The 61,620-nt window shown below is 35.4% G+C and overlaps 1 protein-coding gene across 1 annotated transcript; it reads left to right on the forward strand.

Annotated features, from left to right (window-relative positions):
• Positions 1-6,687: 6,687 nt before the first annotated feature.
• On the forward strand, positions 6,688-48,620 carry LOC100933903. The gene is made up of 17 exons (XM_031959540.1): positions 6,688-6,830; positions 21,754-21,822; positions 22,321-22,420; positions 25,887-25,954; positions 27,029-27,140; positions 29,191-29,252; positions 30,037-30,103; positions 31,983-32,050; positions 36,632-36,731; positions 37,613-37,671; positions 38,600-38,696; positions 40,870-40,928; positions 41,549-41,642; positions 44,340-44,398; positions 46,435-46,513; positions 47,760-47,831; positions 48,331-48,620. Exons 2-17 carry the CDS (start codon positions 21,756-21,758, stop codon positions 48,419-48,421), a joined length of 1,254 nt encoding a protein of 417 aa, XP_031815400.1. The 5' UTR covers positions 6,688-6,830; positions 21,754-21,755; the 3' UTR covers positions 48,422-48,620.
• The last annotated feature ends 13,000 nt before the right edge of the window (positions 48,621-61,620 follow it).

Below are 61,620 nucleotides of genomic sequence, written 5' to 3' on the forward strand. Positions count from 1 at the left end.
GGTTTCATTGAGCAACAGAACTTGATAGTGGGTGAGGTGGGAATTAGAAATCCAGCGCTGCGGGGGAGAAGGTAGGGGTTGGTCTAAACGGTGCTCAGCCACCACCTCCAGGGGCTGTCCGAAAGTGAGTTTGAAGGCCTCTTTTACTAAAAGAGCAGTGGCTGCCAGAGACCAAAGATACGGAGGCCAACCAGCGGGAACAGGGTCTATTTGCTTGGACAGATAGGCTACAGGGCAAGACGGTGGGCCAGGTTTCTGGATCAGAATTCCTTTGGCAATCCCCACCTTTTCAGCAATATAAAGACAAAAGGGTTTAGAGAAGTCAAGGAAGGTGAATGCGGGGGAGGAGGTGAGTGCTGACCAGAGTGTATGGAATGCAGCGTCCTGTTGGGGCCCCTCACAAGGGATTCCCAAGGGTCAGTGAGGGATGCATACAAGGGTTTGGCAGTTTTGGCAAAGCCAAGAATCCAGAGCCTGCAATACCCACAGGCCCCAGAAATTCCCTCAACCGATGTTTGGGAGCAGGGGTACAGGTATTTAGGATGCCAGAAATATGGGAAGGGGACAAAAAGCAGATCCCTTCTGTGAGAATAAAGCCTGGGTATGTGATTTCTTGGGAACAGAATTGTGCCTTTTTTCCCTCAGACCCAGTATCCTTTCTCAGCCAACAGTTTAAGAAGGGAGGTTGTGAGCTGGAAACACTGATCTTTATCTGGAGCTACCAGAAGTAGGTCATCAACATACTGTAAGAGAACTGCCCTTGGATTGGCTAAATCTTGCAAGTCACGCTTCAGAGCATCTCCAAAGAAGATAGGGGAATTCTTGAACCCCTGGGGAAGCCTGGTACAGGTTAGTTGCTGAGAGTTCCAGGTGGTGGGATCCTCCCAAATGAAAATGAAAATAAGCTGGCTAACAGTGCCAAAGGGATAGAAAAGAAAACATCCTTAAGGTCCAAAACTGAGGTCAGGGCAAGGCTCAGGGAGGTCTCAACTTGCCTATTCACCTCCCTGAGGTCCTGAATAAAACCGAAGCCCCCTGACCTAGGTTTCTTGACTGGCAACAGTGGAGTATTCCACACTCTAGGGCAGGGGCAGAGTATCCCTGTCTTTAAAAGTTTATCAACATGAGGCTTAATCCCTAACAAGAATTGCTGAGGGATAAAACACTGTTTCACTCGTACTGGAACAGCAGTCGCCTTGAGTTGAACTGCAACGGGGGATGATGAATGCCATGCCTAAATGGAGAGTCCTCAGCTCAGACGCTGGGAGTCAGGGATTTAAAGGTAAGCGGAAGTGTACTCACAGCCACCTGAGATTGAGCTCCTGGGGCAATGAGCCTGGATTCCTCTAAGAGGGGCAGGAAACGAGCAGTTGTAGAGCAAAGAAAAGGTGGGGATCATCTGAGTCCTTAAAGGAAATGTAGTTCCTGTAGTTCCTGTAGCTCTCCCAAGGAGAGGGAGGGACAGTCCAGCATTACAAGAAAGGAGTGACTAACCACTCCGCCCAAGTCCACTGTCTGTGAGGTTGTATAAGGGACCCTCAACTTTTCTAGTAGCTCCCTGTAGGTAGATAGTGCCCTTTGAGAGGGGTGCCATAGGGACTTGGAGAATAGATTTCATAGCTCCCATGTTCACTAAGAAGTACATAGAGTGACCCCCATATTCAAAGTTGGCTCCCAGGGGGTCTGTGGACTGACATGGGAGCCCAAACATCCCTATTCAGGTTGAGAAGTGGCTAGGATTAGTTCTCCTCCTCTCCTCTCCGGGCACTTGTTCTTCCAGTGCTCCAGCCTTTTGCTGTTTGCACACTGATCAGATCCTAATGGCAGGCAGCCCCATTGTGGGACCCTGATTGATTTGGCACCCATCATTCCCCCCCTTTTTTCCAACAGCCACCCCTCTCAGTCTCTTCTAGGGCTGCTACGACTGCCTTGGCCATTTTCTTATTCTGTTGGTCCTGGGGCTCCTCTCGATTGTTAAAAACCTTCTGTGCCACTTTGATTAATTCCAAGAGATTCTTTCCCTCAAAACCCTCTAGCTTCTGCAATTTCTTTCTAATGTCCGGAGCTGACTGAGCAACAAAATCAATAACAATAGCCCTGCGGTTATTTGGATCCTCTGGGTTAATGGGCATATAGGTACGGTAAGCTTCCAAAAGTCTTTCCAGAAAAACAGCTGGAGCCTTTTTTTCCCTGTTTTACTTCACTACCCTTAGATAAATTCATAGGTTTCTTTGTGGCCCCTCTAAGCCCCACCAAGAGCAACTGGCAATACCGGTCTAGGGTCTCCGTTCCCTGGTCTGAGTTATGGTCCCAGTTGGAATGTGTGTTGGGGACCATGCAGGCCAACCATAAAGGGTCATGTGTTGGGCAGCCACAGGACCCTTTTTCATCTCCCTAACAATATGCTCCCTTTCTTCACTTGTAAAAAGGACCTGAAGGAGCGGTTGGCAATCATCCCAGGTGGGTTGATGCGTGAAGAAGATACTTTCTAGAAGGCTGATAAGCCCCTGAGGTTTCTCAGAGAAAGAGGGGTTTTGTTGTTTCCAATTGTAAAGATCACTAGTGGAAAAAGGGACAAAAACCATGGCGGGTTGATCACAATCCCTAGTGTCCTGGGTGGGCACAACTTCTCTCAAGAGGAACAGGGGAGTGGGGGTACTAGAATCAGGACTCGCGCGGGATCCATAGATGGCACCTCTTCTGGTCTGCGACAAACTCTGGACCGGGACACCATTGTCAGGGACAGCAGAAAGTGAAGGGAGAGGCCGGTCTAGGAAGTCTTCCAAAGGTGGGGCAGGCAGAATAGGGTACAGACAGTGACTCTTTGTACCCTCAGGTAACAGGCCACCTCCTCTGACTTTGAGGCTTTGGGGGCACAAGCATTGGGGTTAAGATGGGTACAAGAGGAGGATGCAGGCGCAGGAGTTTTTGTGGGAACCTCTGAGGAAGTAGTTTTCAGAGGGACCCCATCTGACCAGACAAAAATATATGGGATCTAATCTGCCCTTCCAGGATCTCTAAAGACTTTCAGTTTTACTTTTTCAATTAACTGGGGATTAAAAGTTCCTTCTGGTGGCCACCTGTTTTCCCAAATTAGGCCACTTAGACTGACAATTCTCAATTAGTCTCCCTTTGGTAACTTTATAACCATAATCATCAACATTTTTCTGAAATTCTTTAAAGTTTTGCGAGAAGTACTTCAGGGGCCCTTCTGCTTGCATAGCCTGGACTCGGAATTTCCCATTTCAATAGACACAAGTACACTTAACACTGAGAGACAATCGACAAACAATTCCGAAACACAAAAGACAGACAATCTAACCAGGGCACTCCAATAGCATCCCATAGAGGCCAGTAGGGGGTACTGTTGCTGCGTCCAGCATAGACATCTACTATCTCAGAGTACTCACCTAAAATTGAATAGGTTCCCAGAACAATAGAAGCCAATTGAGCCAATTTAGGTCTCATTCTCCCGGTTTGCAGAAGGTTATAGAAGTCTGGGGCCAAGGAATGTCTTCTTGGTGGCCACCCCCCAGAGATGGTAACCCCCTTCACCCTCCAGGGAAAGGGACTAGCTGTCGGACAGAACCAAAGGCTTTCTCATGGGGGACCTCCAACTGAAATACCTGGGCGAGAAAAAATACAGGACAGCCAAAATAATGTATTTATTGCTGGCCAGTGACTGAGCCCTAGGAGAACAAAACTAGGTGAGTTAGCCCTGAACAGTTTCAGGGACACATATTTATAGGAGAAAACCACAAGAATGCTCTGAAACATTTATCACACTAAAAATTCCATTCCTGACAGGCGGCAAAGGTCAACAAGGAGACAATATTTTTTTAAGTTTTATGTTCGTTAAGTTGTCAAGGTCTTTGGTGATAGATAAGGTTTAAGGCAGCACATCTAGGGGCCAAGTGTGCCCTGAATATGCTTGTTCATATCCATTGACCATTTATTAATTGGCTCTTATTTGTATAAATTTAATTCAATTCTGTATATATTTGAGAAATGAGGTTTTTATCAGAGAAACTTTTTGTAAAAATATTATTACTTTATTACCTACCTTGTCTTTTAGAAAAATATGGCATCTCTTTTAATTAGGTCTATTGTTGCTTTTAATTTGTCTTAGATCATGGATACTACCTATAAGGTTTTTATTTTAACTGAAGCACAATAAATTCTACACCATTCCTTTGTTTCAACTTTTTGTATGACTTTTTGTTTTAAGTATGTATCTTATAAACAATATATTATTGGATTCTGGTTTCTAATTCTACTACCTGCTTCCATGTAATGGGTGAGATCATTTCATTCACAACCACAGTTAGGTTACTGCTGTATTTTTTTCTATCCTACTTACATTTCTTATGTTTATCCTTCTTCTCTTTTTATTTTGTACCTTCTGAAAAATCTGTTTTGCTTTTGACCATTGCATCCTTTAATTCTTCATCCCTTTTATTGCCCATCCCCATACTTAGTTTCAAAAATTGTAACAGAACTGGACATTTAGTCAGATTTTTCACTTCATACAATAATTATTTCCAACTGTATTCCTTTTCAGAGAATAAATAGAATTTGCTTAACTACTTTCAGTATCAAGAAACTTGCTATCTAACAATATCCCACATCTTAGTTGTGAAAGGTTTCTAATTTTTAAACAAAAGCTTCAACTTACTAATAAACTATATACACATATTATATAACTATATACAATGTGATAAACATATATCATTTATTTTACTTTTATATATATTTGTTATACTTTTATATATAATATATAGTACATATATGTATGATATGTGTTAATATATTTAAATCTGGGATTTTTTCTCACAGTCATAAACAAAATAAAGGTGATAAAAGTAAAGAAATAGTGTTGGAAGATAAGCATCCAATAAGCATACAAATAAGCTGTTGGTGATATTGAATTGCCCCAACTGAGCTGAAAACAAGCTATTTTGAAATTATACAAGGAAAGTGATTAAACTGTTCATACTCTTTGACTCCTTTACATATCACACATGCCCTAAGCAGTTCAAAGACTCATCTTGGGACCTGGTAAAGAATCCTGCTTCTAGAGTTCAATGACCTGGGTCCTGCTGCTTATTCAGTCTTCTCATCTATAAAATGAGATAAGTGGAATAAAGAGACTTGGAATTCTTTTCAAGATCTAGATCTATGAAAACTTAGGAAATATTTTGAGATCATCCCTTTGCCTTGCCAGTTTAGTGACCTGTTGTTCAAACACTCTTTTCTTATCATCTTCCCCTGTCCTGACTCCTTTTTTTGGAGCATGATTTCAAGGAGAAATTGGGAACCCTTCTTAGACCTCCAGGTATACTTCTTGTGCTTCTTTCAAAGCCCTACCATATTCTATCTGAACTCCCAGTTTTAGTGTGCCTCCAGGATCTTAGCATGTTTCCTCACAAGCATCAGTACCAGAGAACGACTGAGACCCCTGATTGGACCTATGTACCCCATTGTGTCTAATTCCTACACAATCCCAGGGACACACATTTTCTACTTTAGATTTTAAAGATGCTTTCTTTTGTATTTCACTGCAAAAAGACTCACAATTTTGCCTTTGAATGGGTAGATCTGGGGAAACCTTACTCCTATTAATTAACATAGACAATCCTATCTCAGGACTTCTGAGACAATCCCCACTTTTTGGACAGGACAAATCTCTTTGGCAAGAGATTTAAGAAATGGGGAGTTGATTAAAACTAGCTTCTTTCAGTATGTTGATAATACTTTGATTTGTAGTTTAACCTGAGAGGATTGCTGCCATAAAACCTCTTAGTTTTTCTAGGCTCCCAAGACTATAAAGTTTCTTTGTCTAAGGGCCATATTGCCTGTCAGTCTGTTAAATGTTTGGGCCATGAATTAATTCCCAGCTCTAGTTTATTCATGGGAGAGGAAGTAGGCTATCTTGTCACTCCCTAGCTGCATTTTGTAGAATCTGGATTCCTAACTGTGGGATTATTGCCAAGCCCCTCTATGATTCTATTCAAGGCCCTGATACACGTCCCGTTGTGTGGGAAGGACCCCTTCACCCACTCAGAGGCATCTTTAGATACAAACAGGAACCAATTTTTTAATCCTAACAAAGAGAGGCCCAAACACACCAACTGACCAACCCAGCATGGTGTGTGTGGCCCGAGCTGGAACCAGTGATTGAATTAAATAGCAAAAGACTTGGGTTCATTGGATGGACTGAGAAGGAAGTAACCATTGACCAATGGTCAGTAACGCTGTCCACTTCCTGTGGGTCACGTGACTTCCTGAAACTTAGGCCTAGGGTCTGGCCTAATCCACCTGACAGACTTTTTGAGAAATCTTCACCTCCCACTCACTCCCCCTTCTTTTTCATATGTTTGAAGATTTCTCACACCAGCCCTCATATATTTCTCCCACTAGGGCATCTTTGTGACTTAGACTTTCAGGCTGGTTCTTCTCTGTAGTGTTAACTTTAACTTACCCTCTGTCTTTTAGAACCAAAACCTACACATCAGTGGAAGCTTTTAGGAACTACTTTAGTTAAAAAATATTGAGTTGTTCTAGTGATTAAGCACATAAGCAAGCAGGTGACAGGATATTGATGCTTAAAGCAATGAAACAGACCCCACTTCCACCAACTCCCAATATCTGTCTTGGAAACTCTCTGTCATCCTAGACCAACTGATTGGCATCTGGCAGCCATAGCACTCCAGCACTGTGGAGGCCCTGGGGTTTCAGGGCCATTGTCACATCATTCCCACCTCAACAAGTCCAGACCCAGACTCCTTGGGACAAAGGGACGAAGGTCTCATCTTCTGGAGCTGCTTCAGGTTGGCAAGGGGCGTAGTGATGGCCCTGCCCAGTGGGGTCCGGACTGAGGAGGGGAGATAAATGATTTGTAGGCAGCGGCAGCAGCCTCTGGTGCTGAATGTCAGAATCAGATATCAGGTGATTTCAGGTTAACCAAGTAGTTGGAAGAAACAACTCTCACAATAGGTTAAAAATGCAAGACTAAAGATGAGCAAAAGAAAAAAATAATGAAGAGTGGAATTAGTATGGAGGTTACTAGGTACAGTAATCAGGAACCCCACACACAGGAAAACTGGGGGAAAGATGAGGCTATCATGAATATCTCTCATACTTCTGTAGTTTTTCCTAGGATAAATATCAAAGAACATTTCTCCCCAATTCCTGCTTTTTTTTTTCCCTCAAAGAAGTAGGGTCAATGAGTGGAACAATGGGCCTTATGTGAGTATGATCTCCTTTAGCAAAAACTCTAGAGCCTTTTCAGTCATACAAGGGAAGACTTTTACCCAACTAGTACAGGTATTAACAAAAATCAAAAGCAGTTTGAAGCTCCTGCTAGGGGGCATATATGCAAAATCCATCTGCCAATCCTTTTCCAGATAGGCTTTAGGATGTGGGTTTACCAGTCCTTTCAGAATTTACTTGCATAGGAGGCAATAAGGGAATGTAAGAGTCAGTAGTTGGAGAATTAAAGGTGCCATAGTCACAGGGAAACAAGCAGCAGCACAGGCAGCTGAATCTGCAAGCCGGTTTCTCTTGGCCTGAAGTGAATCTCCTCTTCTGCTGTCCTTTACAAAATATAACAAAAATCTCTCTAGGTCTATGGAAAACTCACAGTAATTGTTCCCCTGCATACTTAATGGGGGAATGTTTAGCTGTCAAAAATCCCCTTTCTTTCCATATAGCCCTCATGAGCATGCAAAACATGAAAAGCGTATTTGAAGCCAATATAGATATTCATTCTCATTCTTTTCACTAATTCTAAAAGTCAGATTAGGGGAAAATTTGTTCTGAACCTGGTGGGAAGTTAGAATCTCCAATGATTGGCCTAAGGTGAGTTTAGAGGCTTCCTAAATTAGAAGGATTGTGGAAGCCACTGCTCCAAGACCTTGGGAGGGTCACCCCAAAGATACTAACTTTCTTTGACAAGTAAGCAAGGAGTCTGGGATTGTGTTCCAGGGAGTGAGTCAAGACCTCTAAGACCTGACTCCATCTTTCACCAACATACAGAGTAAAAGGCTTTAGGTAGAACTAAGGTTGGGGAGAGGTCAGTTTAGTTTTTAAGGTAGCCTGATCAGGAAATGATAAGACTGTTTGCTTCCTCTCTATAGTGAGCAAAAGGGAGGAGGGAGGTGGCCCAAATACTTAATAGACTGATAGGCACAGTGAACCTTTAGATAAAGAAACTCTCTCTTCAGGAAGCAAGAAAGTTAAGTGTTTTTATGGCAACAGTCAGAGAAACCTCCAGGGCTGGGCTGCAAATCAAATATCATCTACATACTTGTATTATGTGCATGTCTTCTACAGACCTCTTGCTCTGATTACAGAAATTTGCTATAAGAAGAATAAGTAGAGATATGATTATAATAGTGTCAAAACTGATCCTTGAGGACCTCAGCCTGAGAGCACATACATGATAGGATAAAACATCCTTAGCTCTGTTTGACAAGCAATCATACAATAACTATTTTACCTCATAGCCAGACTCAGGAATAATTAGGTGGGAAATCAAGAAACAGAACTAGGAAACTGAGTCAAAAGGATCTTACATTAAACAGAGGCTAAGGTTGTCCTCCCAGCTCTTGCCCAGATAAAATATACACCTGTAACATTCATGAAGGCATCCCTCTGAGTAACTTATGGCATTTCTCCCAAATGGTGGGTTACTGACTTAATGATCCATCAGGCAACCATATCCAAATTCAAAATGCAAAACAATATTAGTTACAACCCCAAGACATTTCAACTCAATTGCAAATTTCAATAATCAGAGGCTTCAGGTCTATATAAAAACAAAAAAAATGTCTTACAAACCATTGATCATAATCTATCAAATATGCCTGTAAGACACAGTCAAAACTAATGTATGGATATCAGGTTAAAATTCTGCTCTAAGTTCTTCAAGAAAGCTATGGATCATATTTGTTAATTTCCTGAAGACTTTGCAAGAAATAATAATTTTCAGAGAACTTGCAATTCTAACAAACCTTTTAAAAGTTCTTGCATTGCTAATCAGTGAAATCTGATACAGCATCTTAAAACAGCCATAAATTTGAAAAATAATAATTAAAAAAGATTCAGTTATTAACAATAGAAGCAATTAATTGTTGGGGGGAAATTGGTGAGCTTCAGTGAGTTGGTTAGTTTTCTTACTCCTAATTAGCAGCCACACTTAGTGAGGGAAAATGTAGATCAAGCTTTCACCTTCCCAAGACAACACATCATGCAAATAACTAGTATACAGTTTTCAATCCTAAATTTTAGATTAACTACCAAAAATCCCATTTTAAAAACCTTCAGAAACCTAAAGTTGAAGAGACTGGAACTCTACACTAAGAACAATTTTTTCCCCAAAACTAGTTCACAAAGCAGGATCTGAAGCCTACTTCCCCTGCCTCTACAATCAGAAGTCCCAGTCATGACCCTGGGGCCAAATCCTCCCCACAAAATCTACCCATGGGCCACCCTATAGCAGCTGCTCTTCCCTGAGTCAGCCTGCCAAGGCACTCTTCCTAGTAGTGTCTTTTCCCTTCCCCCATGCCATGTGGTATTTCTCCTAACTCCACTATGCTTCTCAATCCCACTTCTCCTCCTTAGAGCTAATTTTTTTAGGGTGCCAAGTCCCTTTTAGGATTTAACTTGCCAGCTAAGAACATACCCCACCTCATAGGATGTTTCCTTTTTCTTGACAAATGTTCCACTAAAGAATTAATTTAATAGTTAATAAATAGTAACTATTAAAACCCCCTTTTATATTCTCTCACTCCACCTTATATGTATCACTCCTGGTGTTCATTCTAACCCTGTCTCCCTGTCTCTTTCTAACATGCCATCTCCCTCAACCCATCATATCAATAATCCTTAACAATTTTAGGTTTCAATACTATGACAATAACCCTTACTTAATTAGCAATTCCATAATTTTCATAAGTGACAGCCAAGACTATCACAAAATTGGATAGGAATCTCATGTAATTTACACATACACACAAATTAAAAAAAGATATTTTAAGAATCAATACATTGTCTTGTGATAGTCTAACTAGATGTTCCATTCAAACTCTTAATTGCTTTTGCAAATCAATCTTTCTTGTTCTTGTTTTTAAAATCACCTTTTATTTTAAACTTTAAGATTTACAATATAGCTAAGATCTAAATAATTTTGGACCAAATTTCATAAAATTTATACGTATGTCTAGCAGAACTGACAAAATTTTAAAGCATAGTTCATAATTTCTACAAATTAACCAATATACATTTTAGAAAACAACTAGAATCCTGTTTTAACAGCCTATTTTTAAAACAAAATCAAATCAAATTTACAGATTTAAATTTGCAGGAGTAATATTTCAATATTTGCACACAAATTTCTGAAATCTTGTGTTTAAAGTAAATAAATCCAAAATTTTAGCACATACCAATTAATAGTGATCATTTCATGTAATTGTAATAGTAAGAGATTCATCATATAAAATTTACAAATCTTCTTGCTATCTAAGGAGGTGGCCTTAAGCTCAACATTCCTGGTGTAAAAGCCAATCATTAAAAGTTATTCCTACTTAATAAAGTTGTAGATCATCAGTAAACTCCTTCCTTCATTGGGACTTATGTAACTCAAATGAGTTATTTCTCAGGAATAACAGAATTACTCAAGATAGTTTTAAGAAGCCTAACAAACTTACAATTTAAGAGAAATTACACACAAGAAAAGATTCCTCTTCACTTACTATCTATTTACTTTCTATGACTGACATTTGCTTTCTTTGTTCTTTTTGCCTCCCTCCAATTCAGAGCTGCATACTTTCAGGTCTCTAGGCTTTTAAAATGCAAACCTGTTCCAGAGGAAGGTTCCCTCTCCATTCCCTCCCCCCTCCCCCAGATACAAACATTTAGTTACAAGCCAAATCTCAGTTCTACAATTTTAGAAAGAAACTATTGCCTTTTGATTGTTTTTGCCAGTCCATACGAACTCCCTTTTTTCCCCCTTTGTGAATCAGAAAAGGCTTGCAGACTAGGCTGTTTGCTGTTAGGTTTTTTTTTTTTTTTTTAAGTTGTTTTCCCTAAGATTTCCAAATTCTTAAATCTTCTGTTAACACAGTCAGTGCAAAGGGATTATAATGTACATAAAACTGCTTGTACTATCATCTCAAATAACAAATTTCACTGAACTTATTGAATATATATTTTTTCTCTTTACTCTATCTATGTACTATCCACTTTGTATGGGCCTTAATTTACTTGAATTTTCTTCCAGATTATTTTACACACACATGAAATTCATTTATCTCAACATTGACATTGTATGTTGGTCACATCTAAAAATCTTGATAAAGTTATCAAATAGGAAGCAATTAAACCCAAAATAGAAGTTAACACTCATATAGCATTTGTTTTATGTTAAGCACTTTTGCAATATTGAAATGACTAACTTCCAAAGTCCCCAATCATTGCTCTCAAAATTTATTTAACTTTATTTCTATACTCCCAAGCTTGACTATAGCTGGTATCCACAGGAAAAAGTCAGGGTTGTTTTTTTTTTTTTTTTCTTTTTAAGGCGGAATTCGTGGATGTTAAGAAATCTTTCCTTGTGTTCTAACTTGCATATAGAAGTTTTTCTTCTTCCTGGCTGCATTTTATATATTTCCAGGTAACAAAATCTAGCTAACAGAATAAATATGATACAGATATTCTGCACAAAGGCACAAAAACAGACACAGAAATTACATGGAAGACGACTGTCCCTTCGCCACACAAAAGAGTACTCTGAAGGTATTTTAGATTTTTACTCCAAATATTTGGTTTTGGACCGCTCCTCCCTCCTTTCCTTCTGGGGAGAGCAGCTCCAGTGTCATGGTTTATGATCCTGTAATACACAGAACCTCTAAACTCAGATCCCCAAGCGTGGAGAGATCATCCCTATCCAGCAATCATCCAGAACGGCTCTATGCCGTTTGTCAGGACTTCCTTCTGGCTTACTAGGCACCAACCCCCTTACCTTTGTTCACTAAGACTTGATGATCCTAGGGAATTCTTCAGCCCAAGGACAGTCCAAGGGCACAGGAAGTGCTATCTCTGGATTATGCATGCTCAAGGTACCTGACTGGGTCCACTTGCCTTTGGGCTTCTTCTTTGGAAACTTCTGCTTTATGATTTTATCTGAATGCCACTCTTTAGGCCCATAGAAAAGGAGACTAAGAATCTGATCCCAAGGATGGCTGAACCCAACCTGGTGCCTGCCTTGCATCAGAACCCCAGCTATCTCTCTGGGAAGTCACAGATCCTGGACAAACCCCCATAAACTGTGTGGGATGGGGGCTAGACCTCCTTACCCAGACTACTCAGAGGCATCTTCAGATATAAATAGGAAACATTTATTCAGTCCTTGCAAGGAGAGGCACAAACACATCAACTGACCAACCCAGAATGGTATGTTATAGCCCAGAGAGGGAAACAGGGAGTAAAATAAATAGCAAAAGATTTGCACTCATTGAATGGACTGAAAAGGAAGCAACTATGAACCAATGGTCAGCAGCTCTGTCCACTTCCTGTGGGTCATGCCAGGCCTAGAGTCTGACTTTTTTCTGTCCCACAGCCCTCTGAGAGTAGGAATTATGTGACTTCCTGAAACTTAGGCCAAGGATCTGACCCATTCCATCTCAGAGACTTTTTGAGAAGTCTTCACCTGGTTCCATTCACTCTTGATTGGGGCCCTGAACAAGCCAAGGCTTTTAAGACGCTGAAAGTTAAAGTGACCTCTGCCCTAGCATTAGCCCTGCCTAATTTAGAAAATTCTTTTACTCTGTATATTGATGAACATTGGGGCCAGGCCCTAAGGGTCTAGACTCAGTCCCTGGGACTGGATCTTGGCCAAGCTGTTACTTACTTCTCAAAGAAACTTAACTCATTGTCATCTGGGTGGTCATCCTGCCTTAGGACAGTGGCTGCCATAACCCTCCTAATTGAGGAAGCCTTCAAACTTACCCTAGGCCAACCATTGGAGGTTCTAGGGAGGATGTAGCAATAATCTTAAGGCTATCCAATCTTGGGAGTGCCATAAACAATGCTGGCTCTCAAATAACAATCTGTTAGTCTGTAATAAAATTTCTGAGACAATCTAAGTCATAGAATTCAATAATGGGTGCAACTCCATCTTTAAGCCCTAGAATTCAATACTCCTCAACTCCACTTCTAAAATCACTCCTCAATTCTACATCTAAGCCATAAAATTAGCATAGCAGTGATTTGAAGCACATGATTTTTCTATCTTTTTCCTAAAAATTTATCTTCTTACTTCTGGTTCTTTCCTAAATTCTTTTGGAACTTAGCCTGCTGTTAGCAACATAACTTGGAGATAAACTGAGTTTGTTAATTCTTTCTCCATACCCAGCACAAAGACGTAGGGTCCCTAAAATTGTTGGGGCGCCTTCCATTTCAACAGAAGGTCCATAATCTTTCACCCAATTAAAAAATCACCTTCCCTAATTATACCTTTTTAAATTTAAACTTTTTGGAATTGGTCTTATTGGATTAATTTTCTGAATGCAAAAGTATTTTATCCCTGTATTTGGGGTCCAGTCCTAAGCTGAGGAAGGAGCCTGGTCTTGAATTGTTGGCTGATTACTATGGATTGGTTAATAAAGCAGTATGTCTGAAGACATAATCTTTGCTTCTTCAGTCATTTCATGTTTCATTCACCACACTCTATATAAGAAATTTTGTCCCTCCTTATTTCTACTTCCTGGACTTCCCATTCATTGTAGTAAGCATTGGGGGAACAAAAGAGACAAGAGACAATCCCTTACCCTAAAGAGTTCCCAATCTAATTGGCCCACAGAATGTCAACAAATATATACAAAGCAATCAAGATATAGACTTCCAATAAAGGAAGGGATTTTAGTTGAGATTTAAAAGAAGCCAGGGAAGTTGGAAGTTAGAGTTAAAGAAAGAGTATTTCAGGCATGAGAAACAGTCAGAGAACATGCCCAGAGACAAGTGATAGAGTGTCTTGTTCATGGTATAGAAAGGAAATCATTGTTTCTGGACCAAAGAGTACAATTGGAGGAGTAAGATATAAGCAGACTGGCACAGTAGGAGGGGGCTAGGTTATGAAAGGTTTTGAATGACAGCATTTATTTATATTTGATCCTGAGGTAAACTGGTCTGCCAGTAACTGGTTTTCTAAGATGAAGTCCAAAATACTCTGAATTTTCAAAAAATTTTACTGGGTACATAGGTTTTTCTCTTATTCCTATATAGCTTACTTCAGATGATGTTTTTCAAGTAGACACATATCCTTGACCTATCTTCCTTCCCTCCTGCCTCTTTGAGAATGAAAGTTAGAAAGCTACAGCTCAAACACTAAAAACAGACAGAATATATGAATTGATTCAGGAAAAATAATTACTTATAAAAGGGAGAGTCAGATCACTGCCAGAGTCCTAACAAAAAACTTTCCTTGCAGAAAAAGGCCACTATGTAGTGGCTCTTTGTAGGCCCAAGATACACAGGGCATGCTTTTATGCAGAATCTAGGATATGAAACTCAGGTTCTTCATGGTTGCCATAACATGATTTCTAGGAAATTTTGTGATTTATAAAAAGTATGCCAACATGTTTGTTAATAAAATCATCATACCAAAGCTGATGGTTTACATGTCCTTTGGAAGAAGAGTGTTCTGGTGGGTGGAAATCAACTCTGATTATTTAAAAATTAATGAGATAATGAACATTACAATGAAGGACTGAAGCTATTTCAATAAACTTTTATGTCCTTTACTTGTAAGCTATCCCCAGTCTTGGGCAAACTATTCAAAGAATTCATTCCCAACCATACCTTAGTAAAGCACAAACCTAACAAAATTGTTAAGAATGTTGGTCCAGTCTCATGATCAGTAATATCCTTCAAGAGACTAAACTTTTGTAATCAAGACTTTAGAAAAAGGGGGGGAACTCTGGAATTCCTCAAAGCATTGGTTATTCTTATAGTTCTCTCAACAGCAATAACTCCATGTGTTCCTGTGAAATAATGCTGTAATCTAAAACTTCAGGTCCACAGAAACAATCTTAGAGAGGTTATCATCATCCATTCATTTGAAAGACTTAAATCACACATCCAGAAATTAAACCTTATACTTTTCTTTTCCAGTGAAGAATTGCCTTCAGTCAGAGACAGAAAACAAAAGATAAAAAAGAAAAAAAGATACATTCTTTACTATGTATTCTATTTGTAATCTATTTGTTATTTTACATAGATCAGGTCTTATTTTTTCATCTTGAATTTTCATGTTATTTAAAGAAATTCTGAAGGATTTTTTTAATCTTAGTTTTTCTTTTTAGAAACTTCTGATGAAAGCAAACATTTCATGAAATAGTTCCTCAGAAGAAAAATATTAATCTGATTGCTAATAAGTGACTCTGATACATTTCATCCCTGTTGTTCTTAAAAACTTATTAAATCTTGATGCCTTTGCACATGGCAATACTTTCTCTGTCATTTCATGGATACAGAAATGTCATTTCAGACATCTTGAGTTTCATAATAAAATGGTAAATATTTTTCCTAGAGGTTCAATTTTACTCATAGCAACAACCCCATGTGTTCCTAAAAAATACTGTTCTCATCTAAAACTTTTGTTCCAAAGAAGCAATCTAAGAGAAGTTACTATTCCAAGTTCATCTGAAAGACTGATCATACATTTAATACAATATACAGAAAATAATCAATTCAGTTTTTGTCTCCAGAGCACAACAGTCTTCAGTAGAAGTGACAGAAAAATGAGAAAAACATGAAAATTTATTATGTACATGAAATGCTTCTTGTAAGAAAACTTTAAAATCTTTCATGCTGGATAACTCGGATAGATCACATAGCAAAATATAATATTACATAAGCATAAACATAACATAACATAACATAACATAACATAACATAACATAACATAACAACATAACATAACCAATTATTCATTGACCAGCTGCACTTCCAACAGCCATTTCTTTGGATGGATGACATCATAATGGACCTGTTTTGATTGGTCTCCATGGCAGCAGGAGCAGGCAGAGTAGTTACTGACCATTACTCCTGAGGAGACTGCTGAGATAGGAAGTGTGGACTTTGTTGTTTATAGTATTTTGTATCTTCAGGTGAGAAGGTGTGATTTTGCACTTTCCAGAATTGGCTTTGGAAACTGAGGTAGGTGATACACCATAGATATCTTAAACTCAGCATTTCTGAAGTGCCACCTATTACCACTCCCTTCTTGAAACTTTCCCTATTCCTCACTTCCCTTTCATTACTGAAGTACCACTACCATCCTTCTAATCACCCAAGCTCACCATGGAAATGTCATGCTCATCATCTCTTTTTTTCTAAGCTCCCTTTCCTCCTACATCTAATCATTTACTAAAGTCTCTTGATATTTACTATCTCAAAAAATATATCCAACTTTTGATTTTTCTAAACTTTCACTTTCAAAACTGATGAAATAGGCTTTAAACACCTTTACTCTGGACTATTACAATAATCTGATGGTTAATTGGCCTGACACAAGCCTGTCTCTTGGTTCAAAGTCATCTTTAAGTGGGCCAGATCATGGCAGGTCCAGCCTTCTACTCAGGCCAGCCATTAGGTCCTTCAGCCCTATTGGAAAGAATGTAAAGTCATCTGTTTGGCCTCTAAAGCCCTTTATAATCTAATTTCCCATCTGCAGACTCAGTACCTCATATTCCCTCCCAAACATATATTTTCCGGGATGAGAGTCATTAATATCATGGTTTGTATTTAGAGAAAGAAAGGTCCTAAGAGAGCACACAATCCAATTCATGTTCTATTTTATCAAATTGTGGCCCAGCAGAGTTGTGTCTTGTCTATGGCCACACAGTTAATACATATCAGAGATCACAAAGTTCATACTCATCAGTCTATCTCCCTTAGTTGAAGGATCAGGATCCTTCCTAATTCAAAAAACCAACTTTTATGGAGTGCTGTTTTCTTTTATTTTATAAGCTGTTCTTGCTTAAAGTTAAAATAGATTCCTCCTAGATATGCAGCTCCCCATGGTTTGGGGGATTTCACTTCATTTTATGCAGTAAGTCATTTTGAAAATGTAGGTATGTATACAATGTCTTGTATACATACAGACATAGAAAAGCAAAATTTCACAAGTAGAGAATAATAATTAATCAATGAACAGTTCCTAAATGCCTGCCATGTGTTAGCCATTGTACCAAGTGGGGGCAAATAAATAGACAACTGAGAAGTGTTTATACTTGAATGACAAATATGAACATCAGAACCAGAAAAGCAGAAACTATCTCAAAAGTAAACATTCCATATTTGAGGCTTATTGAATCTTAACGTAGCCTTTCTTTCAAGTGTATATTCTCTAGAGTTAGGTCATTAACCTTCTTTTTACATTGCATTATTTGACATGTCTAATAATTATTCCCTTGATGTCACTATTTTAGATTTTTTGTAGGTAATGCTGAATTTCATGTTCATTTCCCGGTGAGAAGTAGACAAATGAATACCACAGATTAGGATAATTCATTATATCTCTTCAATATTTGTTATTTTACATTGTCCATTTTGCATTTTTTATCTTGATTTTCTATAATACATGAAGAGATGCTAAGATGATTTCATTTAATTATTTCTTTTTACTAACATCTGATGAAAAAAAATAATTTCATGAAATGTTTCCTCAGAAGAGAAATAGATTGTGGTTGCTAAATAAGATCCTGATACTTTTCATCCCTGTTGCTCTTAAAAACTTATTAATACTTGTTGCCTTTGGACATAGAGTCCTCCTGCCCTATCTTGGTACAGAAATATGTCTTTTAGACATGCTGAATTTCAAAATAGATATTTTTCCTACAGGTTCAGCTTGATTTATACCAGCACACAGAAACACTGTTTTAATCTAAAATTCAGGTGGATGGAAGTAATATGTGAGAAGTTATATTCCAAGTTTATTTGAAAAATTTTGATCACACATGTGATGCAGTATACAGAAAGTAACCTATTTAGTTTTTGTTCCCAGTGTACAAGTCTTCATTAGAAGTGACAGAAAACAAATGAGAAAAATATAAAAATCTTACTAGTAATGATACTAGTAAGAAAAATTTAAGATCTTTGATGCTGAGTAACTGATGGATCACATAACAAAATATAAGATGACATAAACATAAACATAACATAATCATTCACTGAGCAGCAGCACTCCCAACAGCCAGTTCTTTGGGTAAGTGACATCATACTGGACCTGTTTGGATTGGTCTCCATGGTAGCAGGAATGAGCAGAGAGTAGTTACTATTACTCCTGAGATGTTGGGATAGGAGGTGTGAACTTTGCTGTTTGTAGTATTTTGTACCTTCAGATGAGAAGGTGTGATATTGTTGCACTTTCCAGAACTGCTTTGGAAATTGAGGTAGGTGTTGATCTCAAAAATTTTCCACTGATACACTATAGGCATCTTAAACACAGTATTTCTAATGCTTAACTCATTACCATTTCCCTCTTGAAGCTTCCCCAACTCCTGACTTTCCTTTCCTTGTCTCCTATCAGTCACACAAACTCATCACAAGAATGTTATATCCATCTGGAGTGTCATCTCCTTTCTCACCCCCACATCCAATCAAATATGAAAAGTTGTCAACTTTTACCATACAAAACTATATCCAGCTTTTGTTTCATCTTGTCCTACATTGTCACATAGTATTTATCTGCCTTAATGTTGGGAAGGTGGTATTTAGCTTAGTTCTACTCCTTGAACTTAATTTCAAATTTTTGTTAGGTACCAATTTTACCTCATTGATCAATGATAAAAGTAGGTATTTTATGCTCAAAATTTTGAAAATGAACTTATCCTTCCTTTTCAGATCCTCCCCTATGCCAAACTTTCCTTTTACTCTTTTTGTACACTGTTTACATACCCGTTTCCCATTATCACAACTATTAAGTATCATCTTAGATCTAACCAATTGACAAAGATTATCAGATTTTTGCCATCTGCACAACTCTATCCACCCTGTGACTTTCTTCTCCTTCACTGTCACAACCTAGGTACAGGCCTCCTTCAGGTTCATTCTGAGCTATCTTATTAGCCTACTGAATATTCTTACTCTCCCTCAAGTGTATGCTCTCTTCAGCGGGATTCAAAGTCATTTTTGGAAAGGGCAGGTATCAGATACCTAGCTGTCAATCAACTCTATTGGCTTCCTAAAATTTTTAAGAATGACTACAAATCCATATTTGACATTTAAAGTTCTTCATAATCTGATTTTCTACCATCATATATCTCAACAAACACAGAGACTGATAAGAGACATAGAACCCTTTCCTGGTCAGAGTTACATTACACTGAGATAAAATATTGAAAGAGATAAAAGTCCTTGGAGGACATGTTCAACCTATTGTTTTAAATTTTAGCAGAGTATCTTTTTAAGTTACTTGACCAAGATCTTTTAGGTAATAAGCATAACTGCTGAATCCATCCTTAACTTCAGGTATTAGGACAGCATTTGATTCTTAATAGAACTTAGGTAGCCTGCAGCTTTATTTTTCCATTTCAGAAAAAAATGTTGCCTCATTCAGGCTTTTACTCTTGTGTAAAAAAAAATTAACAGTCTTCACCTAGAAAATCGCCATTTTGTGTTTTTTCTCCATTAATATGAACAAAGAAGTTGTGTTTTACTATATGCTTTTGGTATAATTGAGAAATTTAGAAGTTGCATTTGTGCTCTCAAAGAAAAGAACATGTTTATAGTGCTACCAGTTAATGAACATGTCTTATATGCCTTATTGATACTTTGCTAAATATTGCATAAGAACATATAACATAAATGTAAATAAAAAAGACAAATAGGAAGAAGAGAGGTATTGACCTAATGCACTTAAGTTTGCTAATCATAAGCAGAAACCGACACTAGTCTTAACCATACAATAACTCTGGCATCCACAGTGCTATGGTGTTAGTGATGTTAGCCATGATGTTAGGATCCTGCTCTAATATTGCATTAAGATGTCTCATCTGTATGCTGCCTCATTTCTTCTATATTTATACTGATTTTTCCTTGACTATTTTTTTCTTTTAAATAAATCAACTATTTCTAGTTCAATGTACTTTAGAATATAAACAATGCATTTCAACTAAAATCTTAGTGTTTACATGATAGTGAAAATGGGAATTTATGTTTTAGAATCTAAGATGATGTTCATCTAAAAGAAATGCATTTGCATGTTTGTCTTTAAATGGTTATATATGTTAGTGTTATATATGTGTGTGTTCATGTTCTATCTATGTATGTATATATAATATATGGATGCATGTGTTTATAAATTGCATATATATCCATTAAATGTAGTGCCATATTCCCATTATGTTTATGTCTAGAAATTCAAAGCTCTTATCATTGTATGAAAGTGTTGGACCTATTAGCAGAACAAGGTTTTTCTTTCATTCTTGTACCTTTAAAAAAATGGACATTTTGGGTTATCTGCAATATCTACTTTTTTGGAATTCTACAAATCCCTTTTATTCTGTCATCTACCTGCCATTTCAAATAAAGGGTAAAGGAAAGAACAAAGATCTTGTATAAGTTTTGAAAGTGAAAATTAGTTTTCCAGTCATATGGTCTCCACCTTCCAAAGTCAAGGGTGATTCCTTCTCGAGAGAACTTCTCAAAGTAATAAAGAACAATTAAGGAAAAATTCCTTTCCCATATACCACTGCATATTTGTCTTTTTAAAACTTGGAGTTATATTTCAATGATTTTACTTCCTATGTAAGGGAAGCTGGTGATAGCAACATTTAGAAAATATGAAAGAGTAGTTCTGTTCTCCATAATCGGAGGCTGATGAGTTTATTAACCTTTTTCATATTTGTAGATTTCATGACATATACAGTCATTGAATAAACATTGAGAATGCAGCCAACCACTTTAGTGAAACAGATTCTTGCTAATTTTCAGCCTAATCTAGAGAAGTTTCTCCCAATATCATATCTGGAGTAATTTCCCTTGGAAAAAAATAATCATAGAGATTTTGCTACTCTCAAATGGATATTTTTAAAATTATATTTTACTACATATTTTCATTATTTAGTGGTAAAGGTTTATGAGTGGGAGGCCATTTATTCCCAATCCAAAAGAGCCCATCTCAGATGGTGAATCCAAAATTGCTTCTACACATACTGTATCCATGCCAGTATCCAGTGACTAATACTCTGAGCATCAGAGTTTCTATATTCATCCTTTTTTGTATCAGGCATAATAACCAAAGAAATTCTGAATATATATGTTGTTACAATGAGTTGTACTAATAAAAAATTCTAGATGAGGAAGTAACTTCTATGAAAAGAATTTGAGTATAGTCTTATGATGAATATATGTGCACACATGCTGTCTCTCAGGGATGATGTGCTCCAGCCATGGCATGCATGGTCAAAGCAGAAATCCAACCTGTGCTTCTTGACTCAGGAGTACCTTTTCTACTCTCTGGGAGAATTAAGTTGAATCATTTAATTTTTATAGACTTCAGTTTTCTCATGAGTACAAAGAGTGTCAGACTGCATATCTTTCTTTCAGACCTTCCTTCTTGCTCCAGCATATTAATCCCATTCGGTGTCAAAAATAAAGATTTACTCATTGACAGTGGTGGGATCTAATAGCAGAAAAAAATGTCCTTTTTATTGGATTTGGATTTCAATGTTTTTCTTTCTATTCCAGGAATGTCAATGATAGAAATCTCACCTTCAAAGATGGAAGATATTATGATCAATCAGAATGATGAACCTGGTGAGTTGGATTAAATTATTTCTGCTTTTGAAGATTTAACACGATGTTTTAAAGGAGATTTATATGAACTAAGTTTTTCATTATGAGAGTCTACATAGAAAATAGAGGGTGTTAGAGAAGTTAGGCTCCTTCTTTATTCATTTTTGATTCTTCAGCATGTCCAATTTTGTATATATATTTATTGATAATGATTATGGGTTACCTAGTGAAGACAATAACAGTTTTATTTTTCAAACCCTTTACATTCTGGAAATTCTGTTTGATTGACTTCCTATTTATGATCATTGATAAGCAATGCTTTTCTGTTGATATGGTCGTGTTTTAGGTAAAAAAAAAAAAAAAGCACCGCATCAATGTAAGTAACCCCAAGTTTGTAATATTCCTCCATTCCTTTATCCAATTAACAGCTTAAAAAATATTATCTTAGAGAATCCCCTGACATTTTAAGAGTTCTAAATGTTTTGATATGATTCACATTTAAACTCTTGATCATTATAGATGAAACTATTACCATCTATGTAAAAGATGAAAAGAAGCAGACAAAAGGAGGAAGGGACAAAACTATTATGCAGGAAAGTATTCATGATCAACAGGCATGGTGAGCTTTTTATGTTAGTTGAACTTTGAATATGATTGTTTAAATAAGTATACAAATTTCTCAAGAAAATTCCATCTCAAAGAAAATATTACTTGCACATAAATAAATCATGCTGGAGGAAAATTCTTATATATAGCCATATCAAAGAGCATTTAAAACGGGAGACTCAGTGCTGTAAAGGTAGAAATGGCATTTAAGTTCCATCATGATCCATTTTTTTAAGTTGTCTGACAAAATGTGTTTACATGGTGATCAGTTATAAGTCTTTAGATACTGTCAGTGAAAACAGAGATTATGTCTTTTTATTTTTGCAAGAATGTTATTTCCAAAAATCTTTTGAGTTTAAAGAGAATGAACAATAGCGAAATTAGAGTTCACTGATTAGACTGACTGGGTTTTCCCCACGAAAGGCTTGGATTGAATTAGATTCCTGGAATTATGCTGCTTGTACAAAATGAACATGGAAATGTTTTACATGATTATTGCACATGTATAAACTATATTGGATTTAACATGCAGTTTTTTATGGGGGGAAAGAATATTAATTTAGAATATAGTCTCCTGAAAGAGCATTCACTTTTAGAACAAATGGAGTAGAAATGACACATCTTTATTTAAAGGGTATTGCTATGTCAAACCACCAAGCATGTGCTTTGGAAAACCTGTATCTTTTAGAATTCCAAGATATTGAAAAAAATTAACAAATTCCAGGATATAATGACACATAATTTGTTCATTTGTTTAAAGGATACTAAACTCTTGGTGACACCATTTGTTTTGTTTTGTTTTGTTTTTGTTGTTAGTAGTTTGCCATTGTCTTTTTCTGCTCACTGTAATAGAGTTAAATGTCTTGCCCTGGCTCACACAGCTATTAAGTATCACACAGTACTAAGGTGCTATAGTTGACCTCAGTTCTTTCTGATTCCAGGCCTAGAACTTTATGCCCAGGACCACCTAGCTAGTCTCACATAAGCAGACAGCTTCAACAAAACTATGCTCAAAATATACTAAATAGATGTTCATGCTTAAGAAAGACATCTGAACTCTTTGAAAGAAAATAAGGTTTTAAAAAAATTTTATTATAGCTTTTTATTTACAATATATATGAATGGGTAATTTTTCAGCATTGACCCTTGCAAAAACTTCTGTTCCAACTTTTCCCCTCTTTCCCCCACCCCATCCTCTAGATGGCAGGTTGACCAATACATGTTAAATATGTTAAAGTATATGTTAAATACAATATATGTATACATATTTACACAGTTATTTTGCTGCACAAGAAAAATCGGACTTAGAAATAAGGTAAAAATAACCTGAGAAGGAAATCAAAATGCAAGTGGACAAAAACAGAGGGAGTGGAAATGCTATGTACTGGTTCACACTCATTTCCCAGAGTTCTTTTGCTGGGTGAAGCTGGTTCTCTTCATTATTGAACAAATGGAACTGATCTGGTTCATCTCATTGCTGAAGAGGGCCAGGTCCATCAGAGTTGATCATCATATAATCTTGTTCTGTAGAGTGTTCTCTTGGTTCTATTCACTTCATTTAGCATCAGTTCATGTAAGTCTCTCTAGGCCTTTGTGAAATCATCCTGCTGGTCATTTCTTAAAGAACAATAATATTCCATAACATTCATATACCATAGGCATTCTCCAATTGATGGCCATCAAAAATATTTTTAAATTTATTTCAGATAAAAAAAAACTTATGCATGAGAACTTTAGTTTCCCTTTTTCATATGAGAGACAATTCATTTTATTTTTTAAAGAAAAAAATGTTTAGTTTTTTTTAATAATGGCATTTTATTTTTCCAAATGTATGCAAAGATAATGGTCAACATTCACTTTTGCCAAACACTGTGTTCCAATTTTTTCTCCTTCCCTTCTTCCCCTCCCTAGACAGCAAGGAATCCAACATAGGTTAAAATGTGCAATTCTTCTCAACATATTTCCATATTTGTCATGCTGAACAATAAAAATCAGATCAAAATGGGGGGAAAATCACTAGAAAGAAAAAAAAAAAACAAGCAAACAAAAGACCAAGGTGAAAATACTATACTTTGATCCACATTTCATTTTCCATAGTTCTCTCTCTGGATATAGTTGGCATTTTCCATCACAATTCGATTGAAATTGTCTTGAGTTACCTCATTGTTGAAAAGAACCAAGTCCATCACAATTGATCATTATATCGTCATCTTGTTACTATATGCAATGTTCTCTTGGTTCTAACTCACTTAGAATCAGTTCTTATAAAAAACAATTTATGTTAGACAATTCACTTGGACTCAAGCAATTGTTTCTGGATTGTTGTTCCTCTAGTCCCATTATTCCTTTCTTTGATGATTTAAGCACAGGATGATCTTTTAATGAGAACTATGTTGCCTAGTCCCATAATTCAAAATATATCTTTGAAATGCTTTGAAACTTGAGGTTCTTTCTTGCCACACGTGAAGAAAAAAATGTCATTTGGCCATACATGAATGAAAGATCATGTTGCAGGGATGCACTATCAAGTAGAAATATGGTTCTACAGTAGCAGATTCCTCAAAAAATTAGGTTTGGCTTGCATGGAGGCAAGTGGAATGAAGAGTGTCTAGGTTGTGTCCTGTCAAAACAAAACAAAACAGAAATGGTTTGGATTGGCAAGTGAGCTTGCATTGATATGAAGATATCTTGTGGTCTTCCACCTAAAATGTAATGACCAATGTCAAGCAGCATTAATGTGTGGTAAAGGCAGGAATCTACCAGGCACTTCTTGACTCAGAATGGGCAACAATTTTAATCCCTGAGTGACTTTGAATCATTTAATTTTTATGGGCTTTAGTTTTCTGATGAATACAATGGGGCTAATAGTATGAATGGCTATTTTTTTTCTGCACTTTCCTCTAGCTTCTTCCTGTTCCATGTCAAAAATTTCAAAGTTTTCCTGACTCTTGACAGTGTGAGACCTGATAGTTAGAAATAACCTTTCTTCTCAGTTCTTATGCTTTGTTTTAAGGTAAGCTTTCTCTACCTTGATGATTTCTTTGCTATTCTAAAATTTCTAGTTAGATTTTTCAATAATCACATGTATTAAGATAAAGGATAAGTATAGAGGGAAATTGAATATATTACTTAGGTTCATATATTTAAAATATTTAGTTAATGATATAGACTGTCTTTCCCATAATCTAGATTACTTTGCAAAGGACTTTTATGAAGTGATAGAAAAGATGCTGTTAGAAATAACATTATGGGGGCAGGTAGGTGGTGCAGTGGATAGAGCACTAGCCCTGAAGTCAGGAGGTACCCAAGTTCAAATCTGGTCTCAGATAATTAACACTTCCTAGTTGTGTGACCTTGGGCAAGTCACTTAACTCCAACTGCCTCAGCAAAAAAGGAAAAAAAAAGAAATTTATCCAAGAAATAACATCCAAAAATTTAACAATTGGGTTTATATTGAAATATTTTCCTTTCTACTTCAGGGAAAACACCAATGAAAATATTCCCACAAACATGGAAAGAGATGAGATCTACCACATGCACAAGCCCAGTGAGTTGATTAAAATTATGTTCATATTTGTAATTTCAGAATGCAATAGTCATTGGAGCAATGTGGTAATTCAAGCATATATCAGTAAAATTCTTATAAATGTCAGTAAAATCTTGAGAAAGTTTGAAAGTTGGCAGAATGTGAAGAAGCATTCCCACAAATGAATAATATTTAATTCCAGCGAGTTTCCAATTTATGCATATTTAACAAGAACCCTCCACTTACTGGAACCATTCAAAGATTACTTTAGTTCTATTGCAATAGTCAATTCCAGCTGCTGACATGAAACTTGTTGCTACACAATGTTTCATCCATACTGGTGGTAAAAATTTCCAATATCAGTGTTTTTGATTCTATGGTTCAATTTCTGTAACAAATAATTTAAGTGATATCCAACAATTCATTGTTGTATAATCATAGTCTCCAAAAGACAAAAGTCCTAGAGCATTTTAAAGTGGTTTATTTAGTCCTATTTGATTCTTTATGACACCATTTGAGTTTTGTTTTTATCTTTTCAAAAATACTGAAGTGGTTTGCCATTGCTAATTCCAACTCAATTTACAGATGAGAAAACCAAGACAGACAAGGTTAAGTGACTTTCCCAGAGTCACAGAGACAGGTAGTGTCTGAGGCCAGATGTATATTCATATCTTCTTGACTCTAAGTTTGGGACTACCCAGATGCTCTAAATGGAAAATCCTTGAGAACTAACTCTGTGATCCTTGTTCAACTTCAATTCTTTAGCATGCCTGATTTAAGTAGATGGCTAATTTCATATCAGCTATAGGGATGACAATGAAAGTTTTAACACTTTTAACCCATTAATACTTTTGAAATTATTTCCATTTGTCACAATTTATAGGCAATCTTTCTCAATAATGTTTTCTTTGGGTGAAAAAAAGTCACATTGCATGAGTATAAGAGACTTGAGGTATGGAAATTACTTCACTAATTCATACAATCATCAGCTCTTTAAAAAAAAAAAAAACACACTTAAAACTATTGCCTTATGCCTGATACTTCCGAGTATTCCAGATGGCTTGGTATTTCATATTGGAATACTTTTCGTTGCAGATGAGCCTGAGGCATGTGGTACTGTGGAGATGAATGATAAAGTAAATCAATCAAACTCTGAACAAATTGAGAGGATGATTTCTGAGGAAGGTGGAGGTGATCAGCAGGCCTGGTGAGTTCTACTTCAGCTTATATTTTTGGAACATTTAACTTTGAATACAGTCATTTTTAACAAGTACAGAAATGTCTCAAGGAAAAAAACAAGTGAAAAAAAACACCTGAAATAATTCTAAAGAAAAACTCAAAAGGTCAAAATGAATTTAGCATTTAAAATTGAAGGGATACTACTGTTAGGTGGCAATGATACAAAACTTCCATGGCAATCCACTTGACATGGTCTGAAATATTGGACATCTATTTACATTTTGATAAATTATAAGGCCTCAGCGCTATTATCATTCAATGAAATTCATTGTTCTGGGCAGGATTATTTTCAAAATTCTTTGAATTCAAAGAGAATAACCATGCTGCTGATTGGGCAAATTGGGTCTTACCATAGAAGGCTTAGGAGATGGTTGTGGTTTGAATTAAGCTCCTGAATTAGCAATTGAATAAAAAAAGACACTTAACAGCTATGATATATCTCTTAATGACTGGGTATTCTTAGGAAATTCCTAGGTAGCCACTGTTTAGGAAAGGATATCTTAACAAGTGAGAATATATTGATAAAGCTTTACATAATCCAGGCTATAGGGACTCATATAAGAAGTCAAACTCAATAAAAATGAGATCAAACAGCACTACCATCCATATTTAAGAAATATGTTTGAATTCCTTCAAAAACTAAAAGCAAATTTGCTCAAATATTCACAAAACTGAGAAAAATGGATTATTTTTCCAAGTAAACTCTGTATTGGAAGAACTTCAGTTTTCTATTTCTAAATGGGTGAGGGTACTTATTTCAGGTGAGTTCACTCAAACTCCAGGAAACATTTTTAGATCATCCTTTTACTAGTCATCTTAACTCCTTCCTTGTCTCAAGGAGGCTTGAGATTTAAGTACAAAGTACTATTCTAGATTATATAAAAGTGTATCCATTCCAACCGAGGTAGTTCCGCACAGTATAATGACAATTGGTTTTTATGAATCAGGTCAATATCATTTGGCCATGATGGAATAATGTTACTCCAGTTATATAATCTGTGGGAATAGAATATGATCCAATCTATCTGATGCCCCCAAATAAAAAGAATTAGGTAGTATGAAAATACCAAGACAGCTGCCTGTCTGGGAAAAAAAAGATGAGACACAGAGTTTGAATTGATAATCAAACTTCACAAAAGAGAAAATATATTCTACCACTGAAGATTGAGTGTCTATCCTCAAATTCATTTTTTAAAAGAGAATCAAATCATATTGAGGTCAAATGATTCATTCAGTGTTTAAGAAAGGAAATAGACATGGAAGAGACAGCACTGCACCATGTATGTCCAAAATCATTAGACCACCTTCTAAAAGTCACTCTCAGTGACTTTTTGAGTGAATCTCTTAATGTCTATGGGCCCTGGAGTTAACTCCTGGGTATAATGGGATTGCCTGTCCACAACTCTTTCTGACCTTTCTCCTCTAGAATATTATTTTTTTAGTTCTAGGTCTCAAAAGCCAAAGCTTTAAGCTTCATGTGACATCAGAGCAGAAATAAGCCCTTTCCTTAGTTCCCAAGCTTCATTTTATAAAAGCCTTCTAACTCCCATGCTCCCTTCTTTGGATTTCTAAAAATCAGAATTCCACTGGTCAATATCCATATAGTCAGAATGAATGTTTCAAAGGTAAAATATGTGACTAGACTACAGAAATAAGTTAAGTAGATATTATAAGAACAGAAACTTAAAACAGATTTTTGGAGTCATATAGACTGACTCTCACAGAATTAACAGACTTCTTTGAGTAGAACTTTGCTGCTGTGCTAGAGGATATTGAAGATCCTGCTTACAAATAATATTTTTATTTTATTATTCATTTTAAAAATTGGATTTGGGGGCAGCTAGGTGGTGCAGTGGTTAAGAGTACCAGCTCTGAAGCCAGAGGAAAAGACATGAGTTCAAAATTGGTTTCAGAAACTTAACACTTCCTAACTGTGACCCTGGGCAAGTCACTTGACCCCAATTGCCTCAGGGGGAAAAATTGGATTTGCATTAAAGTGTTTTATTTTTCTATTCCAGCAATGCTAATACTGGCAACAAAAGCATAGGGAAACACCAAATAAGTAAGGATAGTTATCCAGGTAAGTTTATTAAAATTATATTCTCATTAGCATATTTCATGGCATATGTAGTCATTAAAACCATATTGAGATTTAACCATGGCATAGTGAATGTCTTAAATTTTGCAAAAGTTTTGAAGGTTTGGGGAAATTTGGGGAAGTTTGCTCATGAACAGGAACAAATCACAAGTCCTCAACTAATGATCATTCTCCACATCCAAAGGGCTTCCCTTAGAGCAATATATCTCATTCTCTGAAAAGAGTCCATCTCTGAAGTGGGATTTGTGTCTATGCAATCATTTATTCAAATCACTGGTCAAGTGGAGGAGCACTGAATTTCTATTATCAACCATTCCATGAATCCTTAAGTTCTGCTACAATGCTAATGTTTTAAATAGATATTAGCAGACTTGCCAGGAAAAATAGGAACTGTAACAGGAAAAGAAATGGAAGGAGGTTGAGAACAAAGGTTTATGTCCTCCTTCATATTTAATTCTTTCTCATGCCATCTCAAGATGCTTTTAACCCACATTGCTTCTGGGTTTCCAGCTAATGACAAAAAAGTTTTAGATTTCAAACCATTTTTGCTTAAGAAATTCAAAAGCAAGCTTTTTAAGATGGTGGTGTTTTTGGTTTTGGTTTAAGAACATTGAACCAAAAGTAAGGAACTTCCAATAGATGAACATTAGCTCATTAATTCATCCAATCCAAAATTGTTTAGAAAGTTATTTTCTTAGGAAATACCCTGAGTTGTCTTAAGTGCTCTGAATGATTTGGCTATTCATATTTGAATTAATCATTGTAGATGAAAACGATGAAGAATCAAAATTTGGAGTGAACAAGAAGGAAGGAGCTGGTGATAATTATGGATGGTGAGCTTTTAATTTGGTCCAGATCATCACTAAATTTAACTTTGAATACTGGCATTTTAGTAAGAATTTAAATGTCTCTTGCAAAAACAATGTATTTTAAAGTGTTCCTTGTAAATAAAAATCACTCAAAAATAAGGCAATGTGTAACTAGCATTTAAAAAGAAATGAACAAAGTTATAAAGTTGGCAGCAAGAAAAAATTTCCATGGCAACCCAATTTCCAATGCTTTTTACAATGGGAATTTGGGTCATTCAATTGCAAAGTTTTAGCCATTGCCAGTTCCTCCATGGCATCTTATTGTTCTGGGATAGTATTATTTCCATAATACTTTCAATTTAGAGAGAAAGTTTAATAGCCATATTACAGGGTGCACTATTTCAGCAATAGGAAATTGGCAAAAAAAAAAAAAAAAAAAGGTTCAAAAGATGATTGGGGTTGAATTATATGCTTGAACCAGCATCCAATCCGTGAACAAACTGATCAAAGATGATATATCTTTACCTATTGGATATTCTGAGCACTACAGAGCATCTGCATTACAAAGGGATTCATTATACAATTCCAAGATATTGAGAAAGATTAATACAATTCTAGATATAAAGACTCAAGTAGAAAACCTCAACACAAATGTGATCAAACTCTTATTTTTATTCTACATCCATATTTAAGAAACACAGATGAATTTGTTTAGAGAAAATTGAAGTTCTCTAAGAAACACAATTTCTCATGTAAGCTCTTTGCTTATTGAAATACCAGGTTTTCTGTTTTTACACAACTGACTTAATTGATGTTAGATGAAATATTTGGCCCCTCTTCTAGTCCTCTTAGTTCCTTGCACACCTTTAAGGTGCCCATGACTATGGCTCAAAATGTGTTTAAATTATTTTTAATTTGAGGTGGTTTCCTCCAATAAAATGACCATTTTCTGAGAGGGGAGAATTCAATGTCATTTGGCCACACCCCAATAACTAGGTTGCAGTAGTCTTTTGGAGTAAACGATTTTAACTGACAAATTAACCAAAAGAGAATGTCCTGGCCAGAACAGAAACAGTAGGCATGACTAGTCAGTCACAAGATAGTCTCATGTCAGAAAAAAATGAGAGAAATATGGATTGTGGTGGGAAATTAATTGGTATTGAGAATGAATACCTCTCAGAAGAAGAAATAGTTTTTACCAATTCAAGTTCATTGTCTTCCCTCCAATATATAGGGCCAGATGCTAAGTACTCAGAGTGATAAAGTGGTAAATTTACAAGAAGATATTGTAGAGGAACTCATGTAATTCCTTAATCGAGGGGCATTGTTTCTACTCTCTAGAAGAATCTGTATGAATCACTTAAATTTTAGGGGGTTGAGTTTTTCAAAAGTCTGACGGTGCTGTCAGACTTGCTTAGTAGCCATATATTTTGTCCTTCCTTCATCCTCTAGCCTATTATATCATTCTGTCTCAAAATCCAACTCTCAGGCTTCTAAAACCACACTCATGGCCTTATGAGATCTGATAGTTAAAGTAGCCCTTTTCATTGTTACTCATGATTCATCTTATAGTAAGCCATACTTCCAATGTCTTTTTCTCCCTTGCTTAATTTTTTGGATTTCTAAACATCTTGACTCAAGGTGGTCCATATTCACACATTGATTTAACTTTTCACCAATAAGATGCAACTAGGAATGGAAATTAATATAGAATCAAAGTTTTCAAACAATTTTTGGAGGGATATCGACTGATTCCTCTAAAATTCAGTGGATTCCTTTGAAAAGACCCTTCTTGAAGTGAAAAAATAATTATAAAAATAATTTTCTTTACTCATAAGAATGTGGCCTATTTATAATTTTAAAAATTGCAATTATATTAAGATGTATTACCTTTATATTCTAGTGATGCCAATGATGGTAATATGCAAGTAACTATGGAAAAGAGTGAGATCACCTACAATAATGACTCAAGTGAGTTTAAAATTTTTTTTATAATTTTAAGCTTTGTAATATATAGTCATTCAATCAATTTTTAGGATTTAATTAAAATTCAATATAATACACACAAACAATTTTGAAGTTAACAGATTGTTAGAAATTGTCAAAACTCCCCATGTCTAAACGAATCATTTCTAATTATAATTAGCTTCCAACTTATGAACAATTATCAAAGAGATATCTATTCCTTGAAACATCTGAAGTCTAGTCTACTCCTATATCATCAGAGTCCATTCTCATGGCTAAAGTGAGACCCGTTGCTGGAAAATTGTTCAACTAAACAATGGCTAAAACTACCATTTGTTTGTAGTTCTTTTTTTCAGGCTTCTGTTTCTACAAGGAATAACTGCTAAAAGTATTCTTAAATATTTATGTTCCAATTTACAATTGATTGAAAAAACTTGATATGTTAATCACAAAATTCTATGAATTATAACAGTTATACCAGGAAAATAAGAATCACTTCAGGCCAAGTCTGTTTACCAATTCATATTGGATTCTTTACTATGACTAATATGTAGCAGCCCTTTTATAATTCAAAAAAATTTGATTAACTTCCTTTTCTTACAAAATAATTACTTTTAAATTAAAAAAAAATCAGAATGCTTTTTCTCTCTTTTCCCCTATGCTTTTAGATTTCAACCCTTTTATATTTGACAATAGAACTCTAGCTGACTTTTTAATATTTGTTTTAATTTAAAAAAAAATTTGAGTTCAGAAATCTCTTTTCTTTAGTCCTCCCACCCACTGAGAAAGCTTAGCATAATGATAATAATTATATATGTGAAATCATGCAAAACATTTCAACATTAGCAATGTTGCAATAGAAAATGAAAAAAAGTGAAAAAGTATGACTGTGTCCTCAGTTCATCAATATTCTCTATGGAGATTGATGCTTTTTTTTTTTCTTGGATCATTTTCTTGATTAATGTAGACAAGTCTTTCACAGTCCCTGTTTATAATGTTCTCCTGGTGTTCTGCTCACTTAAGTTTCTCCAGGTTTTTCTGAAATTATTCTGTTCATTATTTCTTATAACACAATAGTATTCCTTCAGAATGATACACCATAATTTATTTAACCATTCTCCAACTGATGAGCATTCTCCTAATTTTTACCCCTTAGCCATCCAAAAAGATTTATTTTAAATATTTTTGTACATCGATGTAGTTTTTCCTCTTAGGAATTTTTGGGATGTAGAAATAGAATTGGTGGATTTAAAAGCATGCCATTTTACAGAAAATAGTTTAAAATGTTTCACCAGAATGATCGTACCAGATCACAATTCTACCATAGTTAATTGGTGTCTCCATTTTCCCACACCCTTTTCAGTATTTCCCATTTTCCTTTTCTGTGTGTCCTTGTCTATGGTGACATTTTTTGCCATATGTACTTACCCAGATAATGCCTTTATTTCTGAGTTCCTTTTTTTTTTTCTTTTCCTTAGTCTGAGGATCATGATTGCTATACCCCTATCTATTTTTTACTTCAGCTAAAACATAATACATCCTACTCAAGGCCTTTATTTTAATTCTGTCTGGTTCAAGTTAGTTTTCTTGGAGACAATATATTGTTGGATTCTGGTTCCTAATCTATTGTTTCATCATTTACATTTATGGGTGTGCTCATCTCATTCATAGTCATTGTGATTCTTGTATATTGCCCATTTTTCTTGTTTTTCCTTCTTTCCTTTTAACCTGCACACTCCTTAAAATGAAGTTTCCCTTCTAAGCACTGCATCCCTTGATCTGCCCTCCCATTTATTAAGCCCCCTCCTCTCATATTTTCTTCCCACCCTGCTTTTCAATTGAGAAAGATAGGTTTCCATATCTAATAGTCTTTGTGTGTGTGAGCACATATGTATACACACATAATGTACATATATATGTGTATTGATATGTGGGTATATATGTAGCTAATCACTTTTTAACCAATTCCGTTTAATAAGATTTGGTTTAACCAATTCTGAGAACAGTGAAATTTGAGCACTGTTGTTCATTCTCACATAGTAGTTTTCTTTCTTCTATAACATTTAGTGAAATAGTTTTCTTCATTCTTTCTCTTGCTTCTCCCTTCTCCCAATGTATGCCTCTTTCTCATTTTATTCATTCATTTTTGGAGAGCATCTGAACAAAATCAGATCATAATTATATCCTATAGCTATGGAAACTCCTCATAAGTATCGAATAATGACAGTTTTCTGGCGTTACATAAACTATATTCCCATAAAGACAATCAAGTGTTTTAACCTTCTTGAATCCTTCATGATTTTTTTTTCACATTTCCCTTTTCATGCTTCTCTTAAGTCTTCTATTTAAATGTCAGATTGTATATTTTTCATCAAAAATGCTTTTGAGGGACAGCTAGGTGGCACAGTGGATAGAGAGTACTAGCCCTGAAGTTAGGAGGACTTGAGGACATTTCTTAGCTGTGTGAACCTGGGCAAGTCACTTAACCCCAACTGCCTAAGCAAAAAAAAAAAAAAAAAAAAAAAAAAAAAAAAATGCTTTTGAGAGTCCAAATTTATATCATTAAATATCCATTTAACTTTTTTTTTAATTATAGCTTTTTTATTTACAAGATATATGCATAGGTAATTTTTCAGCATTGAATATCCATTCTCCTTTGATGGATTACTCTATTTTGCTAGGTAGCTTATTTTGATTATAATCCAAGCTTTTTTGTCTTCATATTCTAAGCCTATTACTACTTTGACATGAAAATCTTGTGTGATCTTGACTATGGCTCCATGATAGTTGCTTTTTTTTTTCTTTCTAGCTACTCATACTATTTTCTCTTCAACTGTCAGCTCTTGTTCCTAGGATTTTTCATTATGAGATATTTTTAAGGAGTTGATTTGTGTTTTTTTATTTTTATTTTGTCTTTGATCTAATATACCAGAAGAGCTTTTCTTTAAAATTTTTTGAAATATGATGGCTATTTCTTTTAATCATGGCTTTTAGTTAGTGTACTAAGGAGGCAACTGGGATTGACTTCTTCAGGGTCATACAAGTAATGTTTGAGGGTTGATTTGAATTCAAGTCATCCTGAGTCTAGGATCCCATGCGCTATCCCCTCCACCAACTATATCTACCCTGCAAGGATACTTAACTGATATTCTCCTCTTCTATTTTCCAGGTTAGTACTTTATTAATATGAATTATTTGACATAATCTATTTTTCACTCTTGATTTTTTTTAATGGATCCTTGATTTCTCATAGAATCACTGGCTTCCACTTAACCTAATTCTACTTTTAAAAGAATTAAAATTTTCAGTGATGTTTTGTGCCTCTTTAACCATTTGGCCAATTTTGATTTTTGAGGAGTTCTTTTATGTAATAAATTTTTGTGCCTTTCCCACCATTTAGTCAATTTTAAGATGTTATCTTCTTCAATAATTTTTTGCCCCATATAACAAGCTGTTAATTTATTTTTCATTTTATTTTTTGCATCACTCAACACTTTTCCCCCCCAATTTTGCGTCTTTCAGTCTGATCTTTATTGAGCTTCTGCTAAGATTTCTTATGGGCTCTTCGCTTGTTTTCTTTGAGGCTTTGCTTATGCCTCTTTTTCATGTTATTTTCTCCTAAATTTAACACCATAATGACTTATCAATTTCTTCTTTTTTGTGATTTGATCATTTTTCAGCATGTTTCTTGACTTTTAACTTTTATGTTAAAGTTGGATTATGTTTCCAGGATATGGTGGAGGAACTTTCTGAAGCTCCAAGCATTTTCACAGTTGTTTTCAAAGCTAGCTATTATGGGCTTAGACATTTTTCAGTACTTCACTGTGGTTTTGATGCAAGGAGAAATGTCAATCCTCTTCTGGCCTGTACTCTTCTCTTTGCATGGGAAATGTCCCCATTCCCCTGGTGCTCCAAGTTCTAGAGCCCCTCTCAAATTACAAATTGTCACTAGGGCATCTCTTCCCCTGCAAGTGCAAGTGCTTCTCTCTAGTATTGGGACCAAGAATTGTGTATGATTAATGTATCAGAATCCTGCATCCAGTGCTAATTTGGGGTCCACTTTAATTCCTTTCTGATCAATTGACAAGAGTCCATTATAATTTCTGGACTAAGAGCTCCTGAAGCTGCAGAGCAGCTGCTGCTACCACCTCCAGGATCCACTTCCAATGGGTATACTTTGGTCCATGTCTCAGTTCAGTATCACAGACTTCTCCTGCCTCTTCCCTGTCTTCTGCTAGAAAAGTGTTTCATTCTAAAGTTTCATAATCTCATACTCCAGAATTTGAATCAAGGGCTGGAGGGGAATTTTGGGAGACTTTGGCTGGTTTCTTGTTCTACTTTACCTTCTTGGCTCTGTCTCCCTTTGAATTTATACCATAATAATTGCTAAACAAAAGATACTTTCTGCTTTTATTATTTCTCTTTTGGTAAAAAGATATCCTTGCATGAAAGTACAGCACTTCTGGCATAGGATTCTCTTATATTAAGTCATCACTCAACAAATACTATTTTATGGAATAGCCTAACATTTCTTAGAGCTTTAAATTATTTAGATGTTCTTACCTTGAACTCTCTTTATTATTGTAGGTGGACCTGCAGTTAATATCACAAATGTACAAATTGATATGAATCTACAAAAAAGTGATAACATGATAATGCCGGATAATATAGATGACCAGCAGGCGCGGTGAGCTCATGCTTTAGTCTATTTATCTATTAAAAGTAATTTAAGAATGTGTACAAATTAAGGAGTAGATGTTGCAAAGGGGGACCATAATATATAACATCTCTGCTCTTCTGTTTTTTTGAAGGTCTGAAATAATGGGCATTTCTTCAAAGAGTAAAACATTTACAAGGTCTTTACTATTGTCATTTACTCCCTGGGGTGTAATCATTTGAACCAGAATTGTAGAAAGATTCTTCTTCTTGCTGAAATACTGATGGGCCCTTATGCTCTGTTTGATTATGAACTAGTTATGTAATTTATTGGCACTTCAGTTTTCTCATTAATTACAATAAAGCAGATCAGATGTTCTTTTTCTGATATTGTTTTACAATTCTAAAACACTTATAATTCAATTTATTTAAAAAAATTCCACCACATTCCACTACATAACACAATTAAACTTGTTAAGAACAAAGACTTTTATTATATTTCACATTTGTTCATCTGAACAACAAATTTCTCTTTTGTGAGTTATCTTTCTATTGTTAGATGGATAGATATATTTTCCACTGTTAATTTCTTTGAATTTTTATAAAACTCGATTAGTTTTGGTGAAAACCAGAAACTATTTTACCCTCTCATATAACCAAAATATAAATAGAAAAATAGAAAAAAAAAGAGAATGCCAGGCTAAATTTAGTTATTGATTGGTTCTGAAAGGTAAAATATTACTGAAAAAGTGTTAAAATGAATTTTCCTCAATCTTATAAATTCATCTTCCAAGATCCTTACCCATGTGGAAATTTGGTGGCAGAGCTGTTTTTTAAAAAATCAAAATTGTGTATTCACACATTGATATATTATGAGAATTTATATTCAAAAACACTTACTTCTTGTTCAAGAGTGGTCAACATGTGCAAGATTGCAGAAAACAAAGAAGATTCTTCTAGTGATAGTGGTGGTAAGTTTTTTTTTTTGTTTTGTTTTTTTATTACTGTATTTTGATATTTTCAGATCTTATATATGTGATCATTGGAAGAATGTAGAGATTCAACCCTGTTAGTCAAATAGAGATTCAACCCTGTTAGTCAAATAGATTCTTATCCATAACAGGTTATAAAGCAAACTTTTCAGTATGACATGTTTTGAGGATCTCTTTTTAAACTAATAATTCCTACCCATTCTGAGTTTCTTACTTGGTGATATTTAAGAGGAAAAATTCATTTATCTGAACATTCAGTGAGTACCTTTGCTCTTCACTGCAAGTAGAATTTTTCCTTCCAGTTTTTACAAGGGTTGTGCTACTACACAGTTTGTTTTTTCCTACACACTCCTATTCAATCACCAAGTTCCCAAAGGCCAAAACTATCACAAGCAGAGCTCCCATTTTTATTCTTCCTTTTTCATAGGGATTTAGTGTCCAGTGATACACTGAACTCTTTTGTTCAGTTACAAAAGATACTGAGAAAACTTTTGTGATTTTTTAAAAACCATTAATCAATTAGAATGTTAGCTATGTAATAGCAAAAGCAACTTTTTTGTTTAGCACTACTGGTGTTAGTGCGCTATTTTGTTTACTGAATAGATGTTAATTCAATGGTGGAAATAATTGATATACAAAAAGACAATAATGGTGTGTGATTTTAATCCATTTTTTCCTTTGGAGATTTTCATGTAATTGATTTATCACATTAGTGGGTAAAGCTTTCTTTCTAATGTTTGGAGAAGACTTATAGAAATCTACTTCTGCATTAGTGTAAGAAATTTACACTTTAAAATTTCTCAGCTGGTTCATCATAGAAACCTAGGGTGTGAGAGATTTTTCTGATACTTTTGTATTATCATTTGAATACTTTGTGTATACACATTTGAATTTTCTGTATTTATAGATGAAGGAGGGATATGGTTCACAGCTCCAGTGACTTATATAGAAGAATACCATCTACCAACTTATTTTGACGAAGAAAGACCAACATATTATGGATGGTAAGCTTTCACTTTTGCCCATTACTTAATTAGAATTAGCTTTGTGGGAAGCATCAAGAAATTTTCAATAGATCTTTTAGAAAATGTACAGAGAGTTGTGGGAAGCGTCAAGAAATTTTCAATAGATCTTTTAGAAAATGCACAGAGAGTTCTGATGAAAAATAATCTCCAGCAAAAATTGAAAAGGTCAAACATACAGGGTGTAAAAAAGAATTTAAAATTATTGCTGCAAAGATGGCAGAGTAATGAAGTTTTGCTATACTTAGCATTTATTGATGCATAGACACTTTCAGTCACTCTTCAGAAGCTCTTCAGATTGCGCAGGGTGGAACTGTTTTTGTAGTCTGTTTACATTGAGAATGTGCAAAAACCATGGAGTGAGTCTACTATTTAATACTGTCACTAAGTAAAAAGAGTTTTGAGACCAATTAGGGTTTAATTCTACTTTTGATATAGGATGCAATTCAACAATTAATTAGCCAGAGAATACATGACTCAATCAACAAAGTTTTACTATAAAAACACCACTATAACCGTATGGTTTTTTTTTTTTTATTGTTTTTGTTTTTGTTTTGTTTTTTGCCTTGGGTCACACAGCTAGGAAGTGTTAAGTGTCTGAGGCCAGATTTTGAACTCAGGTCCTCCTGATTTCAGGGCTGGTGCTCTAACCACTGTGACACCTAGCTGCCCCCAACCATATGTTTTTAAGGAAAGAAACAGGTAAGAAATGCAAAGTCTTGAAATGTTCATATTTTTATAAGGAGCCATCAATTACCATACTTAATAAAAATACTAAAATTTTATTTACTATATGTCCAAGTTCAAGAAACACTTCTGAATTCCTTCAAAGAAAGTAAATACTTCTCTAGGTTTGAATTCAGTTGTAAAACAGATATCAGGGAAGGAAAATTTATGTGAAAACTCTGCTATGCGAGACTGACAGTTTCAGTTTTCTATTCATTTGAGATTTAATTGATAATGGTCTCATTTACTTGGGATAAAGGAACCATTTCTTACTTGTTTCTCTTGTAGTGCCTACAAGATTATGCACTTAGATTAAGTACTCCATGGATCTAACATGGATTCCTTGGATGGCATGGATTGATTCCTTGCTTAACTCATTGAAGACTTTTTTGAGCAGAAGGCACTCTTTAAATGGTAAAGAATTGTTCTGCACTGTTGTATCCCTTGACACATGCTTAGGATCTATTTGAAATCTGAGGTAACAGTTTCTCATAATGAGAATTCTTTTAATAGGTACAATTAATGGTTCTCTGTTCCAGGGATGGTTGATGGCCATAGAATGTAGGTTCCAATTAAGCAGACTCCTCAAAAAGGAAGAGCTTGGCTGGCATAGAAATGCAACAAGGATAGGAATTAGACAGTGATGGCAAGTGGGATTGCACTGATTTCTTCCCCTCAAGAGGAGGAAACTCCCTTTACCAGTGAAGTTTAGACTTTTCTCCCCATTATTTGTACCAGATACCAAGAACTCAGAAAGCTATTGTGATACATTATGTTCAAGCAGCCAATGAATATATAAACAGTAGGAAACTCCCACCCCAACTTTTTTTGACTAAACCTTTCTTGAGAATCTTGGGTAACTTGGTCTGAATCACTTAACTTTTGAGGGAATCGATTTCTCTCTGAATGTAATAAGAGTGCCAGAGTGGATGGCCACTTTCTTTTTGACCTCCCTTCTAGCTGAAACATTGTTTTTTTTTAAATGTCTCAGTAAAAATCTACAGCTTCTGTCACTCTATTAGAATGGGACTTGATGATGGAAAAAAGCCTTTTGCATTTGGTTATTCTATTTTTCAAAAGGGAAAATAGTACTTTCATGGTCTTTCTGTACATCCTTAAACTTCTTTAGGATTCAAAAAAACCCAGTGTTCTCAATGTCCACAAGCTAAATATTTCAAAGAATAAGGGACAACTAAGAGAGGAGGTTGAACAAAATGATGCATGGACTCAGAAAGTTAAAATATTTTTAGAAGTCAAATGAACAGCGTCTGCCTTAATCAACTGGATTCATCTTCTGGTGTCCTTACCAATTGGAAAAAATGATTGGGAAATCCTAAAAATGATTGGGAAATCCTTTTGGCTAACTTCATATTCACATACTTGACATTTGAAAAGGAGTTATATTTAAACTTTTTAATTTTTGTTCAAGGGATGAATCTATGTGGAGTTATGTAGAAAGAAAAGAAAAATTCTCTTCTTACTTCGGTGGTGAGTTTCTTTTATTCTTTGTATAATTGCTGATTTCACTCCATATATGATTATTGGAACAATGTTGATATTGCCTCCTAAGATCATGAAATAGATTTTTTTTCAATAGAAGCCTAAACTAGCAAACATTTTTAGAAAGGCATTCTTCAAGGAGTTCCCTTGTAAATGGATGGCACATACCCCTTCTTAGTAGCTGACATAGGAACATTCAACATGACCAATGCATGCTTAGGAATTTTTAAGTGGCCACATTTCCTCTAACTTGCCTAAGAATTGTTGCCACGCAGTTTTTTTTTTTTTTAACATAATTCCATTAAGCCAACAAATCCCTAATTTCTAAATCTACCAGCAGGAAAGCTCCCTTTTTCAATTTTTTCTTTTCATACTCAGTGTACAATGTTATAATGAATATTCCTATTCAGTTACTAAGCAGACTTTTCTGTATCACCCAGAAAATATGTAGAATAATGACTTCTTTGGGACAAAGATTTTGTTCTCTTTAACCTTTGCTTACTGAACCCCCCAGCCTCTCATATCATTAGAAATCTGTGGTCTTTCATAATTGTCTGACATTTGTTATCACTGTCAATGCTTTGTGTGTGTATCCACTGTATTTAAAGATAAAAGTGACATATGGATTGCAGAACCTGCTTTGCATGCAGAAGGACATTCCAATCCACCAACATATAGAGAACCAGCCAATCAGTATGCAAGGTGACTTTCCATTTTTGCCTATAATTTTATTAGCATTATATTTGTAGTGAGGACCAAAAGAATTTGAATCTGTTCATTTTTAGAACATGTACAAAGTTTCAATGGAAAAAAATCTTAAAAATTTAACTCAGAGTCTGAGCAATGAGCAATAAAAACTTAATGCACACTATTACAAAAATGGCAGGAGTATGTAGCATCCACACTACGCCTTTTGTTAGAAGGCCTCAGCATCTGTTTGTGAGTTGACCTGTTTCAATGTCATTCCATGACATTGAGTCATTCCATGGAACTTAACTTTTCCTAGTCAAATTGTTTCAACAATCCTTTTTTTGAAAATGGATGAAAACCATATCAGTAACTACAAAGATAGTCTCAAGGTCGTCCACTGTAACCTGATAAAGAAAAGTTTATAAAAAGGTTCAGGTTTCATTCTGATCCTGAACCACTATACAATTCAAGAACAAACTGGAAAGGACAAAGTTCTACCTGAAAGATATATATATAAAACACTACTCACCATTTTCTTTAGAAAAGAGAATGTCTTATGAAATTCCATCTTTTGACAAATATTCATATTTTTCAATTGATAAAGACTCACAAGTTGCCACAAGCAATTAAAATGCTATCAAATTATACTGTTTAATATGTTCATATTCAAAAAATTTTAATGCCTTTAAAAAAAAAGTAAACTTCTCAAGTTGGATCTTTTCCATTTGCAACATTGTGCAGTTTTTTATGTACCTGAATCAGAATTCATTTTAGCTCATGTTGTTTGGTCAAAAAATACCCTATCTGTAATGTCATAAGGCTTTAATTTTTTCCTTGCTCAGTAAGTTTGATGAATCTATGTGCAGTCTATATGGATCCTGTGTTTATAAAATAGTGGAAACTTAAAGAAAAGGCCTTCTTTTACAAAGCAGAGAATTCTATAAAGGAAGAATGGCATCCCTCCAAATACATTTATATTGTTTTTTGGACCATTGTGACATTTCTTCTGAAATCCATATTATGAAACCATGAAAACTTCATAAGTTTTTCTGCTAGTTTGATTTGCATTCTTGATGTAAATATTTGTGGTAATTCAATCTCTGCTTGCCTACTAATACATCAGAATCCATCTTAAAGAGTTTTGGCAATGGAAAATTCTAACCATTAATAGATGTTTGATCATTTATTCGATTTAAATTTTCTAGCGTTTAATTTCCACATGTATCAAATAAGGCAGTAAAAGTTGAAGATCTTTGTTTCTTCTAACTATAAATTGTGGGATCTAAAATCTCATCATCCTTCCATAGCAATATGATTTGAAAATTTTCTGTGTTATCCTGTGTTTTTTCCCTACCTTCTTTTTCTCTTTGTATGTCTCCTCCTCTTTTCTAAGCTGCATGCTTACGGCTGCACAATTGATCAACTTAGTCACTCTCATAATTATAAATGGAGATTGAAATGTAAAACTTCAAAGTGTGTTCACACTTATATTACTGAATACATCAGTCAAGCTAGATGTTCTCTAAATTCACTACAGTTTAGGAAGTAAAATAATGGTGAACAAAATAAAAGTGTACAGAATCAATTCTAAGGAATCAATGAGAGCACTATTATAGAGGAAATAAAAAGAAGAGTTGAAAAAGGAATAAATGGCGACTGAGAATTACTATACAGAGAATTTTGTTCCCCTAAACATTCTCCTTTCCTGTGGTCATTCCTTAATGGGCAGCTTAAGAAAATTCTACGAAATTCATAGGAGGAGAGAATGTATATATCATAGTAAGATCAGGCGTATTTGTCAGGCACATGGGACTGTGATAGTCAAGACAACAAGACAATAATTGCAACAATTATGAATTTTTGTATAGGTTGTGCCCAAATAAAATCTTAAAAAAAAAAAGGTAAAGGAAAGTTTGGCAGGCCGGAAAAAAGAGACTAAGGATGGGACTGAAAGAGTTGCCTATGATAGAAAGTGTGACTGCAGAGAGAAAAACAAAATCTCAGATGAGGAACTCCCTCTACCATAACAACTGGAACATTTTCTCAAAATATCATAATGTCAGATACATACAAAAAAGAGAGATAAAGTGATTGATCACACCTGAGCATTCAAGCAATATGTATATAGGTAAGAGACAGAAAAGCATGAATTTTTCTCTTCCTGGTTGAGAGTGAGGTCGTTATTCCCTGAGTAACTTTTGCTGAGTCACTTCATTCATTTGGGTTTCAGTTTTCTCATCAGGATAATAATTCAGAGAGTTAGAGGTTGCTTCCTTTGTGATCTCCTTCCCAGTCCTAAAAGAATGCCACCATTCACCAATGTCTATCAAAACAAAGGTCTTTCCATGCTATGACAGAGGGATGCATCCGTCGTATCAGAAACAACTCTTTCAATTCTTTTCCTTCCTTGACGTTAAGGTAGTACTATTTAGGCTTTTCATTAATCAATGTTTTTGAATTTTTTTAAGTTGATACATTAGTCAATACTGAGAAAAGATTATGATATCTCCAATGAAAAGAACAATCGCCACGATAGGTTAGACATATGTTCAGTATTTCTACAGATAAAAAGCTTGCACCAGCCACTCTATAGATTCCTATTCCTGGTAAAAAGATTATGGCAAATTCTTTTCTGAAATTGCCCATTTGCTTGTTTGTCATTTTAAAAGCAGGATTTAATTTTGAATGTATTTTTACTTGCTATTGTAGGAAGATCAAACTATTCCCAACTCCAGAAATTACAGAAGACCCCTGGCCTAGTGAAAGTGGTGAGTTTCACTTTTGTTCTTTCTGGTTTCATGCTTGAACTTTAAACTGATTTAAGTGCAATCGATGCTCACCAAGAGCAGCCTAATCTAGATAACATTTTCAAAATGACATTCTTTCAGTCTTCTAGAACAACAATGCTGTCCTCAGGACTGGAACCAACCTCTAACCAGTGGATAGCCAGAATTGCACAAAGCAGGCTAGAGATAAGGAGACTCAGGACACCAATTTAAGTTTAATTTGTTTCAGAGTGAGGAATAAAACAGCTGCAAGCAGAAGACTCCTCCTAAGAGGAAGGCTTGAAGCTGTTGATGCTGGGACCACTCTATACAAAATCTTTCCAAGATCTTCAGAGATTTTTTTCATGGTTAGCATTTCTTGGGACAATACAGATTTTCTGTCATGTGTCCCATAGTTTGACAGAACCAGAGTTCTGTAAGAGGAACTGGAATATGCAGTACTTGTCAGTGACAAGGAACAGGGATTGTGAACATGTGGTAGACATCCCTGAAAAATAAGGAAAGCTAAATCATTTAGTGAATACCGGGAGCTGGTCAGTCCAAGCAATACACTTTTGTCCAGGGTGATGTAATCTTTAATTGCAAAGGATTATTGTTAGGCCAAGATTGGGACATGGCCTCTTTGCTGGGCCTTAGCTCTGGGAACCAAAATATTTTCATAATGTATCTAATCATAGTTCCTCTACAATTTAGGACTACTTAACAGGGAAAATTCATGCCTTGAAACTTCCAAAGGGTATACTAGTCCTTTGCCACAAGAGTCTTTCTCTGTAGTTAACACAAAAATTGCTGGCACATTATTTTTTATAGCTTTGCACCCCCAAAATTAGGGACTTAGCAATTAATAGGAGGCCCAAATCACCTAGAGTAACGCTTCCATATTTACTTTTCTCTTGGTACCTAAGGTATTTTGGGTGCTTCTGTTCATGCATCAAGTAAATTTGTAGATGACTCTAGAAATAGAATCTACTTAAGTCTCTACTTATTCTTAGCATTGTTGTCCTAGTAAAGGTTATATCTTTATTCATCTTTCCTTCCTTAGCCCGCTAGCAGAGTTGATGTGTCATTCACATCTGCTCAACTGATTTTAATTCAACAGGGGAAAGAAAAAGCTTAGTTACATAACAATGACATAGACAGTAGTAATTTTCAGTCCCTTTTTACTGTGGGAATTATCTGTAATTGATTTATTGAGTCAAAACTGTTGACAATCATCTTGGGGGTGGGGTGGGGAGAATAACAAAGATAATAATCACTAACCTTTATGTAATGTTTTAAATTTCCCTAAGAGCTTTACCTAAGTTTGATTCTGTTCTAATTTTACAGATGTGGAAATAGTCCAAGAGAACCCAGTGGTTATATGACTAGTTGTTAAGTGTCTGAGGGTGGATTTGAACTTAAAATCTTCCTATTTCCAACAGCAGTGCTCTATGCACTAGGCCTTTTAGATGCTTTTGAAGCCTGGATCTCTGAGAGAATCCTTGGATTTTGGAGGGTTTTAGGTCAATGTCATTTTGAGTACATAATAATTGGTATTATAAAATGGACCAGCCTTCTAAGTCATGTATTAGCTAGGGAACAATCTTCACAGAAAATATTTGGTGAAACTTGGATTCTGTTGGCCACACTTCCCTACAGTCACATAGGATAAAGTGGCTCCCCTCAGTTCTTTCCAAGGCATTAATTAGCAGAATAGGGAAGAGTTTGAACATAAGTAATGCACTTCCTGGTAGGCTGATTTTGCTAAGAAGTATTCACCATTATGTTGAGATTCAGGTTTTGTTTCCCAGTTAGTATTTGGATTGGCCAAGTCCAGCTTTTTTGGCATTTAGCTGCTATTGTAGAGGGAGAGGACAATATGTAGATATAGATGTTCAGTACTGGGAACAAGGCTGTAGGTTGTGGTTTTCAGAGTCTCTATGCTGTAGAAGAAAGCCCACTTCAGCTGGTAGCTCTCTCTTGCCAACATTATTTGCATAGTTTTAGTGTCTGAATCCCTGAATTATTCTTGCTCCTAGAGAGAATAAGTGATGACACAGCAAAGAACACAATACAAGGGAAAAGCAGTAAAAAGAGGAGGCTGCTTTCATTCTTTCGGTGAGATTTTGTGTCCCAAGAACAAAATTGTACTGATGAAAACTAATTTCTCCTGACTTCATTTTGACTCTTTGGTAGCTGGACAACTGCTAGGGGGCACAGTGTATGGAGAGTCAGGACTGGAGTCAAATATGGCCTCAGGCTCTTATTGGCAGAGTCTGGACCAGTCAGTTTCAGTTAGAGTCTCTGTTTCTTCATCTGTCTGGATGAAGGAACTGGTGAGGGAAATGGCAAATCATTTCAGTGTGTTTGCCAAGAAAATCCTAAAATGATTCATAAAGACTCAGATACAACTGAAATAAGACCAAACAATCATCTCTAGAACCCTATTTTACTTTTTGCTGGACAACAAGTCCTCCCTAAAAGTCTTAATGGTTCGTGTTGCACTCCAGTGAACCATGCAGAAGAAAGAATATTGGGTGGGAATTCTGAGGACTGCTCTGGATCCAAATCTTAAGCTCTGCCACTTCTCACTATACATGTAATGCTAGTCAGGTCATTTAACATATCCAGGGCTAATTTTCCTCATCAGGTGTAGAGAGAGCGTTAGGGTAGTATGATTTTCAAGGTCCTTTCCCATTCTATAGATGTGGTCTCACAAGCTTTCTAAATTATAGAGGAAGGTCCAGGAAGCCCTTGATATGTCACATGTAGAAAAAAAGTGAGCAAATATTTAAGAATTTCCTTTTAAGAATTTCCTTTTGAGAGGAAGATAAATCTATCAATGGAAAAGAAATATTCGCTACATACAGTCACACATTATGTATGTGTATATATATATAAATATATACACATACATAATGAGTATGTGTATAAATTGAATAATGAGTATGTGTATAAATTGAATAATGAGTATGTGTATAAATTGAAACGTGTACAATATGTGTATAATATTAATACACATATGCATATGTTTCAATTTATACACATACTCATTAACACACCCACATTCCCATGCATATATGAACACATATGCCCACATTCATCAAAACAAAATAGATTTTCCTACACACATGGATTCTTGCAATGCATATATTCACAGATACATAAACCTACATACATATAGCTTGAGACATACAAATATATGCATATATTCTCAAACTATTGACATAGAGCCTTCCTAGTCTTATTTTCCTTATGTAAGACTGAGATGTGAATGATGCTCAAACTTAGTTTGATTATATCATTCATAGAACAGAGAACGTGCATGAATGACAATAAATCTTTTCCTCACCATGAATTTCAGATGTTTCTCACGGACATCTAGAAAACAGAAAAAGGTACATCATGAAAAGTCAATTTCAGGGGATTCAAAAAGGTATTTTCACATCTTCATTTATGCTTTGTTAACACCGTTTGGGGGATTCGTTGGTAGTCCTGGCTTCCCGGCCACTTCATCATTTCATTGTTTTTCACATCTTCATTTATGCTTTGTTAACACCGTTTGGGGGATTGGTTGGTAGTCCTGGCTTCCCGGCCACTTCATCATTTCATTGTTTTGTCTGATATAAAAAGTCATTGCTCCTTCTGGAACCCATACACATCTTCATCTCATTAGTGAGCGGACGCGTTCCCAGAGACGCTCTGGGCGCTCCGAGTTTGAGACACACGGGAGCACTAGTAGTCTCAGAGCACACAGCCAGGTGACCTGCACGTTATTCTTAATGAGCTATCCTGTTTCCTTCACAACCGTGTTCTCTGAGAAACTTACACTTGTTTTCACTTCTAAAATCTTCTCTGCCAATTTGTAAATTGTATTTACTTTTAAGAAGCCTTGCATCATTGGAGGGCGTAATTATATCCTTATTTTTCCTCAGAGCCATCGATGAATCCAGAAAAAATGTCTCTGAAGACACAGCGTCCCCAGGTTGCAGTATTTTGTCATGGTTTTTTTCTTCTAGGAAATAGAGAAACCCCAGGAAATAAAGTTAGGAGAGGAAATGTTTGTCCTGGTTTTGTCCTGCGTTTTGACGCCTGCCTGTGTTCTCCCTAATTGTTCAGGGAGTCATACGCAGGCAGGAAAGTGTAGGAAGCTCCTACTGAGAACCAAGCTCAGCGTTAAATGTTGGGGCAAGAGAGAGGAAAGAGAGTGACGCAGTCCCTCACGCCGAAGCTCGCCCCGCCCCCTCAGCGGGGGACCAGGTGGAAACGCCCCGGAAAAGGCGGGGCTACCGGCGCCCTATGACGACATGAGGGAGCCCCGGGGAACTCTGGGATTGGGGTAGCCCCGGTGTAGGTGTGGCCGCTGGAGCTGAGCCGTGAGGGCGGCTGGAGGGAAGGGCGTGGCTGCGAGCTTCTCCTGCTGGCTCCGAGCCTGCCAAGGGCCCTCCTTCCCCTTCCCCCTCCCGTTTTGGGCGGGAGTTTGGGTCGGGGGCGAGGCTCCCTCAGTCCCAGGGCGGGGTCTGGCCCCATTTGGGAGCCGGAAAAGGGCCTCCTAACCATGGTAGGCGTCTCCTAGGTCGTGCTCCTATGATCTTTTAGAGTTGCCCCCAGCCCCGCCACTTCTACAGAAAGCTCCCCCCCAGCCCCGCCTTGGGCCCAGTAACAGACCCCGATCAGGTTCGGTGGTTTATGGCGACGGGTTTGTTCTGGGATGGGGTTGAATCAAGTTTCCTCAATTAAGAAATTACATGATTATCATATATACATATATGTATAATATATTTGCATATTTATATATACATGTAGGTATTGAATAGGTATTGAATTCTAAATTTTCGGAAACTTTGCATATTTATATATACATGTAGGTATTGAATAGGTACATGTAGGTATTGAATAGGTATTGAATTCTAAATTTTCGAAAACTTTGCATATTTATATATACATGTAGGTATTGAATTCTAAATTTTCGAAAACTTTAAAATGGAGAAATCAACATTTTTTCTAAATAAGAATATTTGAAAACATCTTGAAGATACTAATATGTGTTTTATAGACGGGTGTATTTGAAATGTAACTTTATATTGGAGTGGGAGGGACTAAATTATCTAGTTAATATTTTCCAAATTATATGTAAAAATAATTACCATTATCAAAATGTTTGAATTTGAATTCTCTCCCTTGCTGTCTCCTCCTTCCTCATAAACCACATATTATCCATAATTGAATAAAATTGGATAAACCACATGTGTGGTCATGCAAAACCTTTCCAGATGAGTCTTTGAAATCGATCAAAAAAGTTTAAAGTTATGCTTCAATGTGCATTCAGAATCCAATTCTTTTCCTGGAGATGAATGGCATTTTTAATTTTCAGTCTCTCATAGTTGGAGACTGAACCAAAATGGCAAAGGAAAACCAGGAAGTTGGTGGAGCTCTTAACATTTCCCTAGGCACAATGTTGAAATTGAACTATAACAATTTTCCAGCCCTAGATAACTTAGATGAACTTCAGGAAAGGGTGGTTGGTCTTGGGTAGAAGAGAATCCCAGGCCAAGGTGTTTCTGAGCAAGAGAGCAAGAGGCTCTTAGCCACTGCCCAGATCAGCAGGCCTGCAGCCTCATCAGCCATCTGCTGGCCTCTACCCCCAAATCAATTGGCAAACTCTCAACTCTGGGACCTTTAACTCAAGCAGCAAGTACTAGGCTGGATTACTCTAGCCCAGAGGAGAAGGGTAAGCCTGCCAACTTGGAGACACTGGCTCAAAAGGCCAGTGTCCATGTTCCTAGTCCCTGGCACCCGAAGCTTGGTAAAGCACCCCCTCCACCCCAAGGAACAGAAGTAGAACATTCAGTGAGCCTAAAAAAAGACCCAATACCATGAAAAGCTAGTATTAGCAGCAGGAAAGATTGATCTCAGAGGACAATGTCAAAGACATACATGTGAAGTTTCAAAAATGACTTTGCATCTTCCCAAGTCCAAAAGATCCTCTTGGAAGAAGCCAAAGAGGATTAAAAATTAATTTTCCCCAGTTCATATAAATCAATGTTTTACATTTGTTTTTAAAACTTTGATTTCCAGATTCTCCCCCTTCCCAACTTACTCCACACGGAGAAGGCACATTGCAAAGTTATGCAAGACATTTCCATAAAAAGCATGAGATGGATGAGCCATCCTTTGGGTTGGCCAAGTAGAGATAAAACATACCCAAGAACATTTCAGGGGTGGGGATTAAGAGGCATCCCATCATGTCAGCACGAAAACAAGATATTTGTGTCAGCATTCTCATGATACTATAATTACGCAAGTAGGTCTTGTGCCTGATACACAATTATAAAATAATGAGGTTTGCAAAAAGGTTTCTCAGAATCTATATTCCTATATGACTTATAATTATTTTAATCTTTACTATTAGATGAGTAGATAAGTATTACTAAATGAGTAATTGGTAACAATTATTGCCCCTCATAAAATCATAATGAACTGATTAATACTGATTAGGGTCTTGTGTAGGTATCCTCAATAAATCAGCTTATTTACCATTTCAATCCAGAGAAAGACATAAGTCTTTAGATTATTACAATGTATACATGGAGAGCAGCAAAACCAGAATGGGGAAATCCCCTTACTGAGGTGCAAAGGTGACATTGGTGAAGAGGGAAATCGGTACAACTTATACTGATTATGTTCCATTTGATTAAACAGTATGTATGTGTATATAAGATCTGATAAGAATCTTTGAATAAAACAGGCTCTACACAGGTTATATAAATTGGGTTATATAAATTGGGAGATAGCATTTGATCAAGAGAAACAGCACAAGCATAGTTTGCTTTACAAATGGGTTCTGATGTCATATATCTTTTGAGAATATGATGCAAGTTTACAGAAATAATTATACCACATCTGTGAAAGAAAGAAGTGTAATCCTTCCAAATAAGACAAACAGCTATAGATGAATGTAATCTAAAAGGTAAAGTATCAGTCATCAGTAGTGAAGGAAAAACTGGATCAGAAGACTGAAAAATAGAAATCAAAGTCCCAATCATTGAATGTTCATGTACAATAAGACCAGAAATATTTTTTTCCAATAGTATTTTGTTAAAGATAGTTTTCAACTTTCATTTTGGTAAAACCTTGTTTTAAATTTTTCTCCCTCCCTTACCACCCCTTCCCTAAGACAGGAAGTAATCTGATATAGGTTAAATAAGTGCAATTCTTTTAAACATATTTCCATTTTTGTCATGTTGTTCAAGAAAAAAAATCTAAAAGGGGAAAAAAACCTCCAGAGGAAAAAAAAATGTGATGATTCTCTGCTTTGATCCCCATTCAATCTCCATATTTTGTCTCTGGATGTGGATGATATTTTTCTATCCCAAGCCTATTGGAATTGCCTTGAATCACCACACTGTATAAAAGAACCAAAGCCATCAGAGTTGATCATCACATAATCTTGTTACTGTGAGCAATATTCTGGTTCTGCTCACTTCACTCAGCATCAGTTCATATATCACAGTGTATCAGAAATCACTGATTTCTGAAATCAGTCTACTCATTTATTTTTTATAAAACTATTATATCCCATTATCTTTATACCATAACTTAATTCAGCCTATTCTGATGGGCATATACTCAGTTTTCAGTTTCTTGCTACTACAAAAAGAATTGCTATAAACATTTTTGGACATAAAGGTTCTTTTCCCTTTTAAATTATCTCTTTGATATTCAGACCCAGTAGTGAGAATGCTGCATCAAAGGGTATATACAGTTTGATAGTCCTTTGGCCACAGTTCCAAATTGCTCTGCAAAATGATTGCATCAGTTCACAATTCCACCTACAATGTATTAGTGTTCCAGTTTCCTCTCCCCTTCCCCCAATATTATCTTTTCCTCTTATCTTGACCAAATTAAGAGGTTTAAATGCTACCTCAAGAGTTGTCAATTCACATTTCTCTAATCAATAGTGATTTAAAACTTTTTATAAAACTAGAAATGACTAATTTCTTCAGCTGAAAATTGCTTTATATTCTTTCACTATCAATTGAATGACTTTCATTCTTATAAATTTGAATCAATTCTCTAATAATTTTAGGAATGAGGCCTTTATCAGAAAATCTGCCTGTAAAAATTGTTTCCCAGCTTTCTGCTTCCCTTTTAATCTTGATTACACCATTTTTGTTTGTACATTGTACAAAACCTTTTAAATTTGATGTAAGATTAGAAATATACATGAAATATTTCATTTCATAACATTTTCTAATTCTTTTTTTTATAAATTCCTCTTCTCCACAGATCGACAAACTATTCCTCACTCTCCTAATTTGCTTTATATCACCCTTTATGTCTAAATCATGTACTCATTTTGACCTTATCTTGGTGTGGGGTATGAGAGGAAAGTCTATGCCTAGTTTCTTAAATTTTAAAGTTTTTCTAGCAGTTTTTGCCAGATCATGAATTCTTATCCTAAGAACTACAGTCTTGGAGCTTATCAAACAATAGATTATTATATTAGATTATCAGATTACATAATAATACATATAATTACGTAATAAATATTGATACTATTATATTATATATATATATATTATATATAGTAGATTATTATATTACTACTGTCTTGTGTAGCTAATCTATTCCACCAATCCACCACTCCATTTCTTAGCTAGTACCAATTTGTTGCTGCCAACTTTTAAGAGCTCATGGCCTATGAGCCCTTTGATCTCAGAGGTGAGATGAATGGGGTGGAAAACTCATAGGGTGTAAAAAGAGCTCCAGTTTATTATGCTGTACAGCCTTGTTGATACATATTTTTGCAAGCATGATCACAGTAGGCAATCCCTGTTCACATAGCCACTGGCTTATGACCCTTGGCTTACACCTGTGATTACAAATCAATGCTCCTTGCTCAATAAGGGCATTTCTGTTACATGGCAGAAAACTCATTGTGCATCAAGGTCAAGATGGTCTTGGTACTTCCTCTCAGCAGAATTCCATGATGATTTTTTCTTTATAGTGCAATCTTTCCATGGCCCTTTATTACACAGTTTCCTTTGCATCATGATGTCCAAATAATTCATTTACTATTTCTGCCTTTGTGCATTTGATTGTGAGGTTTTTATGCCTTAATATATGGTCAATTTTTGTGTAGATGTCATTTCCTGCTGAAAAAAGTGTATTGATTGCAATCTCTAATCATTTTTCTCCAGAACCATGTCATATAAAACTTCTATTCACCTCCTTAACTACTTTTTTTCCTGTAACTTAATAAATTCTCCTCTAGGAAATTAGATGCTATTCCATTTGATACATATATGTGTGTTATTGATATTATTTCATTGTCCATGCTATCCTTAACAAGATGCATTTTCCTTGTCTCTTTTAATTTCCTTTGTTTGCTTTTGCTTTGTCTGAGATCAGCATTGCTATCCCACCTTTTTATTTTTTTAACTGTAGCTGAAGAATACTATGTTCTGCTCCAACCCTTTACACTTATTCTCTATTTCAAATGTGTTTACTACAAACAACATAAAGTAGGATTCTGGTTTTTAATCCACTCTATTTGCTTCCATTTTATGAGGGAATTCAACCCATTCACATTCACAGTTATGATTATGAACAGTATATTTTTCTCAATCCTATTTACCCCATTTATACTTTTCTCTCTTTTTTCACCCTTTCCCTCCTCATCAGGGTTTTGTTTCTGACCCCAATCTTTCTCAATTTGTCCTGTATTCTTTGACCCCCTATTTTCCTTTCCCCATTCCCCTTCCACTTCTGCCCTCTCTTCTATTAGCCTCCTCTTGGTTGGAGCCAAGATGGCAGAGAGCAGACATGACTTTCTATGACCACCTCTGACCACCTCTGACCTTCTCTCAAACCAACAGCAGATTAAGCCTCTAAACTGGTTTTAGAGTCACAGAACCCACAGATATTTGGAGTACAGCACACTTCCAGATGGATACTTTGGAAGTACTTTGGATAATTCAGAACAGGTTTGTTTCATTTGGGCAGAAGTCAATGTCTACAGAGCCCAAACCGTAGAGTATAGAGCCCAGGGCAAGGAACTGGGGTGGGGAGACTTTCTTGGAAGATTTCATAAAGAATCTTAAAAGAAAGGAAAAAATGGGTAAAGGAAATGAGATCTTTGCAAGAAGGGATGGGAAAATCATATAACTTCCTACAAAGTAGATTTGATGAAATGGAAAGTTTATAACTCCTTACAAAAATAGATATGAAAAAGATACCAATTCGTTGAAAAAAAAATATGTGAAATGGAAAAAACTGCAATGAATAATTCAATTGGCCAAATACAAAAGGATCTTAAAAAAGTAACTGAAAGAAATAATATACTAAAAATAGAGCTGAACAAATGGAATCTAATGACTTAAGATTTCAAGAATCAAACAAAAAAAAAGAAAAAATAGAAGTAAATATGAGATACCTCTTAGGAAAAACAATAGATCTGGAAAACAGACCTAGGAGAGACAATCTAAGTATTACTGGACTTCCTGAAAATAGCCATTGAAAGAATTCACCTATCACCTCCTGAAAGAGACCCCAAAATTAAAACACTAAGGAATATTGTGGCTAAATTTCAGAACTATTACACATAGGAAAAGATATTGCAAGCAGCCAGAAAGAAACAATTTAAATACCAAGGAGCCACAACCAGGATTACCCAGGATCTAGCAGCTTTTACCTTAAAGAATCAAAGGACCTGGAATCTGATATTCCTAATCTAAAAGAAACTTGCTTTATAGTCAAAAATAAGCTATCCAGCTAAAATGAGCATTATCTTTCAGGGAAGAAGATGTACACTCAATGATATAGGTAAAAGATATTGCAAGCAGCCAGAGAGAAACAATTTAAATATCAAGGAGACACAATCAGAATTATCCAGGATCTAGCAGTTTTTACCTTAAAAAATCAAAGGACCCAGAATCTAATTTTCCAATTGCAAAAGAACTTGGTTTATAGTCAAGAATAAGCTATCTAGCTAAAATGAGCATTATCTTTCAGGAAACATGGACACTCAATTAATTATATAGGTAAATTTCATCTATTTCTGATGAAAAGACCAGAACTGAACAAAAAAGTTGATCTCCTAACATAGAACTCAACAAAAGCATAAAAAAGGTAAAAAGGAAAGAATTCTTGAAAATTATTTCTGTTATAGGGAGTGCAGGAATGATTTGATTTTATTATGGTAATATGAAAAAGTAATTAGAGATGGAAAGGGGTTGCACTGAAAAAAGAGGGAAAAGGAGGTAAAATAAAGAAAATTACATCTCACAAAGAGGCAAAGAAGATCTATTATAATTGAGGGAAAGAAGGGAAGGGAATGAACATTGTGTGAATCTTATTCTTGGCTCAAAATGAATAATGATTTGGCTCAAAGAATATCAGAAATATTTGGTTTCACAGAGAAACATCTCACCTTATAGGAAAGTGTAAGAGGAAAAGGGAAAAGAAAGGAAGGCTAATAGAAGGGAAAACAGAAGTAGTAGGGGAAAGGTATAAGAAAGGGGGAAGGGCTCTAAAGGAGGAGAGCTATTTGAGGAAAGTGGTGATCAGAAGCAAAATACTGGGGAGGGGGAAAAGGGAAAGGAAAGAGAAAACTATAACTCAGGATAAATAAGGTGGCAGAAAATACAAAATTATTTTAATTGTGAATGTGAACAGGATGAACTATCACATAAAATGGAAGGGGATAGCAGACTGAATTAAAAGCCAGACTCCTATATGTTGTTTACAAGAAACACTTTTAAATCAGTCATGCAGAATGAAGGTAAAGGGCTGAAGCAGAATCTATTATGCTTCACATGAAATAAAAAAAAAAACAAACAAAAAAAAAACAGGGTAGCAATCCTGATTTCAGATCAAGTAAAAGGAAAGATAGATCTAATTAAAAGAGATAAGGAAGGAAACTATATCTTACTAAAGGGTACCATAGATAATGAAGCAATATCAATACAAAACATATGCACCAAGTGGTATAACATCCAAATTCCTAGAGTAGAACTTGAGAAATTTAAGAATAGACAGCACAACTATACTAGTGGGGGATCTCAACCTTGCTCTCTCAGAACTAGATAAATTGAACCATGAAATAAGAAATTAAGGCAGTAAACAATGTTAGAAAAGTTAGGTATGATAGATCTTTGGAGAAAATTGAATGGAGACAGAAAGGAGTTGACTATTTTCACGGCCGTTCATGGAACCTATACAAAAATTGACCATGTATTAGGGCATAAAATAATAAAAATCAAATGCAGAAAGGAAATAGTAAATGTACTTTTTTTTTCAGATCATTATGCAATAAAAATCACACACAATAAAAGGCCAGGAGAAAATAGACCAAAAATTAATTGGAAATTAAATAATCTAATCCTAAAGAATGAATGGGTGAAACAAATTATAGACACAATCACTTCATCCAAGAGAATGAAAATAATGGGATAACATGCCAAAATTTATGGGATGCAGCCAAAGCAGTTATTAGGGGAATTTTATATCTCTAGATACTTATTTGCATAAAACAGAGAAAGAGAAGATCAATGAATTGGGTTTACAACTAAACAAACTAGAAAAAGAGCAAATTAAAAACCCTCAATTAAATACCAAATTTGAAATTCTGAAAATAAAAGGGGAGATTAATAAAACTGAAAGAAAACCATTGAGTTAATAAAACTAAGTGTTGATTTTATGAAAAACCCAACAAAATAAACCTTTTAGTTAATTTGATTAGAAAAAGAAAAAATCAAATTGTTAATCTCAAAAATGAAAAGGGAGAATTTTCCATCAATGAAGAGGAAATTAGAGCAATAATTAGGAATTATTTTGCCCAATTATATACCAATAATTTGAAATTTTACTAAATTATAGAATTCTGCTGAGAGGGAGTATTGAGGCCACCTCAGTCTTGGATGCACAATAAGTTTTCTGCCACATTGCAGAAATTCCCTTGTTGAGCAAGGAGGTATGATTTGTGATCATGGGAACAGGTGTAAGCTAAGGGTCACAGTTGCTCATTAGCAGGGACACCTAGTCAGGGCCTCCCGCTTATGAGTGAGTTGCTAAATTGCTGGATTGGCTCTCCTCCTATTGGCAGATGTCATGCATATGCAAAGCCCACAAGCTGCTTCTCTGAATAGTGACTGGGAATTGCCTACTGTTCACGCACTAATCAGGCTTGCAAAAAATGTATATCAGCGAGGCTGTATGGCATAATAAATTTGGAGTTCTTTTCACACTCAATGAGTCTCCTGCCCTATTTATCTTGCCTCTGAGATCAATGGGCTTATAAGCTTTGAGCTCTTAAAAGACAGCCACAACAATAATCTAAGTGAAATGGAGGAATATCTACAAAAATATAGATTTCCCAGGTTAAAAAGGAAATAAATTATTTAAATAGTCTCATTTTAGAAAAAAATAGAACAAGCTACTAATCAACTAAGAAAAAATCTCTAGGGCCAGATGGATTTACATGTAAATTCTACCAAACATTTAAAGAACAATTAAATCCAATACTATGTAAACTATTTGAAAAAAATAGGGAAAGAAGGAGTCCTACCAAATTTCTTTTATGACACAGATATGGTGCTGATAGCTAAATCAGGTGTGTGTGGGAGAACAGAGAAAGAAAATTACAGATCAATTTCCCAAATGAATATTGATGCAAAAATCTCAAATAAAATACTAGCAAAGAGATTACAACAAAGTCATCCCCAGGATAATACATCATGACCAAGTAGGATTTATACCAGGAATACAGGGCTGGTTCAATATTAGAAAAACTATTAGCATAATTGACTATATCAATAACCAAATTAACAAAAACCATATAATCATCTTAATAGATAAAGAAAAAGCATTTGATAAAATCCAACACCCATTCCTATTGAAATACTAGAGAGTATAGGAATAAATGGACTTTTCCTTAAAATTATCAGTAGCATCTATTTAAAACCATCCATTTAAAACCATCTATTTAAAACCATCATATGTAATGGAGAAAAACTTAAAACCATTCCCAATAAGATCAAGAGTGAAAAAAGATTGCCCACTATCACCATTACTATTCAATATTGTATTAGAAATGTTAGCTTTGGCAATAAGAGAAGAAAAAGAAATTAAAGGAATTAGAGTAAGTAATGAAGAAACCAAATCACTATTCATAGCAGATATGATGGTATACTTAAGAGAATTCTAGAAAATCAACTAAAAAACTACTAGAAACAATTCACAACTTGAGCAAAGTTGCAGGAAACAAAATAAATTCACATAAATCATCAGCATTTTTATGTTACCAACCAAGTCCAACAGCAAGAGGTACAAAAAGAAATTCCATTCATAACTGTCAACAGTATAAAATATTTGGGAATCTGTCAAAGCAAAGTCAGGAACTATATGAACACAATTACAAAACACTTTGCACACAAAGTCCAATCTAATCAATTGGAAAAATATCAAGTGCTCATGCACAGGTTGAGCAAATATAATAAAAATGACATATTTATATATCTACTTATTTAGTGCCATATCAAACTCCCAAGTAATTATTTACAGACCTAGAAAAAAATAAAAGTTCACCTGGAATTACAAAAGTCAAGAATTTCAAGGGAATTAATGAAAAAAAATTCCAATGAAAGTGATGACCTAGATGTGCCAGACCTAAGCTATATTACAGAGCATCAGTCATAAAAATCATTTTGTACTGGCTAAGAAATAGACTAGTCTGGGTAAAACGAAAAAAAAAGTCTCATGATCTCAAATGTAATCCCAAGGAGGAAGCACACTAAGAAAATCCATAGCAGTATAACTCAGATCTAATTTCTACACAGAAGCATCTCAGTTCTACTTCCAGCCTTGTTTGAAGATTAGAACAAGAATAGAAAACCCAAACTAAAATAAGCCTGTAATCATTATGAATTAGCAGAGCATCCTAGAAGGCTAACTATGGATGGGGCCAGGAGCACTCTGTGGTTGCTCATATCCAAACCCAGATCAGAAACATGAAGAACTTAGATCAAAAGGCCAATAATAAGCTATCCCTGACTCAGATTACTTTGGTCCCATGGAAAACATGTTGTTCCCGAATGTGGCCTATCTCTGGGATCCTGAAAAAACACAATACTGTTAACCTCAAAGTAGAAGCAGTACCTTCCCTTCCCTTCCCTAGAGAGGTGAACATTGTCTAACCCTGATATTAAGTTCAAAGTCAAGAAGTGGAATGGAAGAATGAATGAATAATATTAAAAACAAAAGAATATCACAATAAAAAGTCCATTTGGTTTCAAGAAATCATTTCTTGAGTGTACCTCATATAATCTTTAAGAGTTATTTCTTTGCCTCAAGCAGGGACAAAGAATTCCTATGATAAAAAAGTTTCCTGCCAGTCTCCATTCTTCAAAGTATGCATATTTTCTAATGCAGTTTGTGGGTGTTGATTAGCCCAATGTATGGTTTTTTTTTTTTTAAGGAGAAAAATGCCATTTTGCCATGCAACAATGCATGCTAGGAATGATTTATGGAAGTAGAATATAGATTCCGATCCACTAGACTGCTTTAAAAGAGAATTGTGGATTGAGATGAGAAGTACGATTTCATATATTAGAGGACCTCTCAGATTGAGGAAATGCCCTTGATCAATGAACTTTGGGAATATCCCATTCAGTTTATAAGAACAGGGGCCTGATGTTCAGAGATATGTTCAAGAAGTGACTATACATCATGTAGAGGGAGCTCCTATTTTAACCAAATCTTCATCAAAAGAAGCTTTTTCCTGAAGACAATAGACTTTGGAAGAGGCCCATTTTTAAAAGTGAGTGGATTCTACTGCAAACATGGCAATGGTATATGATAAAGGATGTTTTTCAAGATTTCACAGCATGATGTTTTGAAGTAGATTTAGATGAGCCAGAAAACACCAAACTCTGCATTTTGACAGTCTACATGGAAAATAAGCTGCTGGATAATTGAGGCTTCTTCTTTATATATTTTTGCTTCTTCAGCATGTCAGCTTCTTCAGCATAATCCTCCTCAATAATGACTATGGGTAACATACAGAAGACAATAAAAGTTTCATATTTCAACCCCTTTCTATGTTGGAAATTCTCTGATTGATTTCCTATTTATAATCATTGATAATGTTTTTCTGTTGATATGATCAACATGATCCCATTTTACCATGTTTTGGTAAAAACACAGCACCACATCAATGTGAAGAACCCCAAGTTTCCAAACATTCATTCATCCAATCAACAACTTAAAAAAACTATTACCTAGGAGAATTCCCTGACATTTCAAAGAGTTCTAATTATTTTGGTGGTTCACATTTAAACGCTAGATCATTGTAGATAAAACTGTTACCATCTTTGTGAAACATGAATCGAAGTTGACAAAAGAGAGAGGGAGGGAAAAAACTATTATGTAGGTAAGTATTCATGATCAACAGGCATGGTGAGCTTTTATTTTAATTTATCTTTACTAGGTTAAACTTTAAATATGGTTGTTTAAATGTATAGGTTTTTCAGGAGAATTTTATCTCAAAGGAAATATTACTTGTAAATTAGTTATGTCAGGGTATAAAACCCTTAGAATATGGAATTAGCAAAGAGCATTTAAAATGGGATGTTCAATACTGCAAAGGTAAAAATGGCATTTAGCTTCTGTGATCATCCATTTTTGAAGTTGTCTTAAAATACTGCACCATTTGGGTTAATAGAATATTTTGCATTACCTTTTTCTGCTAATCATACAGAGGCAAAAAGAATTAAGTATCTTGCCCAGACCAGAACTCTTTCTAAAAATATAATTTTTAATTTATTTCAATTTTTAAAATTTGTGCTTGAGTTGTTTAGTGTTCCATTTTCATATGAAAAAAAAATTATTTTTAAAAGATATTTTACTTTTTAATAATATATTTTTCCCCAAATTCTTTAAAGATATTTTTCACCATTCACCCTTGTAAAACTGTGTTCCAAACTTTTCTCCCTTCCTTTTATACTTCCTTTCTCTCTACCCCTAAATAGTAAGCAGTCCAATATAGGTTAAACATAAGCAATTCTTCTTTATATTTCCATATTTGTCAGGCTGCATGAGAAATCTCAGATAAAAAGGGGGAAAAACATTAGAAAGAAAAACAAGCAAATAACAAAAACAAAAAAGGTGAAAATATTATGCTTTGATCCACATTCTATCTCCATCATTCTCTCTCTAGATGCAGA

The sequence above is a fragment of the Sarcophilus harrisii genome, chromosome 3 (assembly GCF_902635505.1).
Source record: "Sarcophilus harrisii chromosome 3, mSarHar1.11, whole genome shotgun sequence".
Lineage (NCBI taxonomy): Eukaryota > Metazoa > Chordata > Mammalia > Dasyuromorphia > Dasyuridae > Sarcophilus > Sarcophilus harrisii.

What these genes read in the sequence shown, in the direction of transcription:
- LOC100933903 (XM_031959540.1), top strand. Translation starts at nt 21,756, where the DNA reads ATGTCAATGATAGAAATCTCACCTTCAAAGATGGAAGATATTATGATC. An exon ending in GGAGGTGATCAGCAGGCCTG is followed by an intron (nt 27,141 to 29,190) that starts GTGAGTTCTACT and finishes TTTCTATTCCAG; the next exon opens with CAATGCTAATACTGGCAACA. An exon ending in ATAGATGACCAGCAGGCGCG is followed by an intron (nt 36,732 to 37,612) that starts GTGAGCTCATGC and finishes TTCTTGTTCAAG; the next exon opens with AGTGGTCAACATGTGCAAGA.